This window comes from Rattus norvegicus, chromosome 8 (genome assembly GCF_036323735.1).
Source record: "Rattus norvegicus strain BN/NHsdMcwi chromosome 8, GRCr8, whole genome shotgun sequence".
NCBI classification, from domain to species: domain Eukaryota; kingdom Metazoa; phylum Chordata; class Mammalia; order Rodentia; family Muridae; genus Rattus; species Rattus norvegicus.
The window spans coordinates 122,160,396-122,232,484 of NC_086026.1; the positions used below are offsets into that span (position 1 = coordinate 122,160,396).

General features: G+C 45.5%; 1 long non-coding RNA gene across 5 annotated transcripts; it reads right to left on the reverse strand.

The window, feature by feature from the left end:
- Positions 1 to 3,483: 3,483 nt before the first annotated feature.
- LOC102554279 (uncharacterized) lies at positions 3,484 to 56,267 on the reverse strand. Of its 5 annotated transcripts, none has more exons than XR_005488501.2 (8): positions 55,396 to 56,267; positions 50,019 to 50,182; positions 43,981 to 44,039; positions 43,347 to 43,560; positions 16,385 to 16,593; positions 7,226 to 7,326; positions 6,508 to 6,561; positions 3,484 to 5,409 (listed from the first exon to the last, which is right to left on the reverse strand). It is a non-coding gene; the product is annotated as an uncharacterized LOC102554279 (long non-coding RNA). The 5 variants fall into 5 exon arrangements; XR_005488500.2 differs by having other exon boundaries at positions 6,504 to 6,561; XR_005488499.2 differs by lacking the exons at positions 3,484 to 5,409; positions 6,508 to 6,561; positions 7,226 to 7,326; positions 16,385 to 16,593 and adding an exon at positions 37,767 to 38,518 and having other exon boundaries at positions 50,019 to 50,179; positions 55,396 to 56,259.
- Between the last annotated feature and the right edge of the window lie 15,822 nt (positions 56,268 to 72,089).

Sequence of the window (72,089 nt, forward strand, 5' to 3'; positions counted from 1 at the left end):
CTTTCAGCTGTAGGCACCTCTAAAAATTAAATTAAATTCCTTATTCAAGAGGGAAGAAGCAAGGTACAGTCACAATCCGAACTAAGCAAAACTAAACTCCAACAGTATAAATGACTCAATATCCAATGGCTGGGATCTACCCTTGATCTTTTGGGCTCCTCCAAAGGGCTTGGGTCACTACTGTGTGTGTAGCACACACAGCCTATTTTCTAGGCTCTAGCTGACTCTACTCCACTGCTTCTGCTGTTCTTGGTGGTCATTCCATGGCCCGGCATCCTGAAAACAATGGGATCTTCTGCTGCAGCTGAACTGCACTTTCACCCATAGGCTCTCTTCACAGTGTCAATCCTCAACTTCTGTGCCAGTCCTGGGCCTTTAACTGACACTGAGGATGCACCTTCGCTAATGGCCTCTCTCAGTGCCAAGCCCCAGCTGCTCCCCATGACCCCTTCATGCCTTCAAAACCAGTATCATCTGCCTGACCCTTATACATTACCAAATCCAGCTCTCAACACAAGGTACAACCTTAGAACACAGATTCTCTGTGCACTCATGAAAAGCACTTCCCAGAAGCCTTCACCTTTCTGGTTTCCTCTTAATAGCCACTTATTTTGTAGCCCCAGCTGACCAGCATCAACTGTCCCAGTAACATAAAAGTCTCACTTTAATAGTCCTGGTATCTTGATAATCACAGCTGATTGTTCAGCCCCAGCAAACCAGAACCACAGAATCTTAAATCAAAATAGCAATGGCCCTGATAGAGTTTCCCTCTGAGATTTCACAAGCCAGACCTCCATCTTCTGCTCACAAAATTCTTATCTTCCAAGCTCCTATAGAATATCCCACAGAGGTCTCAACACTTAATGGCATTTTAGCCCAAAGTTCCAAAGTCCTTCTACAATCCTCCCCAAAACATGGACAGGTCTGTCACAGAAATACCCTATTACACTGGTACCAGCTTCAGTCTTAGAGTTTTATTGCTATAAAGAGACACCATGACTAAGGCAACTCTAAATAAGAAAAAACATTTAATTGGGGCTGGCTTACAGTTTCATAGACCTTAGTCCATTATCATCAAGGCTAGACACTTGGCAGCTTATAGGCAGACATGGTGCTGGAGGAGCCAAGAGTTCTACATCTTGGTCCAAAAGAAGCCAGGAAGAGATTGGAACTCCATATTAGGTGGAACTTGAGCATAGGAGACCTCAAAGCCTGCCCCCACAGTGATGCACTTCCTCTGACAAGGCCACAACTACTTCAACAAGGCCATACCCCCTAATAGTGCCTTCCCTATGGCCAATCATTTGAACACATGAATCAATGAGGGCCAAACCTATTCAAACCACCAAACTCAGGAAGTGCCTCACTCAGTATTTTATTGCAAGATTAAGCAGCCCAGTCTCCTTTGCCAGCTCTACTCTTAATTCTAGTTCTCTTGCTTCTTCGGCCATGTCTATAGAGACTTCCTCCACTGCAGCCTTGAACCCCTCTAGTCACTGTAGCCACTGGTATTAATCTCTTCCAAACTCCCATTGAGTATTTCATGTCCTCCTGTGAATCAATGATGTCACTGACAGCATCTAGATTGGTGAGCCTTTCTACAAGTTTTGATTTTACTAAAATGAGACGTAAGTGCCAAGAGTCTCTTCAACCCAAACGCTGTAGAGTAGATCTTGTGTTAGATGGCATGAAAACATCAATATCTATATTGTAAACTCACATGAGATACATGGTCAATGGCAGTAATTGGGCTAGAGAGACAGCCCAGTCAGTGAAGGGCTTACTGTGTAGGCATGAAGACCTGGGTCTGAGCCCCAGAACTGTGTAAAAGAAGCCAGAAGTGGGGATACATGCTTATAATCCCATCACTGAGGAGGCAAACACAGAAGGATCCCAGGGGCTTCTTGGCTATCCAGAGTAATCTAATGAATGAGATCCAGCACAAGTGAGAGACCCTATCAAAGAGAACTAGGTACATAACATCCTCTCTAATGATACCAAGGGTGTCCTCTAGCCTCCAAATGCACATAAGCACATGTGCACACACATGAAGATGCACATGTAGCATGGACACACAGAAAGAGAAGTAGTGTTTTGAAAGCAGTCTTCTTCCGTGAGTAGTAGGTCTCAAAAACACCTTCAAACATCCTGCAGACCACATTGGAATAGATTTCCTATCATCCAAGCTCTCTTCTTGCACTTATGAAGCACAGCCATAAAATCATTAGGAGACTTCTTAGGAGCCCTGAAATTTCGGATAAATGAGCAATGATTGATTCTTAACTTAATGTCATCAGCTGCCTTCACCCCTAACAAGAAAGCCAGCTATCCTTTGAAGCTTTGACTTTTTCTCTTTAACTGTGAAAACCCAAGAAGCATCTTCTCTCAAAATAAGACATGGTTTATCTACCTTGGAAATCCATTGGGTGAGACCACCTTTACCAGAGATCTCCATCACAACCTGGATATCCCAAGGCAACCTCACCATCAGTACCTGCTAATTATCTCTGCTCTGGTGTGTACACACTGCTTCCCTCAAGCATTATGAACCAACCCCTGAGGCCCAAAAACATCTTGTAGAGCTCCCTCGCTTCTCATGGAATTGAAGAGCATTAAGGCTCACGTGGATGGAGCTTTAACCTAAGAAGTTGCAGTGGCTGGCTTGAGCTTCTGTCCTGACCACAACACTTAGTCCCTATCAGGTACTGGGCTCTTTTCCTTGCTCACTAGAGGAGCTTTTAAAATTTCCTCCTAGAACTCTTCCCTTTCTATCTCAGTATGGGCATTTGCTGCACCAGCTTTGTCCTGTCTGATTTTGACAGGTCTTTCTCCCTGGTGCTTGATCACCTTTACCCTTTGATACACAAGGAGAGACAATTTCTTTTATTTGAACACTGAGAGGCCAATTTTTAACCGTGCTAATTTCAACACTGTGTCTCACAGGAATAGGGGATGAAGGAAAGGGAAGAGAGCTTGGGGGAACAGCTGACCATGGAGCAATCGGAACACACATGACATTTGTTAAGTTTGGTCCTTTACGAGCAGCATTAGTGGCATTCCAAAACAGTCATGATGGGAACTTCAAAGATCACTAACCGTAGGTCACTGTACCATAAGAAGACTCGAAAGGCTTGACATATTATGAGAATTAATAAAACATGACACAGAGGCACAAATACAGCCTTTGCTTCTGAGGGAAATAGCACCTGTGAGTTTGCCTGACCTACGGTCACCAAATCTTCAATGGACTGGTATCCAAGGACATGGCTCATTAGTTTCTATACCGATTGTATAACAAATGCTAAAGTCATCTGGCTGATAATAGTTTGTTGAATATTTTAAAATGGCTCTTAGACAGGATTCTAAATGTTCCCACCACGAAGAAGTGATACCTTTCTGAGATAATATACAGATTATATATTGTACCATTTTTGAAAGTCCACACTATACCCCACAAAAATACACACTCACCACGTGACCATTAAAAACTTAAGATGTATTTTAAAAGATAAAACGACAGCGAGACGTGACTCCATTGGTAGACTGTTTACTTAGTGTGCACAAAGCCCTGGGTTCAATCCCCAGTACTGCACAAGCCAGACGTGGTAGGCCATATCTGTGATTCCTGAACTTAGGAGGTAGAGGCAAAAGAAATCTCTAGAAGTTCTAGGCTATTGTTGTTCCAGTCTGGTATACATAATACCTCCTCAGGAAAAGACAGAAGTCCTGACATAAGACTAGAAATGAAGGTGATGGATAGAGGTAGACAGAAGCTTCTTCTCAGCCCCCATTCAGTGAGGCTCACTGAAGCAAGCCCACACCTTCATCATATCTCTGCTCCAGGCCACTGCCTCCCTCTCCCACCCCATGATGCCTCCTTGTATTGGATAATCTGTGTTTCTCGACATATGGAAAATTGGTTTTACTCAGAAGTCTAATCCTCCTGCTCCCTTAGCACAAGAGGAATTAAATCTTTGTTTTCCCTTGTAGTCTCTGATCACAAGGCTGTGTGATACCAAGTATTTACAAAAAGACACCCTTAAAACCATAATTTCATGACCTGGACTCTGGGTTGGCACTTACTGCCTCTATGACATTAATCAAGGTCCGTGTTCACTATGTTCGCATTTGTAAAGTATAGCGAACACTTGTCTCATCCACTTTACAAACAGGGCTAAATTAGATGTGTGTGAGGGTGCCTATAAGTACCTATACTTGGTGCCTGAACTGGTGGTTTGGGGTTTTTATTTTGGTTGGCAGTAGATTGATTGGTTAGCTGGCTTGTCATTTGGCTGGTTGGCTAGCTGTCTGTCTGTCTAGATAGCTGGTGGTTTGGTTGGTTGGATGGATAGAAGGATAAATGGATGGATGGATAAATGGATGAATGGATGGATGGATGGATGGATGGATGGATGGATGGATGGATGGATGGATATTTGCTTGCTTGCTTGCCTGCTTGCTTGCTTGCCTACTGCTTGCTTGCTTGCTCACTTGCTTGCCTAACTGGCTATTTGGTTGGTTGGATGAATGGATGCCAGTTTGGCAGGTTAACTGGTGAGCTGGTTGGTTGGTTTGTTGATTTCTCCTTTCTTCCCTATAGCAGGGAGAAATAGTACTCAAGGAGAAAGTTCTTCTATTCAGGACACTCAAGGTGAACAGATGTATCAGTCACTGACAGGTCACAATTGACAATTGTTCTGTGTAGACAACATTAGGTCATTAGTGGGTGGATCTTCTCCATCCCGCCCATTCAGATGCATCATGAAGCTAGAAAACTCCAGAAGTTGCAAGATTGAAGTAGACTGTAATGTAAGCTGCCTGTGTGTGTCCTTAGTGTGGGGTATTTAAGCTATCTCCTCTTCAGCTGTTCCTGGATATTTATATGACTGCATTAAATATTACCAATAGAATGAAACAAGGCAAACATGGAAGTGACTACCACAGGGTAATGACCGGGACGGTCCAGCCAGACTCACAGGAAGTGCTCGTGCTATGACCGCACTCCCCTGTCTGTTCCTTGCCTTAGCACAATCACAAGCTAATATTTTAAACATTGCTCTAAAATCTTTCTTTCTTTGATGTAGAAGACCAAATTTTCCATCATTCAAACTTGTTTTTAATACTCCCATGAATCATATCCCTGATGGGTTCTTGCATAACAAATATTTGGAATTTATCAATTATTCTTCAGCACATGTTAACTTCAATTACCGCCGAGTTGACAGCCTTGAAGTTCAAAACCAAAAGCTTGATTTTTTTTTTCTGCTATGTCGATGAGTGTCTATTAAACTTGAAAATAGTTCAAGGATACCGTTCACTCTCTGCACAGATGCCCATGGCCTTCTCTGGGAATATGCATTCACTTCTGTAAAAAGGTCCCTCCATCAGTCATCTGTACCTCAGTCTCGCCTGAAAGCAAACCACAGTAAACAAGAGAGTTATACCAGACGAGGAGGGAGTGGGAACTTCCAAGGTTTGGTGGCAGGGCATGGGACAAAGATTCAGCAGTGTAGCCTTAATTAAATATATATTAATATATTTTATGTAATATAGCATAATATAATGTATTATAAAAATGTACAAATTATATATATATATATATCTGAATATATAATTTTTATTTCAGTGTTGCCCATGGCTGACTCTGAGACTACACTGAAGGGTGTCAGCTATCCCATTTAATACATACTCAGAGAAGTTGCCTATGCTAAAGTAACCCCCCAAACACGTTCCCCATTCTGTAGCACTGCCCACTGCAATAGTTTTCAAAAGCACTCAAGAGGAAAGCCTATACTTACATGATATAACAAATATGCATGCACGTTTATATATCCGGGGCTTGTGAGAGACATAGAAGAAGAAATTAAGGTTAAAATTGGGGGGAGGGTACTAAGCACATGTAGTTATTAAAGGAGGTTCCTTTAATTCTCAGGGTCTAGGACCTCAAACCAGGACATGAGGGGCCTAAGACAGCTTTGCCCTTTTTCATTCAGATAAAGGCGATCCCCTTTCACACATGCACACCCTCTGGTCTAAAGTCCAGAGCTCCATCCATCCACCAGGGAAGGGAGTTAGTGATGACTGCTCCCAATGGAGTTACTTTACTGGCAACTGATGCTTTCCCAGTGTTCTCAGTTGGAAAGGCAGGACAGCCTCAGTGAGTACCCAGACACTCCCGCTGGCTCCTGGTTCTCTCTGCTTGTACTCAGGAAGATGAAGTGCTAAAGCTGATTTCTGTTCAAGGACAAGGTAAGCAGCTTCCAGTCTCTGTGGGCCCCAGTCAAAGCCAGTGAGAGACTCCCATGGAGTTGAAAGATGGCAGAAGGCAGATTCACAACCCACTGTGAGTCAACGGTGAAGGCCAGACTCTAAACCTCCCTCTTTCAGGACTGCTATGCCACTCTGTGAGTCTAAGGAAATAGTACTCGGGGTTCCGTGTTGCGTTGCTATTTTAAAAGAAATTTACGATTTTGCTTCCGTTGTAAAACATAAGTAATTTGTACCTACGGGGCTCTTGTCTTTGTTCTTCTGTCTTTCCTCTTCATCAGAGCGATGCCACACCTGAGAAAGACAGGAGTTGGGGACATGAAATATTCTTAACATCCTTTACTCTGTTTTCAACGGACCTCTTTCCTCTTTTCCATAAAACTTGGCTCAGCCAAAGTTTATAAATTTTTTTCTAATTTCTTTTATAATGTTTTTCTTTTATATTTAAGCCAAAATGTTTGTGAACGTCTTTTTAAATTCGAAGAAAATGAAGCCTCTCTCTCTCTCTCTCTCTCTCTCTCTCTCTCTCTCTCTCTCTCTCTCTCTCTCTCTTTGTGCAGAGAGCAATTCCAGACCCAGCAGGAATTGTTTATGACTGAATCACAACCACAACAACACCAACAACAAAAACCAAAAACAAAAAAACCTCTTCTCTCACACAAAACATGAGCCCCCTGCCTGGGGTTCACACACTAATGGCTATGTGACTCATAATGTATGCCTCTGAAGCCAAGCCTCTTTCCCTCTGCTGACCCTGGGTCTACAGTAAGTGCTGAACCACTAACAGCAGGTGCCTCTGGGATTGTCTTTCTAGAGGTTTCCTCTGCATCCCTCTTCTGAGCCCTGCGAGCCAGCCAACACTGAGGAATAAAGCTACCCAGAGGCTTTAATTGACACTTGGCATAAACACCACACCTATTAACAAAATCACCATTCTCCCCAGGAGTGAGACCTTCACCTTCTTTGGTCCTGAAGAGCGGCTGATGGGCACTTTCCAAATGTCAGATGGCTGACAGCCTCTGTTCTGTCTCTGGTTTTTCTTTGTGAGAACCGTGCTTCCTGAGGAACAGACAATATCGGACTTGGGGAAGAAATTGAATTTGGAGTAGAGTTGAGGAGATGCGGACTTGCTAGATAGACCTCGTTCTAAATCTTCCTTTGAACCTCTTAAAAGGCTGTGGGTAGTGGGAAACCATTCAAAGCTCATTACACAGGATAGGAAATTCAGATTTGGGTATTTTGGAAGACGTGGGAGATATGAAAAGATCCAGGGGTAGCCTTTGCACAGTAGCTTCAGACAGGAACTGCTTGGACGGATTTACACTGCAGTCCGTAGTTCTGTGCTCGCCATTTCTATACTCTTTATGTTTGAATGTGCACGTGTGCACGTGTCCCCACATGTGAATACAATTGTCCATGCTCATGTATTCATCTACATGTACAGAGGCCTGCAGCTGACATCAGATGTCATCCTTTACACAGCTCCCTACCTTATATATTAAGGCAAAGTCTCTCACTGAACCCAGAACTCTCCATTTTGCGGAGTCTAACCAGTTTGCTCCAGAGATACCCTGTCTCTCCTTCCCAAGTGTCGGAATTAAAGGAAGGTGCTGTGTTACCTTAGCCACTTTTTGTTGCTATGATACAACACCATGACTAAAAGTGTCTTATGGAGGAGTTTATGGTGGAGGAAAAATGGTACCCAGCAAGCTAAACAGGTAGCGGAGAAATCGCACCACCAACCACACAGGAAAAGCAGAGAAAGCAAGTTGAATTGGGCGGGGCTATACACGCTCAAAGCCCGCCCCCTGTGATGTGATTCCTCCAACAAGGTCGCGCCTCTGAAAGGTTCAAGGTTCAGAGTTCAAGGACCTGAAAATACTGAGGACAGTAGTCATTCAGTCCCCCACATATGCCTTCCCAACTTTTATGGGCTCTGGAGAGAGGCAATCTGGTCCTTGCACAGGAAGCAGCAACACCATCCCCCCAGCTCCAGACTTCAGACCCTGCCCTGTAACAGCATTTCCTCCAGAACAGGAAGATGGCTCTGCAACTCCAGCGCTGACCCGAGTCACGTGACTTGCTCTGCTCGCTGAATGCCGATTCAGTTACAGTGCAATATCCAAATGTGGGCTGGTTGTTTGCTACTGTGAGAAACGCTTTCTGGGGTGCTCCTCTGAGCTCTCCAGTATGTCGTCCGATCCTGAAGGAAGAAAGGCTCTCTCCTCACACTGACAAAACAGAGCTGCCAGCACACATAGCCTAGCTACTATATTCTTAGCCACATCACAAACAAGAAAGGCCTAAGACTGAATGTGATTTGTGACACAGAAATTGGTGAATTATACAGGTCTTTTGATTTATTATTCTTTTATTATTTATTTGTATGTGTGTGTTGCCTGTATGTGTATGCCTGGTGCCCTTGGAGGCCAGAAGAGGGCATCAGAGCCCCAGACACTGGAATTATATAGATGGTTACAGTCTGGTGTGTAGGTGCTAGGAACCAAAACCAGGACCTCTGCAAGAGCTGTAAATCCTCTTAACTAGTTTTAAAATTGATTTTATTTTTTCTTTGAAAACTCCATGCACGTACAGTGTGTTCTGATCACATCCATACACCGAGCGCACGAGCACACACACACACACACACTCCTCTAGTACCTCCCACAGCATCTCCCTCCCAACCCGTCTAGGACCTTCCTGCTGTACATCCCTCCCAACCTCGTGCCTTTCTCTTATAATTTTAAAGGAATATAATTTTAGCCCACTGAGTCCAATTAATGCTGTCTGTAAGAACACGGGTGTAAGATCACCCACTGGGTCATGAACAACCTACTCATGGTTGTTGGCCTTTCTCCTAGGCTCTGCCCTGCAATTGCCTGGCAACAGCCAGGTGTGCCTGACTCTGTATAAAAGGAGCTGCTTGCCCCTCCTCACTCCCTTCTCTTGCTCTCTTCCTCTCTTTCCCCTCTCTCCCTTCTCCCCTCCCCCTTTCTCTCTTTACTTGTTCATAGCTGGCCTCCTCCTCCTCCTCCTCCCCCTCTTCCTCCTCCTCTTCTTCTCTCTCTCTTTCTCTCTCTCTCTCTCTCTCTCTCTCTCTCCCTCTCTCTCTCTCCTACCTCTAGTCTATATACTATACTGTATACTGTATTGTGACTGGTACCTCAGGGAAAAGGGATGACTCAGCATGGGCCCCCAGAGAAACCACTTCCCCTCCCTCCCCCGCAGCATACTGTGCCTCCACCAAACATATTCCTGGCTTCTTTTTCCTTTTTTATAAAACACAACAGTGGTCACCCTGAAAATAGAGAAATGGCTCTCCCTCCCCTCACCTCTCCCACCCCAGCAGCCATCAACCCCCAGTAGCTAGGGAGCGGCCTTTGCACTGGAATATTTTGAATTCTTTGTATTTCTGTTTATTTCTTTGTCGAATGCATAGATGCCCAGAGGCCTCAGATATCCTAGAGTTAGAATTACGAGCTGTTGCGTGCTACCCAACACAGCTGGGAACTGAACATGAGACACTGGCAGGAGCAGAAAATGCTCTTAACCACTGAGCTGTCTCTCCTGCCCCTCTGCTGGGATTTTTTAGAAGTGAGTTTTTCCCCTTTTAAAAGTGGCATTTAACTATCAACACCAAGACTTGCTTTTTCATCTATTTTCTCGTAAAAATACAGCAATCAGTAGAAGGAGCTCACAGTGTCAGAAAAACTTAGGTAAAAAAATAATCTACAAACCTACAAGAAGCAGGTTTAATCCAAAGAAAATGCCACTGAAAAATCATAACAGCAGAACTTCAAGCTCAAGAACACACTCTCTCCTTTTAAGGCTCTCTCCCTCCGCAACTATTCTATAATGGAGACATAATCCGAACCCTCTCCTCTGCCCACTCCCCAAGCACCCCATAATTAAGTGCCACTTCCTCAATCTGGGATAAAACCGTAATGCCCAGTACCGCCGAGCCAGAACAGGAGCCATATGAGTCTGGGAAAATTGCATGTCTGGGGCCACTTGAGCTCTATAAGAACAGTGCTGTAGGCAAGAGCAGAAGGAAGGGGTCCCCTGGTGACAATGTGTTCTAGAAACTGTAGATTTCTACCCTCAGCGTTCAGGGCCCATCGGCGTGAGCTGGAATGAAGCCATTCCTCCACAAGAGAAAGGAAAATAACACAAGGAGCGAGTGAGCTCCCCACTTAAGTGTTGAGGGCCCTCCCTTTGGCTACACGCTCATGATGAACCCAACCCCCAGCTTTGAGTGAGAGCTCTCCCTTGATGGAGCAGTGTTGCCAAGAAGTATTGAAAAGATAAGCCACAGATATCAAAATGCTTAACTATCCGTAGGTGTCATATAAATATAGCCACAGTGGAAAAGTAACAACGTAAGAGGGACTGGGAACAGAGCTCTGTTAGTAAAGCCTTTGTCTGGTTTGCAGGAAGCTATGGGTTCAATCCCCAGCACCACGCAAAGCCAGGTGAGGTGGCTCACGCCAGTCATCCTAGACCTTTGGCGGATTAAAAAGGAAGATCAGAAGCTCAAGGTCATCACTGGTCACTTAGTGAGCTTAAGGCCAGCCCGGGTTACACAAGACCCTGTCTCACAAAGCCAGGAGAAGGCAAGGGAGAGAGGAAAAGAAAGAATGGAGGGGGAAAGAAGGGAGGAGAGAAGGAGAGAGGGGAAGATGGGAGATCATAAAGGGATGAAGATATGTTATTTTTTGTGTGTCCGAAGACAGCTACAGTGTACTAATATACATAACATAAATAGATAAATCTTTAAAATTTTTTGAAAAAAAATGAATGTCTTTGGAAATGAAACAGTTTTAAAGTTCTTAGACTGTAAATGCAATATTGGAGAAACAGAGGTCAGCCCAAATAAAAACAGATTTATAAAGATGTAGATGTTCCTTAACTATTTGACTTTGTGCTTTTCCTGTGACCTCTGAAAATTAACATTTAACTGACAAACAATAATTATCTGTATGTATGGGATACAATGTTGCCATTATTAAGATTTCATTTTTTGTGTATATGTGTGTATGTCTATGTGGGCATATACTAAATGTCTGTAGATGCCCACGGTGGCCAATCTAGGAGAGAGTGTTGGGAGGCACATGCAGCTGTGAGTTGCCTAACTTGGGTGCTGGGAACTGAACTCAGGTCCTGTGCAAGAGCAGCAAATGCTTTTAACTGCTGAGCCATCCCTTCAGCCCCAATTTTAAATATTAAAAAAAAAAAAACCAAAAAACAAAGAAGCCATTTAAGGGTTGCCAAATGACTCTGGAAATAACTAATTCAATAAGGAAGAATCGAATTTCCTGAGAATATGACATGAGCGACACAGGGGACGGGGAGCATGACCTCATCCGGAGAGAACGTAACAGTCAAAACAAAGCAAGAAGTGGACAGGCAGATGTGGGGAAGGGGCTGTCTAACGATTAAAATCAAAAGACTCAATGAAAGATAGCACTGGTGCCAAGGGGCAAAGCCTGTCTACAGGATTGAATCTGGGACACAAAAGGCAGAACAGAGGCACCCACAATGGTTCTGAAGCAGAGAACAAAACAAAGATATAAATGAATGTTGGACATACATAAATACAAAGGAAAGCAGGCCTGGCCACTCCCTAAATACCAGAAGATAAAATAGGATCCGTGGGTTTTAGGGAATATTGCCAAAAGTTCTGAACACTCTAGGGGACACACCTTCTGAATGTGTTGTGAGGTCTCCTTTCTCTGTGAATTCCTCTCTGCAAGGTAACTTTGTAGCATCTCACAGGAGGAAGTGGGTTCAGGGATCTAGAAAGACTTGAAAGACAGCTCAGCGGGTGAGAGAGCTGGCTGCTCCTGCAGATGACTCAGGTTCAACTCCTAGGGCCCAGGGTGGGAGGCTGACAAGCCCATGTGACTCCAGCCTCAGTAGATCTGATGCCTCAGACCTCCTCTGGATACACTCACATGTGCATAACCTCACATAGATACACACTCACATGCACAACTAAAAAGAAATATTTTAAAGTGATTCCATGTCCCTGCTCTTCAGTATGAGCTGGTGGTCCCAGTCATTTGTTTAGAATGACAGGATGTATTTGATGTCAAGTCATGCCCGTGACAAGCACAAGCCCTAAGAGCCTGCTTCCATGTTCCCTCTGAAAACTCCACCCAGCTGTCATTGTTCCCATTCTAGCTTGGTTCAGGATGAGCCTCCAGGGAGAGTAGAGCCTTCTTCAGGGGGCCAGCTCCTGCTCAGCCCAGAAGCTGATCACAGATGAATGGGTGAGGCTATCTTAGAGCAGAACCAGTCAGTGAAACTCAGATCATTAAACTGTAAAGCTGGGGGCCAAACAAATTATTCTGTGTCACTACCTTGGGAAAACAGGGAAACATTCTTCTAATTGAGAAGGAAAGTAAGGTCCTCTGACCTACACACACACACACACACAAAACACACACACACACACAAAACACACACACAAAACACACACACAAAACACACACACAAAACACACACACAAAACACACACACAAAACACACACACAAAACACACACACAAAACACACACACAAAACACACACACAAAACACACACACAAAACACACACACAAAACACACACACAAAACACACACACATGGGTGCATGAACACACATGCACACACAAGAAAGAAAGAAAGAAAGAAAGAAAGAAAGAAAGAAAGAAAGAAAGAAAGAAAGAAAAAGGAGGGAGGGAGGGAGGGAGGGAGGGAGGGAGGGAGGGAGGGAAGGAAGGAAGGAAGGAAGGAAGGAAGGAAGGAAGGAAGGAAGGAAGGAAAGAAAGAAATTTAACAAAAAATTAAAGAAGCTATAGACATGACTCACTGGTTAAAAAGCACTGGCTGCTCTTGCAGAGGACCCTGGTTCAGTTCCTAGCATTGATAAGGCGGCTTATCAACATCTGTAACTCCAGTTCCTAGGGGTCTAATGGGCTCCTCTGGCTCTCAGGGCACCAGGCAAGCACACAGTGCACCTGCATACATGCAGACAAACACGCGTACACATAACTTAAAAAACAAAAATTTTAAATGATAAAAAATAAAATTTAAATTTCAAATTAAATAAAAAGGGAACTTAGAGAACGCTCGTTGCTGTATGAGGTAGAGAGATATGTGTTAGAGAAAGTCTGGGAAAACTTTCAAAGATTTTAAAAACTTGGTGCTAAAATGGACTGCAATCAATTGTGCAAACTACCGGCAAACAGAAAAGCAGCAAATGTAAGATCTGCAGAAACAACAGGATCTGTGAACATTAAGTAGCAAATAAAACCAAAACGATCGGAGTAGGAGCAAAGACATAATTCACTGGGATGAGCATAAACAAGATTAAATTTCATATTAAACATGATTGATACAAAAAAGAATCCAATTAAGCAAGGAGTCTAGAATTTGAAAAAAAAATTGTCAGACAAATCCAAATAAACAGAAAACTCAGCTGGGATAGTAAAATAAGACGAAGTTGAACTGGAGGCAAAGGTATTGAGAGGGACCTTTAATGATTTTATAATTATCACTTTACATTGACAAAGAACAAAGTTACCTTCTAAATGTCCATGAATATGCATCAACTAACATTGATTGATCCGTTACAGAAAACGAGTAATAGCAGAAATAAAAAAAAAATCATTTCAACGTCTCTTTACAGTGCTGAGGCTAGACCAAACTGCTACACACATAAGATATTTAAGTTCTGCTGTTGTTCATTGTCTTAAACTCATCTATGTCCGTGAGAACCTAGTGAGGGCTTCCTCCTTCACTCGGGAACCTCGTAACCACTGGTCGTGGGCCTGTGGGGGATTATGGACACCTGGAAGCATGTTCAAAAACGTTTTTATGAATTAAAACATTTATGCCTTAACCATACTAGCTAAAAGGATTTGACCTAGATAACTCATAATGTTTGCTTTAATAATTACCAAACTTTCACTCTGTGGAGAATAGATTCCCAGTACCCACAAAGACAATCCAGACTTCTAAACTGTGCCAGCGGATAGTCTCTAGGAAAGGAAATTAGAGCTGAGGCTGGGTGAGGTGGTGCAGGCCTTTGATCCCAGCACTCAGACAGCAGAGGCAGAGGCAGGAGGATCTCTGAGTTTGAGGCCAGCCTGGTCTACAAACTGAGTCCCAGGACAGCCAGAGCTACACAGAGAAAACCTGTCCAGAAGAAGGAAGGAAAGAAAGAGAGAGAGAGAAAGAGAGAGAGAGAGAGAGAGAGAGGAAGGAAAGAGGGAGGGAGAGAAGGAGAGAGGGAGGGAGGGAGAGAGGGAAGGAGGGAGGGAGATCCACATTCAAAGAGAGACCCTGAAAAAATAAGGTAAAGAGTAATTAAGGAAGATTCCCAACATTGCCCTCTGGCTCCCACATGCTTATGCATACATATGGGCACAAATCTGAACAAATACACCACACACACACACACAGACACACACACACACACACACACACACACAATGTTAATCAGCAAAAATAAGAACATCCCCTACTGTAACTTAGAAATACACGATTAAGTTAATTCTCAAATTAGCTTCTCAATAAATTGCACTGGAACACTAGGCTAATAACTAGGTAGTTGAGTTTTGAAAGAATAAAGAAAGAAAAGGCTAAGCCAGTTTTACACGAAAGGGGGAAAGATGGGGGTCTGGAGAGATGGTCCAGTGCTTAAGAGCAGTCACTGCTCTTGCAGAGAACATGGATTAAGCTCCAAGCACCCACACTAGGCAGCCCAAAACCACCTGTAACCCCAGCTCAGGAGATCTGACACCTTCTTCTGGCCTGTGCTAGGCCCCTGCATGCAAATGGTGTGTGCTTGTGGGTGCGTGCATGCATGTGTGGGCATAAAGTGTTTTTTAATCTTTAAAAAGAAAAAGTGGAAATATAGGGTGAGCATGGATTATTATTCATGATTCTGGGATGTGGGAAAGGCTATACAAAATAATAAAGACAGACATTTAAGCAAACAGAAAGATAATTAGAACTAACATAGACAAGAAACCCAGAAACAGACATCGATTTGCACATGACGCAAATGCAAAATAGAAGTGACTCTTCAGGGTGATGTCATGTCCTCCATTAAATATGACTTTCTTGCCTACACGCACTTTGGAAGAGAAACTTGCTTTGTTGCTGCAGTTGGACTTAAACTCCTTGGCTTAAGTGATCCTCCTGTCTCAGCCTCTGAATTTCCAGGACTCCGCCAGCCCAGTCAGATCAGTTAAACCATGCTAACAGACACTAGGGCTGTCTCCTCATAATCCTCAGACATGAAAATAACCCATAATTGGAATATTTAGAAACACGAGCTTGGTCCTCCTTTACTTTATATTCTATTTGTGTGTGCAGGATGTGTGCTGGGACAAACTATTACTGCATCGAATCCTAACAAGAAATATGGGTACTTAGTAACCGTCCACATTCCACAAAAGGGAGACAGAGGCCTACATTAAAGTGATTGGCTCGAGGTCACACAGTGAGCAAGTCAGAAATAGGAAATTGAGACCTGAATCCTTCTGACACCCCAAGCTTCCTCCAACACACTCCATGTTCTGTCAGGGGATTTGAAACATCGCTTACACTAGTGACTCATGAATCATACCACAAGACGCTACAGACACAGGAACAGGGACTGACTCCTCGGAGCAATGTATGAAGTTATTAGTGCTGCTGTGACGGTGTCAATCACAGCAGAGCAATACAGAAATGCATACATCTTGCCACAAGCCCTCCCCCTGTCAGGGTTTCTCACCAAACGGACTCAGGGGCTTCCAGACTGTACCTGGAAACCATGGCATAATCCTGCAGGTCCACTTTTAACTTCCTTTCCCTCCCTCAAATAAAGATGAACCAGTACCACTACCACCACCCCACCCAGAGACTTCGTAAGCATAATCCATCCTTCTGGAAGGCAACTGGAATTGAGAACTGCAGGAACCATGGCTCATTCATCCATCATAAGGTATAGTGACGTTGTACCATCTCCCTAAGAAGCACTGGCTGCTACTCTGGGGCCAAGAAAAGTTCATGTTTCTGATGGAGACTGCCAAGATCCACTTCTTCCTGGTCTCCACACTGTTCAGTGTCTTTCTGTACATACCTGTGCCACTATAAATGATGCCGGTCAATCAGATGAATGATGTTTCTTACAGCAGTTATTTCCATGCAACTGGCTTACTTAGATCGTGCTAGAATGGTGGGCAGTGTGGACTGCGTTCAGAAAATAGCAATGAATGGTGGCCCTTCTATCACGATCTCTTTCCTTTGGTTATCTGGCATAAGGAAGGAGTCCCAGTCTTGGTTTTGATGCTGAAAAAAAAAAAAAAAAAACCCCAGTGTAAAGAAACCTGGAGGGGAAACGGTTTGCTTTAGATCACAATTCCAGGTTACGGTCCATTGTTAAGAAGTCACAGCACAGGATCCCGCCACAGCTGGTCACATCACATCCACCATCAAAGACAGAGAGAAAAATGCCCGTACATTCTCCCTTGCACGTGCTCAGCTCCATATTCAGTTCATTCCTAGGAATGGTGACGCCCGAGGTGGACTATGCCTTCTCAAATCAGTTAGCCATGACGATCCCTTATAGGTATGTCTATAGACTCACCCAAAGAAGACAGTCTCTCACTGACACTCTCTTCCCACGTAATTCTAGGTTATATCAAGTTGACAGTTAAAGCTCTTCATCACGGAAGATGACCCTCCATCAAAAGAAGCCATTGAGTACAGCCATAGGCTCACTTTGGTTGAGGACTAATCAAGAGACGTACCTCTATTATTTGAAGCCATAAATTGGGTGCTGCGCCCCATTCATAACCCCCAGTCCTCTCCATTCTTTAACTTCAAAGTGGACTTCTCACTGCCATTGCTGGTACCTCTTGATGGGAGGACTTTCCTCAAGAAAGAAAGAGAGTACTGTTTTACTTTCAAAACAGTCAAATAAAATAAGCCCCTACCCATGACTGGTAGGAGTGTGTATGTAAACACAAGAGGGAGAAAAGCCTGAGCTTGTCATCTATTATTTCCCAGAATGTCCCTGCGGATGAGGTCTGGTCACTCTCATTGGAAACTGGAGCACTGGCTTGTTAGCGAATCCTTTCTTGGCTGCCTTCCTCTCCCTATCTCACGGCTCCAGCTTTGTCTTCTAAAGAATGCTTTTCGTTCTCTCTAGTGTTTACAGTCCACCACTCCCACCAGGCATGGCTAGGGGCTTATTTGATTTTACTGTTTTGAGAGTTCTAATTCCCTAACATTTCCCACTCTCGAAGGTGTGCTATGGTTTCCAGACAGTGTCTTACTAGGTAGCCCAGGTGGCCCCAAACTCACAATCTTCCTTCCCCAGCCTCCCAAGCACTTGAGATACAGGTAGGAGCCACCACAACCAGGTCATTTTATTTTCCAAATAAAACATAATGCCTGAAACCTTGGCTTAAAGTCTGATTTCCAGAAACTAAGACCCTGCATGCTAGTTGAATGCAATACAAACTGTTGCTGTAAAATTATGAAAGAAAAAAATTTAAAAATGCTGTCTTTTACCCCCACTAGATCCAGCACCACAGTGCCTCAAGATATCTGATAGATATTTCATCTCAGTCAGCAAAGCCTCTCACCCGCTCTGCTCCATCCCATATCACACTGCTGATGGCTTCTCTCTGAGCCTGGCAACAATCTCTCTACCCATCTAGTTCCCAAGGCAGGTCGCCACCATGCCAGAAGTATACATCCCAATTCCGTGGCGGCCTAGTGTCTCCAGCCACCACATACTCTCTTGAACTTAAATCCCCACATGAAAGAACACACAACACAACAACCTCTGATCCAATTGATAAGATATAATTACCCACCTAAACATATAAAGTCCTATACGCATCCATCCCTTAAGAACATTCATAACAACCTGTAAATACACACAGTGGAATCTTAACATCAGCCTCCATGTTCTCTCCACGACTTCCTCTGCTCTTCCTGTTCTAGTTTCCTCCTCTTCCCTCAAACTTTTCTCCTGCCCATCTTTCCTTCTCGTCCAATGATAGGCCTCGTTCTATCTTGTACCTGCCTTCACCTGTATGACATCATCCTATATCTGCCTATTAGTTGAATACAATACAAAGTATCCTTGCCTGTTAGCTGAATACAGTACAAAGTATACCTGCCTGTTAGCTGAATACAGTACAAAGTATTCCTGCCTGTTAGCTGAATACAGTACAAAGTATTCCTGCCTGTTAGCTGAATACAGTACAAAGTATTCCTGCCTGTTAGCTGAATACAGTACAAAGTATCCCTACCTATTAGTTGAATATGCCCCCCCAAAGGGTGCAGAAGCTCCTGGATAAAGCAAGGAAACCCTTATTGCTCTCTAGAGGGAGGGGCAGAGATATATGGGAAGGGGGCAAAAAGCATTCTACAGCTCACCTAGTATAAAGAGGCATACCTAAGCCTCTCTCTCACACTTATCTATACACCGAGTACTGAACTTGTTAACCTGATTCCAGAGACTTGGGAATTAAAACTCAGCTGACTTTTAATGAGCACAGATACATCAGATGACCAGAGAGACCTGAGGCCAGCTGGGTTTGACCAAGCCTTCTGTTACATTTTTGCATCATTCTGAAAAAATTCCTTTGAAACCTGTTGGCATTGATTAACAGGGTGATCACTGTCAGAGGACAACCAGAGGCGACGGTGTGACTCACATCGGGACCCACTTCCATATGAGGCTAAGGGTGAACACAACATCTAGGCCTGGAATTAGCTGTGACATGACATACAGCGCCTTGCCACCTCCTTCTGGAGACATCTCAACCACCATTCCTAGAAATGACCAGATCTCCTGTCAGCCTGCCTCCTCCTGGGAACAGCGTCTACCCCACTATCTCCGCCATGCCTGCCGTTTCCACTGATGGAACCTTCTTAACAGATCAGAACCACGTGACCATGCAGGCCCTAGGGGTCTCAGTGCCCTGCTATGGCATCTGACTTTGTCTTCTCTGAGACTTATTACAGAAGAAGAAAGAAGAGGAGGAAGAGGAGAAAGAGAAGAAGGAAGAAAAAAGAAGAAAGGAGGAAGAGGAGAGGAATGGGAAGAAGAGAAAGAGGAAGTAGAGGAAGAAGAAGAAACGGAAACCGTACTTTTAGCCCCTGACCATCTCAGAACGGCACTGGATAAACTTAGTTCACCGTTCCTACAGAGCCTTGAATCTGAATACTGACCCAAGTTTGAATTTTCAGGGTTCCAAATTTGAGGTTTATATTAGGCCATCAGTCATTTAAAGATGAGTAATTCACCCCTCGAGTCCTGGAATTTCTCATTGAGGATGACAACGCAGATCCTGGGGACAATCGGGAAAATGGGTTCAACCCTATAGACCGTGCGTGCACTGCGCATGCTCCAGAAGGCCCGCCGCTCCTCCCTAGATATTGTAATAGGCCCAATTCACAGTCATTTCCCTTTCTGCATTGTCCAGTCCCTTTATTTTTTTTAATTTTATCTTTTCTATTTTTAAGCTATATATTCATTCTTCGGAAATTCCACATGTGTATGAAAGGGATTTTGATCGTATCCACTCCTCAACCCGCCCGCCTGCCCAGATTCCACCCTCACATCTCCCTCCCAACTTCACGTCCTCTTTTTAGCCCACGGAATCCAGTTAGCGTTGTCCTTGTGTGTGTGTGTATGGGGTCTGACACTGGAGAATGGTCAGCCTACCCGGACCCTCATCTCTGAAGGAAAGCGACTATCCTTCCACAAGGAGCAGCCTTCAGTAGCTGACAGCGCCTCAGCTAGCAGTGAGGCTCCTGCCCATGCCGGGATGCTGTCAGCCTTGATGTCCCGGGAGTAGCTGTGAGTTCATGAGTGTCATGGCCAGCAGACTGCCCTCCCTACCCTCTAGCTCTTACAGTCCTCCCCCCTCTTCCAGAATGATCTATGTTTATTGATTTGTAATTAGCTTACAAAGTAACCAGTTTCCCCTCTGTCGATTTTGTTCAGCTCCAACACCCACTCCTTCCCCTCAACTGTATCTTTTTCACCCATGTAGTCTCCACTTTAACATCTTACCGTTTTATAGCCTTCCCTACCTACCCTCTCTGCTAGCGTCTTTTTGTCCTCTCTGGCTCCTTTCCGGTTTCCTAGGCTCTGCCTACATTTTCTGCCACCTAGATAAACATATATAGCAATCAAGCTGGGGTCCATATATGAGAAAAAAATGAATTATTTGTCTTTCTGAGCCTGGATCATCTCCCTTAATATCAAGCTCCCTAGGTCCACTCATTTCCCTGCAAAGTTCATAATTTTATTTTGCCTTGTGACTGAATAAAATTCTACTACCAGTCACCCTCTTAAGAAGCCCACCTTTCCTCTATCCATCCCTTTCAGAAATGTGCTTTAAGCTGCTGTGAAAACAGAGAGGTGGGGGTTTTTTTTGTTTTGTTTTTGTTTTTTTTTTGTTTTTGTTTTTTTTTGTTTTTTTTTTTGTTGGTTTTTTTTTGTTTGTTTGTTTGTTTTGTACCATGATAGCAAACTTATATACCAGAAGAAAGTTTCATAGGTGATCTGGCATTTTGTTTATTTTTCTTTATTGTCAATCTGACATAACAGAGGGCAGTTCCTCCCCATTGAGGAATTGATCAGATCAACTTCATCTGTGGCTATATCTATGGGTCATTATCCTGATTGCTAATTAATATAGGAGGTCCCAGCCCACCATGGGTGGCACCATTCCTAGGCAGGTGGTCCTGGGTTCCATAAGAAAACAGCTGAATAAAAGCCAGTGGGGTGAGTCAGTAACCAGCCTTCCTCCATAGTCTCTGCTTATGCCTCTTGCTCTGTCTCCGGTTTTCAGTGCCTGTCAGAACTGTCCATCCACCAGCTGCTCTATTGAGCAACTTCCTCCAAACAAGGAGCTCTCGGTGAGTGAGTCACCCAGAGCATCATCCCACCTTCAAAGTGTTCTGTTACAGTGCACTTCCTTATTGCTCATCCAGTAGCATCCAAACAAAATGACTGCTAGAGATGATGTGCAAAGGCATCGTACAAAGCACTAGTAACATCCTCATTTATTCATTTATATTTTTATATCTTATGTATTTGTGTGTATGGGCGCACAAGCACACGTGTGCACTCTCATGTATTTGGGTATGCAAGTGCCATATCCTGTGGAAAGGTCTGAGGGACAGCCTATGGGTAGTCAGTTCTCTCCTTCAACCACTTAAGTCCTATGGGCCATCGTGGCTACAGTTGCCTTTTCCCACAGAGTCATCTCACCAGTTTTCAGTTGGCTAACAAATAATTCATGAGTAACTTGTACATGCCAGATATTGTTCTAGCCACTGGAGATACTGCTGACCAGGGAAAGCCCCCAGTCTCAGGAAGCTGACCCTGCCTTCAGAGGAACCAGTCAAATACATAGATGTAAGACGTCAGATGGTAGGTAGTGACCACTGTGGAGAAAAATAAAACAGGTTGTTGAGAAGCAGAGCCAAGAGGATGGGGGCTGGGGATGGTGCTTTATTCTAAATCCTCAAAGAGAAAATCTCTCTCTCTTTCTCTCTCTCTCTCTCTCTCTCTCTCTCTCTCTCTCTCTCTCTCTCTCTCTCTCGGGAGGTGGCATTCAAATAGGAACAAAATGGAATGCTAGACAAGTAAGTCCTCACCTCTGGAGAAGAAAGTTAGTGTAGGCAGAGAGAACAGGAGGTGGGAGGGAACAGATGAGTCAGAGTCAGGAGGAGGCCAAGTGTGGACAGAGAGCCTCTTCCGGGCTGCCACTGGGGGCTGGGGATGGGCAGACCCAAAGCACTGAAGTGCCCAAGGGGGATCCTTCAGAGAGTTTGGGAACAGCCACAGGGTGGCGCTGAGGATTTTGAGGAGACATGGACAGCTCCAGGCAGGGAGGCTGTTGAAGAAAGAGGCCACTAAGGAGGCACTGAAGTAATCAGGACAATGAGCCCTGGTGGCCAGGGCAAGCAGTGAGGTGAGAAGGGACAGACTCTGGAGAACCCTTTGGAAGTGGGCACACCAGGCGGGAGGTGAACAGGAAGCCATGCTTGGCTCTACCACTTTGACCCAAGAAACAGTATAGTGTGAGAAAGCTGTGACCAGGGTGAATCAGGCAGGCAGAAAAGAACTTCTGATTGGGGACACAGCATGCTTGACGGAGCTGGCCTGGGAGTGGGGGGCAGATACTGACTTTCGAGTTTGTCCCTCATGAGAGAGGTTGGCACAAAGAAGCACATTCACAGATCGTCAACCACGTGGCTGGCCATCAAAGTCATGAGCACCTCCATGCTCGAGCTTCTGGATTTTTCTACGAAGCTACAGTTGGTGCAATGGTTGATTGGATCAAAATATAGAGCAATCGAAACCTCTACCTCAAGAGCCCATTAGTGCCAAACCAGAAAAGCCCCCAGACCTACAGAGAATCATTTTACTAGTTCTACTCATGGAATCTGACTAAGTGTGTGTGAGCATGAACAGGTAAAGGTGACCGAGGGAGGGAATTTAGACCAAAACCATCTAGCGGTGTACAATAGGGTATAGCCAATGGTGTCTCATACATATCGAAGATGAATAGGTATGTAATGACTATGGGTAAAAAGATAAGTGGACAGACAGACAGACATGGGCAGGCAGACTTGCAATGGACGTGGATACTTGACTTGCCACAAAGAATACCGTCAAGTTCTGTCCATTTTAAGAGTCTGTCTCCAGTTGTCCTCATTTAACTCAGTACTTTCACATTTCTCTTTCTAATGTCTATTCCTTGCTTGTCTCGGACCAAAAATTCCATTTTTAAGCTCACTCTTGTCAACCAGACTTGTGAGAGCAGTATTTTATGTGCTAACTTGGATCTGTTATTGCTCTCAAGGATGACACTGGATTTCTCACCTGGTCTGCTCCAGAATGGCAGAAAAGAGGCCTCTAGTGGGGAAACGAGATTTTCCTAGTTTAAACCCTAAAAATAACAGTCCCATAACACTGAATCTCATTACCAAGCAGCGAATGCTGCCGACACTCTTCATCGCTGGTGTTCACGAGACACGTCCCAGAGCCCACGTACTGACACCTACCCATTAAACACACACACACACACACACACACACACACACACACACACACACACACACACACACAGCCCCAGTTATGCTGTTCCCTCCCGTAAACCCAGGAGGTGTGCACCAAGATCAAGACTCTCATCTCTTCGTCCTGTTATTACAATTCACTGCCTGGGAAATGAGTCTGTGGCTCCAAACCATTCGGTTCCTTGTATGGCAGATCCGGGCAGAACTGGGGAGAGTAAATGAATGCAGCTGCACGGCTGGACTGTGAGAAGGATGGAGAGGCAGACCCAGGGCAAATTGGAGGAAGGGGAAAAGAGAGCGAGAGGCATGACCCAACTCCCTCCAGCTTCCTTGGTCAGCCATAAACAGATAATGACAATGTTTCCACATGTGCAACTAAATTGCTATCCTCTGGAGAAGCCTGAAAGTTCACGGTGGGCTGGTAAACATTCACTGAGTCTTTAGCAAACAGTGGAAGGGATGTAAAAATTCATCATTTTATCCATCACTGGACTGACCTCCCTTGGCCTCAGGCAGAGGACATTTGCAAGATGGCAATGAAAAGCTATGAGCGGGAGGGACCAGCTGTACCCACACATGCATGCTCAGGTCCTGCTCTGCTGTGCAAATAAATTCTGTTGGAGGTCTCGTGGGGGAAACAATGCCTATGGAACCTTTGGGGGATGTTCCACAGGAAAAACACCACTATACCTCACCACACTAGGCATTTTTACTCCCTAACTCCCCCACCCCTTCCTGAGGGCTCTCTAGAAAACCAAAGTTCCTTATTCTGTAAAAACCCATAACTAGTGGGATACACAATTAGCAGAGAACCTATTGTAGGTAAGTGGTACTGGATAGGTAGATACTTAAATACATACATGCATGTATACACATGTACATACATAAATTCATAGGCAGATTGGCTATCCAGTTATCCAGCTCCACTAACACTAAAACCTATGTTTTGTAAAGCAGTGTCAACATCCATGGGGCACTATGGAGTTTGCAAGTGTCTTCCCAGCAGCCCTCACCACACAATGCCTTCAACAGGCTCTGGAGAAACAAGATGGATGCTTTCCACTTCACAGTCAAGAAGCCAATGCCCAGAGTTAAGGCAACAGGGGTTGCATTGGACATTCTCATGCTGCTGTGACCACATCTGACAGAAAGAAATTAAGGGAGTGTGCTAGCTTGCTCTCTACGGAAGGGGCAAGAGACTGGCCAAAACCAGCATGGGGAGAAAAGGGTTTGACCTATGAATTTATGACATGGCCCATAGTTAAAAGAAATCAGGAAAGGACTCCAGAAGGAACCAGGAGCAGGAACTGAAACAGAAGCCATGGAGAAACACTGCTTACTGGCTTGATTGCTTCATGGCTTGCTGAACTTGTGTTTTTATAAAACCCAGGACCATCTGCCTAGGAATGGTACTGCCCACAGTGGACTCTCACATCAATCACTGACTAAGGAAATACCCCACAGATTTGCCCACGGGCCAGTATAATGGATACACTTCTCAACAGAGTTTCCCTGTTCCCAGATAACCCAAAGGGGTTTCTATCCATCCCAGAGGGGGAGACATAGTAGAATACTTCATTGAAGGCCACCAGAGAGTGTAGCAAAGTTTCCTCACAACACCATAGATTAGAAAGCCCAGAGAGAGCCTAAAGGGACCAGGGGCAGAGCTATCATACTCAAAGGCCCACAGTAGTAACCGGTTTCCACTAGCTACGCCCCACCTCCTGGTGCTTCTGCAGTCTCCCAAAAGAGCATTACCTGCTGGGGACATTCAAATGTAAACGTTACCAAGAGCTGAAGTCAGTGTGTAAGGCACAGCAGGACAAAACTTGCTGGCCCTGAGACTGCTGTCCACCTGAAAGCGCTGTGGTAGTGTGCCTTTCTTCACAGAAAAAAAGTGGAGAGGGAGGAGGCAGACAGACCTGACCATCATGAGTACAGATTTATTAATACCTCCAAAGGTCTGCTTGTCTCTAAGTTCAGTAGTTCCTGCAGAGGCCATCGGTGTGCATAGAGACAGAAACCAGATGATGCCAGGTGCAGGAGCTGGTCAAGGAGTCTGGAAATGTCCATTTCCTTGACTTCATCCCCACACCCCCAGCACCTATCTCCATGCCCACAACACTGTCCCCATTAGTGTTACCGTTACTCTGATGGCAATGATACCGACCTGTTTCCCATGTTAGCTATGTGCCAGGCAATGGGCTGGGTTCACAGCTGACACCTCTGTGCTTTGTCCCACCGTGATCCTACCATGATCCTATGAAGTCCCCTGCAAGCCGCTTTACTTGAAAGCAAGAACAAAAGAAACACGCTAAATCTCAGACCAGCCATCCCATGATAAGCATCTCCCTCAGCCTCACCCTGGTCTCAGCAGCTCTGACTGAGCGCTCATGCCTCTATTCTAGCCACTGGTGCATGGTGACTTCAACAGCCTCCTCTGTCTCTGATCCAGCTGACCTGAGCCACCTCCTAACTAGACTTGTAAGACTTCTACCAGCTGGTCTCTGGTCCCCTTTTATAAGGTTCCCAGCTGGTATGAGGTCTCTCACACCAGCAGACTTTAGAAGGCTACGTCTTCCACTCCTCATACCTTTGCAGAGCCCCCTCCTACTGAATATTAACTGACCTATAAGGGTATTGGAAGAATACTGGGGGTGGGGTGGTTCTATGCTTGTTCTAAGTAGAACGGGGGGGGGGATGTGCAGTGGTTAAAAGCACAGGGTGCTCCCCCAACGACCCTCAATCCATTCCCAGCACCTACACAGCAACTAAACAAGTGTCTGCAAGTTCAGGTCCACAGATCTGATGCCTTCTTCTGGGTTCTGCAGGCACGGCATGCACAAATTGCACAAAAATACATGTAGGCATCTCCAGAGTTTCGGCTTTTGCACTCTTTTGGTTGCTCTGAGCTCCCCTGTTAGAAATCTCACACCTTGCTGATCCTGAGTGGTCTGTGAGGACCGAAGAAACCCTGAAGCCACACAGCAAAGCAAAAGAGAGTTGTGACCCCAGCTGAGCCCTTGCAGTCTGTCCCCAGTTACTAGAACTATCGTAGGTAAGACAGGAGATCTGAAGGTGTTTTTGACAGCAATGGAGTCCTCGATAAACTTACCTTGGCCGCTAGGGTCCAGGAAAACTCGGTGCCCTCTAAAGTCACTAGGACAGGTGGCTTTTGCATCCTTGTCCAGAGAATTCAAAGGATCCAATTCACAAACCATAAGGGGAGAGTTTTAAAGAGAAGTTTATTGTGGGAGCTTAAGAGAGACAGAAAGCAGCACTCCTGTGTAGCCCAACTGAACCCTGGCAATAGATACGCTGCTGCCCTAGCAGATTTTTCAAGGATTTGTGGTAGAAACTGGGGTGAGGTACAGTCCAGTTGGCTGCCCATGTGCTGTGTGGTAGCCTCCTCTCATGTCCAGGTGCGCAGCTTCTAGGCAGGGCCAGAGGACAAGAACTAGAGAACCAGAAGTTCCTGCTATCCTTGGTCCCTCCAGCAAGGGCATCCTCAGAGCTGTCTCTCTGTCCTTCCTGACCAGCTTTATCTTCTGTCCTCATCCCTGGACAGAGGAAGCACAGAGGACATCTCCGCCCAGCAGAAAGGAAATGAAACCAAGATATTCTGCCCCTGCTGTGTTCTGTCCAGATTCCAGACCCTCAGGGCCACAAGAAACAAACAACACACTATTCTTCTGCTAACTCCTGGTGGGAGTTTGCCACAAAGCCATCGGTATCACCCAGGTCCACGTATTATTTGCATAAATTTAGAGTCAAGCATCCAGTTCAATCTGGTTATTTCCACAAACTCCTTCTGATCTCACCTCACCACTTCTGACCCTAGACATAGTCCCCTGTACAGTGATGACTTCAAATGCTGCTCAACCCCTAGAGCCCACCCCCACATTCTCAGCCCCAGCCGAGAACTAAGGCATTACAGAGGCTCAGGCAATTACCGTGGGCTGGTACGAAACAAGCAGCCTGGCGCTAGCCCACACCGGGAGAGACATTAGCGGAGCAGGGCTGAAGGGAGACTGTCCAGCAGCCGCCTGTTCTCAGTGGGGCCTCTCGCCAATCCTGATGTCCACCCACACAGCATTCAACAACGACAAAAAAGTTCCAGGAACTGTGACCATCTGAATTATGATCCGGATTTGTACACTCTGGGGAGGTTTGATAAAAATTCAAGTAAGAAAAATATCCAATATCACTGCCAGCAAAACACAAAAGGCTATATTGGTTCCCAATTTAAAAATAATAACGCCATCGTTTGGCCCCCTCTGGAGTGGTTCAATCAGATCCGGCCCGTTTCTCACATTTAATGTCTGATATAATGACTAGGCTTAATTTTAGTGGAAGATTTCTGCATAAGAAATGGAGAAGAATTCGTAATTCCCCAGAATTAGAATTGATGTCACTGGACTCTTAAAATATGCATGTCGTCCGAAAATGTATCAAGGGTGAAGAACCTGACAGAATCGGCTAACGCCGCTGGAGACCACACCTCAGAGGGGCTTTGGCTTGAAGTCTTCCCTGTAAGCCATGATGTAGGTGACAGTAAGAAACTGACTCAAGGTGTTGCAATTCTTTTTAAGAACTCAGAAAATCTCATTAGGACTTAATTGATTTCTCCAGAAAGGCCTTTTCATAAAGGAAGATGCCCTGTGTTAGGTCCTTCGATCGAAGGTCTAGTGGCCTGAGTTGAGTGCCTGTGAACTGTCAAGCACCCTGATCCACCCTGGGGCTTCCCATGAAGTAGAGCACAGTTCTGGTTCTACAGAGGATGCTGGTTTATCCAGGTGCTCGCTCTCCTCCTCTCTCTCTTCTGCCTCTGTCTCTCTCTGTCTCGTCTCTCTGTCTCTGTCTCTCTGTCTCTCTGTCTCTGTCTCTGTCTCTCTCTGTCTCTGTGTGTGTGTGTGTGTGTGTGTGTGTGTGTGTGTGTGTGTGTGTGTGTGTGTGTGTGTGTAGAGGAAGAGGAGTCAGGGGGCTTAAGGTTCCTCAGACCTCCCACCCTTCTCATTTCCTGTGGTTCAATTAAGGAGACCATTCCGATGTGGCCTCCAGACACCCGGGGTTCTGAGGCGCCCCCTAGCGAACTGCATCCAAATGCTAGTTCGTTTTCCTGGCACAGACAGATCCCGGGCCCAGAAGCAGATTAGAATCCCAAACTGCAGAGTCGCTTTATCCTTTGAGCCTCCCTTTCCTTGTCTGTAAAATGAGAACAAATCTTATTTTAGGCTTTTGAGACTCACGAGGGGAAAGAGATCCATTTCTCAGATGCTCAATGCCAGACCAAGACTTAAAATTCACATACAAGCGAGGAATTAAAAACTTCCCCCAAGAAAACCAGTTAGGGAATACAGGGTGGAAGAAGAGGCCACACAATGAAGTCAGGAAGCTCCCACAGAGAGGAGACTCACCCTGAACCTGGGAAGGAGGAACATGGGAGGTGGACAGTCACTTTTGAGTCTTGTAGCCAGTTGAGGTTTTCATGGGGCTAAACAGGAAACCCACACTCCCCTGGACTTAGAATTCTGTGCAGGGGTGAGCAGAGGCGCTCCAGTAACCAGAGCACACAATCTCCAATCAGTGATGCAAGGAGTCCAGCTGTTTGGGATCAAGTAGCCCTGGTGATAGGAGCGAGGAGAGCAGGTGGGACGCCAGCAGCACCCTTCTGGACCTGTAGTACCTTCTCCCCAGCTCCCTAGAAAGCCAACACATCCCAGCCCTTCACCTTACAACCAAAACAAGCCCTTGGTGTTTTTCTTGCTGTTCAAAACCCTGTTTTGTAGCAATAGCAAGAGAAAGGCTGATGTAACACCTGAGTTCCCCATGCCTGCATCTGGAGACAGAACCAGTACTGGGTAGGCAGTGCTGGCTACATGCCGGGCTCTCCACAGCTTTTTACCCAAGTGAGAGATGCCTAACCTAGGATTGGTTGACATCAGCAATGAGATTTCCGTTTCCAGAAGAGCCTCTGTCACCCAAACCTCAAGACAGTGGCTCATTCCACACACTTCCCTCAGGGCCATCCTCACCTACCCTCGTTGTCATCTCATGAAGGAGTTGGCACTTGCAAAGAGTACCCTTAAGATCCACTGGTCCTAAGACAGCACATAGTTCAATGAAACCCTGTGCCTTCTACAAGGAGGAAAGATTTAGCTTAACACAAACCCAAGGCCTCAGCCAATGAGGAAATCCAATGTTTATGGAGAATCGGGTAAGGGCCACCATCTCAATCCACAATTTACTTTTTTAATTTTTTAAACTTTATTATTTAAAAAGTAGATGCAAATAAATAAAACGCCATACTCTGGAATGAACTGGATTACTCCGGAATGAACCGGATTCCAAGTCTATGCTGGACGTAGGGGAGGGATGGAAGTTATGAGAGAGAACATGAAGTTAACTGGTTTTCTTTCTGAATCTCTCGAGGAGTTTTTGGTTGGGCGGTGGATAAGCACATAAACTGTGTGATACTACAAGTGTAAAATTCAATGTGAAGCTCTGTAGTCTCTCCCAAATGCTGAGCCTATCTGGGTAGAAGTTTCACTGAGTTCTGAGAGTTTAACAAACTTAGTTTAGTAACTAGGATCAACTAACTTCTTATGACCTTTACTTAAGGAAAATACTCTAGTGGTGTACATGGATGAAGTAAGTTGAAATCTCAAAGGCTTGGTCCCTAGGAGACAAGGATGCTAAGAGATAACTCACTCTGTCTAATACCTTGAAATGTTGTAGGCTGGACTGAATAGATCAGAAGAGAAGGGGTGGACCTTAAAAAGACAATGATGTAAGCATGGTCAGCACTCGGGGAGCAGGGGTAGGAGAGGCAAGAGGATCACCATAAGTTCAAGGCCAGCCTGGTCTATGTACGGAGTGAAGCTTTGTCTCCAGAGCTGAGATGGTTCCTCTGGTAAACTTCTTCCCTCACAGGGATGAGAGTCAGATCAGAGTCATGGCCATGTAGAGAAGCTGGGCATGACGGCACACCTGTAAACCCAGCACTGAGGAGAGGAGACGGGTGAGCCTTGAAGCTCACTGGCTGGCCAGCCTAGCCTCATGTGCTAGCTAAGAGTCTCGCAAAAGAAGATGGAGCTAGACTGATAGTTCATCAATCAAAAGCACTTGATGGCCGTGCTGAGGATTGGAGTTGAGCTCCCAGCACCCACAATGAATCTCAAAACCATCTGTAACTCCAGTTCCAGGAGATAGGCTGCCCTTTTATAGCCTCCATGGCCATCAAGCATACACATGTTATACATACATACATACAAACACTCATGTACTTAAAATGAAATGAGTCTTAAGGAAAAAACAAGCTGGAGAGAGACTAAGGAAGACACACAAAATTGACCCCTAGTCTCCATTTACGTGCTTTGCACGCACATACATGCATGTGCATCTGTACTTACACAGGAACAGAGAGAGAGAGAGAGAGAGAGAGAGAGAGAGAGAGAAACAGAGATACAAAGAGAAGGTAAGGTACAATTCTTTGTCTCTAAGACTAACATGAATCCATTGCCCACTTGAAGGTCAGTGGCTTCTCGCTGCATTGTTTCCTACACAGGACATCTTTCTCCAGAAACGCCTCCCAGTTTTGTTTCCCCTTCTATTAGCCTCATGGAGTATCCCCCCAAACATCCTGTGGTCCAGGCTCCACTGTATCTAGCCAGATGACCAAACTGCTCATCACTACAAAGCCAATGTCCAGACATGGGGAGACGGTAAATCTGTCCATCCCTTGCCCCACTTCTGCCTGACTCTGACCCAGATACTGAGTTGCTCATGGGCCTTTCCTTTCTTATAACTGGTAAATCATGCTTCATATCTGCACAGAGGAGAGCCGAAGTAGAATCAGAGACCTCACAATCCAAACCCTTACAGTGTCAAGTGACCCATTGGTTACCCAAGCCCTCATGTGTCACTCTTGACACTCTTGAGTCTCTAAGGATGTGTGAGGTATCAGCAAACAGCTGCCTCAACCACGAACGTTGTCCCAGACACAGCCTATCTTGTCTTCCTTCTGACAGCACCTCGAAAAGAGACCTATACCTGAGGCCTCCTACATGTGAGTTGTCTCCCTGTCTCTCTATTTTGGCTCTCTAGTCTTGATGATTTCATTCTGCTTGCTCGAAAATGAAGCAGATCGTTGGGAGGGGTTTTCTAGCCAGGATCCAAATTATCTTTCTTAACAAGCTATGATGAATGTTGGAGAAACCACAGCCAATGGAAGAAAAGAGCGAAGGAGGTGCCCAGTAAACCTTGCACCTGGTAGGGAAAACACGTTAAAATACTCCATCCTCAAACCCCTGCCTTTGTTTTCTGAAAGCTTCTCCCGTGTATCTGCCTGTCTGTATATAGATGTATATGTACACATGTGTAGATGCATGTAAAGATCAAAGGCAAAGACAGGATGTCACTCCTTAGGATCCTCTTTCATCGGCCTGGATCTTTACCGAGTAGGCTAAGCAACCTGGCCAGAAAGCTGCAGGGATCCACCTGTCCCCACCTCCTATCTTGCCATGCCTGGAGTTATGAGCATATGCCGCCACACCTGGTATTTTACATGGGTTCTGGGAATCTGAATTCACACAGACAAGGCAAGCAATTTACCAAGACATTCCTCCCAGCCTCTATTTCTTGCTATTTTAGAAAACCTTTGGAGATTGGGTGGTTTTTTTTCCTGCATACAATGCTGTTTGAGTCAGACAACCTACAAAGGAAGGCTGTCAGACACCCGAGGTGGCCCCACAAATGTGCCATGCATGCCCTCTGGTTGAGTTGAGCCTGGGTCATTCTCTGAACCCTGTACAAAGCAGACAGTCAGCAGATGACTGTTGAACGGATTCAGACATGAAACAGAGCTTCAGAGGGTCTTCTCTGGTTGCCTGGGAGCACACATTTACCTGCCTGATCTCCGCAGCCATGAGAACAGTGGTCACATGTGTCTGGTCTCAGCTTGGATTCTCTGCTCAAACTTGTTCCATAGTCATTGAGCACCTGTTTTCTTTGGCAGGGCCGCTTCCACAGAGCTATTCCAGTGGACATTAGACTTATTGCCTGCTACATCTCTAGTGAATGATAGCTTTTGTGACAGGGAAAATGCTCCACGTCCTCACGAGTCCCATCAGTAGACATCGCTGTAAGATAGGAACAGAGCAGCAGGCAGAGACGACCGCTAGTGAAGATTTAGCTCCTGGTTAGCAAGAACAGACTTTGCAAGTAGTTTTGGAAATGAGGTCAAACCCATTTGTTTCCAGATGGTCCCAGACAGTCCAAAAAGAAAAAGTAGCAAAGGGTAATGGAAAATTTTTCAGGCATCGTGTGGTCATTCATCACATCTAACCAGCACCTCTGTTTCTGAAAGGCTGGATAAATCTGTCTTGGAGCTAACCGTGGATCTGTCTAGTAGATGTGAACTTTATTTTTCTAAGTAACAACTTTTCATTGAATGCTTCCTAATCTGATACAAAGTAATCATTCCTCCGATGTTGCAATCCACTGGTCTCTTCTAGCATTATTCACACAATCGTTTTTGTTGAGCATCTATTGTTTCTGGACATGGGGATGGAGTAATGAGCAGATCATCCACCCTGTGAAATGTATGTATTCACTCTATTTGGGCCCTGGGGAAGATCAACGAAAAGGGGTGTGTGTGTGTGTGTGTGTGTGTGTGTGTATGGTATGTGTGTATGTATGTGTGTATGTATGTGTGTATGTGTATGTGTGTCTGCTTGTGTGTGTATATGTGTGTATATGTGTGTATGTGTGTGTATGTGTATATGTGTGTATGTGTGTGTATGTGTGTATGTGTGTGTATGTGTGTGTATGTGTGTGTATGTGTATGTGTGTGTGTTTGTGTGTGTATATATGTGTGTATGTGTGTGTATGTGTGTGTCTGTCTATCTGTCCGTGTGTATATGTGTGTATGTGTGTGTATGTGTGTGTCTGTCTATCTGTCTGTGTGTATATGTGTGTATGTGTGTGTATGTGTGTGTCTTGTCTATCTGTCCATGTGTATATGTGTGTATGTGTATGTATGTGTATGTGTGCATGTGTGTGTATGTGTGTGTATGTGTGTGCGTATGTGTGTGTGTCTGTCTGTGTGTCCATGTATATGTGTGTGTGCACGCGCATGTGTATATGTGTATCTGTCTGTGTGTCCGTGTCTGTGCATGTGTCTGTGTGTCTGTGCATGTACATGTATATGTGGGTAATCGGTGGGAGGTTTCAGATGAAGGAGGTCAGAATCACTGCGGTAATAGGGGCCTGTTCTCTGATGTAGAGTCCTCAAGGCAGACTTCATGAGGTGGACATTCAATAACTAGCTTTCGATTAAACTGATGCACATATAAATGAGAAGACCTTTCAATGGGTCTTCTCTAGCTGCCCGAAAGTCCTTGAGGCAGAGCCCTGAGAGAAGTGTGAAAAGTAAATCTGGAGAGAGATCATTCTAGGCAGAAGTAAATCCACGTGTAATAGTCCTGGGTCAAGAGACGTCTGGAATTTTCTGTGATGGAAAAGGAGAGCTCTAGAGTGGAGGGACTGGAGGGAAGAGACTATGATGCAAGGTCGGAGATGCATATCTATGAAATGCTACAATATAGAACAATATTTTATCTGCCGTTATGCCCTCCATACCTCTTCCCTGCCACACGAGAGTATTTTAATAACTATTTGTCACTGTTATAAATGGATGGATAATTTACTTGTACTTTCCGCCATTTGGGTGCACTCTTTCCATTGTTATAAAATCATGAATTTAATCTTTGTTTTCACTTCTATTTGATTCCTGAGTCTGAAGTAAAAAAGCTCTTAGCCAGTGGGTGCACAGACGGATTGGTACACAGATAGATGGATTCATGGAACAGTCAACTCAGACATGGCGGTGTTAGGCACCTGTACATCCTGGCCATCATGACCTATACACAAGGTAGGAATCGAGTGAGCCTCTCTGTCTGCTTGTGCTTCTATCTACCAAGTGATAAAATGTGAGGAACTTGAATATCCAGGATAAGTGGGTATTTGAGTTAGAGTTTTGCTTTCCTGAGTGACAGGGTCTCACTGTCTCAGCGGGAGCCCCATTGTGAACATCTTCAGCTCAGTGGCCTGGAAAAGTCGACATTCTACCTCAGTGACTCTCCTCCTGTTCCTGATTACATCTACTCATTGCCTGGGTGACTTGTCATTAGCTTCTGCCTGGCTATTCCACCACAACACTACATTGTTAAGGCTCATCTCCCTTAAAAATACAAAAATCCCAGGAAAACCCAATAAAATGTTCCTTAAAAAAAAATAAAAATAGGAGTTGAACTCCACTAGGTTCTTGGCTGTCACTCAACTCCGGCTTCCTTTTCCTGGGTGCTGCCCACATGTAGGGCCAGCATGACTATGAGACAAGATTAAATGTTAATTGAATCAATAATGAGCACAGACCTCAGGACCCAGTCAGACCTTCCAGGAGAAAATAGAAACCAACTTTAAGGTTATAGTTGCCGGGTACAAAACAGGATGTGGAGACCAATAATACGCCACACGCTGCTACAAATCATCTGAAATAGAAATGACAAAAGCACGCCAAGTCACAATTACTTCAAAAAATACCCACCCAGGAACAAAGTTAGCCAAGGGAATGAAAGCTCCCTACCACGAAACCATAAAACATTAATGAAATATATTTAAAAGGACACACACACACGCACACGCACACACACACACACACACACACACACACACGCACACACGCACACACAGCAACCTCAACCTAATGGACCAATTCAATCCCCCTTCAAAATATAACATCCTTCGCAGAACTAGAGAAAAGACAGTCCTAATATTTTGGGGACTCACAAAGAACTTCTGCAAACAGCCTGCCCTAGCTTTCTGTCTGTTGCTATGATAAGCATCATGACGAAGGGTAACTTGGGGATGAAGGGGCTTATGTTGGCTTCGAAGTTAAATCCATGGAAGCCAGGGCAGGAACCCCAGGCAGAAACCTGAAGGCAGGAACTGAAGCAGAGAATGTGGAGGAGCAATGCTTACTTTCTTATGCAACCATGAGGCTGCATTAAAAACGTGTGAGTGTGCATTAGCACACATGCGCGCACACACACACACACAAACACACGCACACACATACACACACACGCCTGAGCGTGTGCCCACACACACTCACACACATGTATGCCTGTGGGAGGACCGAACCCTCTCACACCAATCAGAAAATGTCCCACAGGCTAATTCGATGGAGACAATACCTCCATTAAGGTTCTCCTTCTAGTTTATGTCAAGTTAACAGAAACTGACCCGCACATGGCAAAGTAATACTGAGCAAAAAGAACAAAACAAGAAGCACTAAAAGACATGAGCTCGAAATAGACTCTAAGACTATAATAAACACGACGACATATTGCTGGCACAATTGCAGGACAAATAAAACAGAATGGACAATCAGAAGCAAATCTACACATCTACAGCCACTGGCTGTGTAAATGTGTAAAAGCACACGCTAGAGAGAGGACAGCCCTGTAAGCCAACGGTACTGGCCAATTGCAGCAGATATCCACATGGGGAAGAACGGAGTAAGAGCTGTATCTCCTAATTATGACAAAACTTACTCAAAATGGATTAAATAGTGAAGTGTAAGACATGGATTCACTAGAAAAAACAGAGGCCATATGTCACGGTACTGGAATGGGTGAAGATTTTTTTTTAAAGACTCAAAAAGCAAGCCCGGCACAGGGGTGCACACTTTTAATTCCAGTCCTCGGGAGGCAGAGGCGGGTGGATCTCTGTGAGTTCAAGGCCACCCTGGTCTACAGAGTGAGTTCCAGGACAGCCAGTGCTACACATTGAGAAACCCTGTCTCAGGGAGGAGTAAAGACTCAAAAAGTACAGAAAATGAAGAAAATTTTGAAAAATTAGATGGCATCAAACTAAAATGTGTCTACATAGTGAAAAAATCATCTAAAAAGAAACTACAGACTAGGAGAAAACAGAAATCCAACAAGAGACCACTATCCAGACAAAGAGGAAATACACGCACTCTTACACACTCACAGTCACACACTTACACACTCACAGTCACACACTTACACACTCACAGTCATAGTCACATACTCACACACATGCACACACTCTCTCACATACTAAACTCACACACTCACACACATTCAGATACTCACACTCACACACAAACAACACACTCACAAACATACACTCTCACATACTCTCACACATTCTCACACACTCACACATTCACACTCATGCACTCACATGCTTACACACTTGCATCGCACACTTACACATTCACACTCATACATTCACTTACACACATTTTCACACACACTCATACATTCACACTCACAATTCACACTCACACACACTTGCACTCACACGTACATTCACATACACACATACACTCACACACACTCAAACTCACACACTCAAACTCACATGCATATACATACACACACTCATACTCATACACTTACACACTCACACATTCTCACTCACATATGCACACACACACACCCTACAATATTAGTTACTTTTCCATCACTGTGATGAAACCCCACAACCATTGCAGTTTACAGAAGAAAGGGTTCCCTTGGGGTTACAGTTCCAGAGGGTGGAGTCCGCGATGGCCGTGTGAAGGTACAGTGGCAGGAACAGAAAGCTGAGGACTTACTTAATAGTTGAACAATTAAATGAAGGAAGGACCTCTGAGCCACCCAGATGGCAACTAAGCTGAATTCAAAGCCCACTATTGGGCTGCAGAGATGGTTCCGCTGTTAAAAGCACGTGGTGTTCTTGCAGAGGAACTGGGTTCAGTTCCCAGCAGTCACATCAGCTGGTTAACAGACAGCTGTAACCGTAGTTCCAGGGAATTCAACACCGTCTTCTGGCCTCTACAGGCATCTAAAGACACACACGGTGCGAGTGCCTATGCCTTTTGGATTTCAAAATAAATAAATGCTTTTCCTTTTAAATCAAATTCCACTATTCCCTTTCTTCAAACTGCACACCTTGCCCTGAGTCAGATTTCCACATGGGATCAGTTTCATATGTTTACAAAAAGGGTCATTCTATACACAGTGTTCACCAGGACATCAAAAAGAGAGACACTAGGACTTCAGCTCTCACAAAAGGGTGACCAGCTGAGCCCTCGGGATGGTAGAAGGAGACGTTGGAAAAGAAGGGTACCTCTTTCTTTCCTCCTCTCTACATAGAGTTTCTGCAGATTTCAGTGACGCTCACTGTTCACCACTCACACCAGCGACAGCAAAGGAGGCATCTTTTATCCCCATCACTTAAAATGGAAAGTCAAAACGCATAATCATGGGATTAGGAACAGATGAATCTGGGGACGATGAAAATCCCTTCAGAACAAATTGCAAGATAGCTTTTGTTCTTTGCCAAAATGTCTCTTCTCTTTATTTAAGCTTTTCTGAATTATAACAGAGATGCCATCAAACCCTTGAGTTTCTTTCCTCAAATGAGCAGAATCTGCTCTCCAAGAAGTGTGCACATGTACATGTATGTGTGCCTGTGTGTGTGTGTATGTGCCTGTGTGTGTATATGAGCATGTATGTGTGGGTATATATGTATGCATATGACTGTGTAGGTAAGTGTGTGTGCATGTGTGTATGTAAGCATGCAAGTGTGTGAACATATATGGGGGGTGTGTATGTGCGTGCATGAGAGAGAGAGAGAGAGAGAGAGAGAGAGAGAGAGAGAGAGAGAGAGAGAGATCCTCATCCCAGGTTGTTCTCCTCAAACGCCCTATGTTCAGCCTACAGGGAGCCAGCCCTTCAGGGACAGCAGCACCAGCCCAGTGTCCATAGTCTAGAACTGGGTTCTGTGTGCTCCCACACCCAAGCTCCCATGCTCCAGTGATGCGTCTTCTCTTCCTTGTCCTTAGGAGACGGATGATTCTTACACTTGCTGCCGGCACCCATCACATAATGGTCTGAGACACACATGCTAGGTGCATGTTTCCACCATTGTAAGTTCTTCCTCCCAGAGACAGTGCTCGTGCAAACTCAAACGGTTTAAGTCGGTCACACAGTGTCATCTCCAGACCCCGTCAGGGGACACAGTAACCCCAGGAGGCAGATGCTGGTGTAGGGAGGCACATCATGGTCTAGTCCTTTCCCTTAAAAGTAAGCAGAAAACGAGTTCTAAAATACGTAGGAAAAGAGTAAGATTGTACAATATACATAATTGTCTTCCTAGTCTTACTCAGCTGGCAGCAGGCAGGGCTGTTTACATCTGCAAAGGACCCTGGAATGGATGATGCTGTGAAGTCAGGAAGGCTACAGTACACTGGGGAGAACCCTTTCAGCTACACTGTAACCTTATGACACCGTTATCGTATGTGGGAGCGTCACAGACCAGAATACCATCATGTAGCATATAATAGCTGCGTTAAGTGTAAGGAGTGTCTACAGTTAAGGCCCCTCAAAATCTTTTCAACTATTCAATTCCCTGAATCAAATTATCTCTGCTAAGAAGACTGATGTGGCTCCTTGTTCCCTTGTTCGACCCTCACAGACACAGCAGTGGCCTTCGTTGGTATTTCTGACGTGAGAACGGATACTCCCTTTACACGTTTATGGATTGGTCAATGTGGGTGAACATCTTACATGCCTGGCATTCCGGTAAGGACTGGAAAAAAGGAAACCTAATGAGACATTTTCTGCTCGCTCTGCTCAGCAAACTACCGTAATAGCCAAATAAGTACAACATACTGAAAAGCGCCGTAAGAGACAAATATAGAAATTGCTATCAGTCTTTATGACAGGGGAAACAGAAGGGAGAAGTAACTTTGTTTAGGAGAATACAAAAAAAAAAAAACAGCTACACAGAGAAAATTTTAAAATCGGTTTTCAAGAGCCATCTTATCTGATCATTGACTGTGGAAAAAGATATACCGGGAAAAAGCTATCGGCACACTATTTTCTTTATGTATTTGTAACGTTAAAACTAAGATATCAATCTGACCCATTGAATCACCGCCAAATCTCTCAGGCTGTAAGATGATATTAATTTGTAACACATGAACTCCTATAGAACTATGAATAACGTCATTGCTTAAAACTAAGCTACCCCCCACAAGCTTCTCTATTAAATGCTTGCTCCCCAGATGGTGGCGCCATCTTGGGACTCCATATGTCTTAGTGAGGGTTACCATTGCTGTGGTGAGATAACATGACCAAAAGCAACTTGGAGAAGAAAGGGTTTATTTGGCTTCCATATCCTGAATCAGGGTTTATACACCATGAATCAACTGTCCATTAAGAGAGGACAAGGCAGGAACTCAAACCAGGTGGGAACCCGGAGGCAGGAGCAGACGCAGACGCCATGGACGGGTGCTGCTAACTGACTCACACCTCATGGCTTGCCTAGCCTGCTTTCTTACAGAACCCAAGATCACAAGCCCAGGGACGGCAGCACCCACAATGGGTTGGGCCCTCTCACATCAATCATGAATGAAGAAAATGTCCTGTAGGCTTTCTGGACTAGTTTTTTAATTGAAATTCCCTCCTCTCAGGTGACTCTAGCTTGTGTCAATTTGGTATTAAAAACTAGCCAGGATGCCATGGTACTTTTGGAAGTTGGAGGTCTAGCTGGTAGAAGTATTTGGGCAGATTATTGAAAGTAAAAGCCACCCTTCCTCATTCCTGCCCTGCTTTCCACCTCCTGGTCCACCATGATGTGAACAGTCCCCATTATTTGCTCCTACTGCCCTGTCTTCCCCACGAGGAACAGAAATCTGAAACTTTGAGCCAAATAATCCCTTCCACACTCAAGATGTTCTGTCAGGCATGGTGTTTGTGACAACCACCGCCACAACCACAATGGAACCACAGGAACTAGTAGTTTCTTATTTTAAAGTTCTCCTCAGTAAATACACTCAGGCACACACACAAGGCATAGTCTCACTAATTTCCCTGTTGCACGGATACAGCCCTACAATTGGAATACCCAAGAGAAGATCGAATGGAAGAACCCCAAAAAACATTCCATGGTATAGCTCCTCTCTGAGAGCTGTATTTGTTATTTTTCTCACCACTGTAACCAAATGCCTGGCAAAGTAATTTAAAAAGGAACAGACTAATTTTGGCTCGAAACTCATGTTTTAGGAACTCTGTCATAGTAGAAAAGAGACAGCGCTAGGAGCAGCTTGGTTCGTGGTCCCAACCAGGAAGCAGAGAAAGCTGAATGTTAGCTCTCGGCCTGCCATCTCCTTTCCCCCTTATCTTCATTCCAGGTGATGTGGCCAATGGGACATGTGGTTTGGAAGCAGGGCCAAGGTCTCCCCCTTGGCCTGTGTTTCTGTAATACCGGGACTCAGGAGGTAGAGACAGGAAGATCAGAGGTTCAAGGTCAACTTCAGCTACATGACAAGTTCAAGGCTAGCCTGGGCTAAATTGGACCCTGTCTCAAAGGGGGAAAACAGTGTTCTTTTGGTACTTTTGTCAGATTCCCCTCAAGAATACAGCTGAGGCAAGGACTTGGGAGTAGCTGGTCTACCTGGTTAGGTGTAAAGTTGGGGGTGGGAGTGAAAGTGAGGAAGAAAGAACTAGGAGTAAAGCATGCACCCATGAACTGGAGCACATGTAGATGAGGAAGGCTCGGGTCCTACAGAACTAACCAAAGGAGTCCCAGTGGAAGAGGAGGGGGATCCAATGCTCTGCTGAGATTCTCCGTGTGGCTGTACTTAGCCTCACTGCAGCAAGTTTGTGTGCCTGTAGCTGAGCAGCCTCTGGAGGGCCTAGAGGAAACGAACCAGCTCCACACGAGCTTTGGTGTGTGGAACTGTCTGTCCATCCTGGCTGTGCTGAGTTGGGAGGTGGAGAGAAGGGTACCTCCCAGGCACCTGCCACCAACAGGGCTGGCTCCTCCTCCTCCTCCAATCAGAGCCAAAGGCAGGAGAAAGGACAGAGGCCACTGTTGGGGGGTGGGGGAGTATGTGTAGCACAACCAGTCTCTCCTCGAAGCCTTCTGAGGAGGTCTGCTTGCTGAGAGGAACAGATCTTAGTGGTGAGAAAAATCTTCTGAAGGAACAGCTTCCCAGAGAAGTCCAGATTATTCACTCCCATGTATTCCTTTTTAGTAGCAAGCAAAACACCACCACTCCACATAGCTCCAGGGACTAAGAGGAACAAAACATAGAACATTGCCGTAGGTAATACATCTTGCTTTTGAGTACAAAGGGATTCAAGTAGGAGCTAGGGAGAGGGCTGTGGGTAAGAGTGCTTGGTGCACAAGATATCGACTTCTACATCTCCATACATATGTGCACATGCGTACACACTCATAGTGAAGGCCTACACGAACATGTATATGTACCACACAGACACACTTATGCACACATAAAAATATAACTAAGCGACTCTCCCTCAAAGGACAGAACGCCATCCCTTATGTTCATAATGAGGTTGACAGTTTACAAACCATGTCACCTATGTGACATTTACTAAGCCCAAGGCTGTGGACCAGCAAGTCTATCCATCATTATTCCCTGCTGTGGCCACCAATATTGTCATTATCAGACATGAAGTCCATTGCCAGGTGCTACCAACATGGAGGCTGGTCCCTATTATGTTACATAGCTGTGAACTAATACAAGGCTCCCTACAAGAGACACAGGAGCTAAAACCAGTTACCTGAATTCAGTCTGCATAGCACCATCAGCTCCCGCCTGCTGGACTCTTCGGGTGCCTGCCCTCTGGGTTTATTTATTCATTGTTCATCCACATGTTCTTTTCTCCCCAGCACTGGATTGAAGCACATACACCATGCCCAGCATTTTACATGGGTACTGGGAATCGAACTCGGGTCCTTAAGCTTGCATGCCAATCACTTTTCTCACTGGGCTATTACCCCAGCCAGTCCTTGGAGGTTTAAACAGGAGAGCTCTGAGTCTCACAGCCCTCTGGGCCGGTTCAGTCTCCTAGGAGGATATTTAATGCAACCTCACTTTAAGTAGAAACGTGAGCCACCTCCTTCATGAAGGAGAAAGAAAGAAAAAAATCCCAGCACCTCCCAGACCTCTCACGTAAACCAAGCAATTTTAAAGATTCCTGCCGTAGGTGAGGAACCTGCAAGGGGAAGGCCCCGTGCGTGGTACCGATGCCTTGAAAGTTTTTTCAAAGTTTCGTCTTAAAAGTGTGTTCCCTGAGCCAAGAAATAATTGCACATTCATCCCAGCAGATTGAGAGAAAGTCGGGGATTTAGTCTGAGGAAATACATTTGTGGTATGCGGAGAATGACATTTGGGAGGATGCTAGGCTCTGCGGTACGGAAGCTCAGGCACTAATAGCTACTTGTAAACAGAACCAAAATAACACAAAGACTGGTGGGAGATGCAGCCGTCTGTCTCGGGAATGCTAGTCTTCCCAAGTGGAATTTCATTCACCTGCCCAATTTTCAGGGGGTCAGACCCCAGCAGGTATTTGATAGCTACCACCTCCCAATCAGCCACACAACTGAGTCAGAGACAGTCTCAAGGCCACCACACCCATGCTCTATAGCTCGTCTCCCTCCTTTCCCCTTTTCCTCTCTATTTGCTTCACCCAGATCCAAGAGCATTTCATCCACAGCGGCCATTTTGGATGCCTACCTACTGTGTGAGCACTGATGACAAGCTGAGATTGTGAGTCGATCTGGGGATCTACAGAACAGTTAGGCCATGAGGATTGTGGGAGTCTCACTAGTTAAGGTAGTATAGAAAGAGATAGAGAAATACATCATTATAGCGTGAGATACGATCTAAGAGAGAGAGAGCTGTGCTTTGGGGATCAGTGGGACAAAGCTAAGCAAAGCCAGAAAGTTCAGTCACTCCTCAAAGGTGAAGGGCACCTCCCTGCTCCCCTGACATCCAGGGGACACTTGCTCACTGAGGCCGAGTGAATACCTTGCATGTGTTCAACGGGAGACATAATTCCCATTGGCAATGAAGTGGACGCATAACTCACTCTCAAGGTCACGTAGAGCGTGGGTTGGGCCTCAGCCATTGAAGTCCACTCAGTGTGGGTGGTGATGGTTCATCTTCACAGTCAGCTGATCAGCTTTAGAACCACGTAGGAGGCACAGTGTTGGGCACGTCTTTGCAGGAGTTCTCAGAGAATCTTGACTGAGGAAGAAGAACCACCCTGAAAGTGGGAAGGCACTAGACCACGGGTTTAGGTCCTGGACAGAAAAAAAAATGCACAAAGGGAGCATTGGCGTTAATCTCTAGCTGCTTTCTAGCACGGCGTATGCAATGTGGCCAACCACCTCACACTCCCAGTACCACGCCTCTCCACCATGATGGACTGTACCCTCCCAACCCACGAGCCAAATCCAGTCGTCCTCCTTTCAGTTGCTCTGAGCAGGAGTTTAGTCACAACACACGGAAGCAGGTCAAAGGTCAAAGAAGGAATGAAACACAGCAAACACCCACAAAGAGGCTGGGCATAAAGGCCCCCAAGCTGAGCTCTGTGGGAGTCCTACTCTCTTAAAAATATGTGAAAGACAAGCTCGGCCATCATTGAACCTCTTGGGAAGAAAATAACTCGTGTGTCATTTCCCATCCCTAGCTTTTTCTCAGACCTTAAACCAGATACGTACCTGACGTAAACCCACTATGCGCAGCCGTGAGTGAGCACCATGTTCTTTACACCATCGCCCTACAAGACAAAGTTCATCGAGAGACAGATGGCAGCTTCTGGCTCTTCTGTACCCAAGGAGCGTGCAGCCCAGAGATGAAAATATGGCAGCTCTCCATGCCCAGTCAGCCAGTCTGTCTGTCTGTCTGTCTTCATCTAGCTATCTCTGCCTCTGCAAAGCTCAGTTCATGACTGGCATAAAAATAACTAAAGCATATTTGCCAAATTACCTCATCTTAGACATTTGTAAAGGTCAGAAATAATTGCAAAAATCACATTTTCTTAAAACAGATTTCAAATTGAAAAAAGTCACAATATATATACTCACTATACACACACACATATACATAAACATATACATACATATTGTATTGTATTGTAGTTTGAACAATGCAAATGCATTCTCTCTAATTCTGGAGGCTAGAACTCAAGAGCCATGGGTAGGCTTGCTTCTCCTGAGGCCTCCTCCCCCTACTGCAGGGGCCATCTCACTGTATCCCCACCTGGCCCTTCCCTCCTGTCCCACTTCTTAGAAGGACATCACTTCTAATGTCGTTGCATAGCCTGAGCTCCCTTTGCGAGTGTCCACTTCTAAGTACAGTGAAAACCTCAGTGTGGAAACGCTTAGGAAGGAGGACGCAGACAGGCACACCATCTAGTTCATGGCAGGCGTGACTCTGAAGCAAATGAGAAAGACTCACTTCACGAGTCTAAACTGAATACCCTGCCTAAAATAACTTATTTGTGCCTTTACCAAACACTTTGTTTGCAAAAAAAAAAAAGTGCATAGAATGTAGTTAACTGTTTGCACAGGATTGTTTCTGTAAAAAGAATCCCATGACACAAACGAAGCTATTTTAAGTCTTTCCATTCCTCCGTGCCTTTAAGTATAGATGAGCCAGCGAACATCTAACAGAGGAAGGCACGGCAAAATCTCCTCGCTCTGTGATGGTCTGGGGTGAGTGACATTGGACTCTCCATATGTCCCAGTAACCCTCTAGACATGAGTGCCAAATAGTCATATAGTCTAGGTTTAAAAAAAAAAAAAAAACAGTGTGCTTGCTATAAGGAAATAGTCTCAGAATAAATGCCCCCTTCTTCTTTCAATCAGAACCTGTCTTCAGGGCTGACTTGTAGAAAAGTCTCAAGCCCCACCATTTCTGGTCTATTATTCAGAATACCAAAGGAGCCTTGTGTTCTGTTCAAGTCAGAGGACGCGGGGAGCGGAGATTTCTCCCCTAACATCTATTAACAGCCCAAGCGCAATCCCAGCGACTGTTACAAGGAAGCCAAGCACTAACAAACACACATTAGCACTGAGAACAAGGGGTCAAGAACACCTCCAAAGATGAAATTTGACCTATGGATGGATTCTCAGGAATATGAACGGGATAAACAGGTGAATAGGGGGCTGGGGATTTAGCTCAGTGGTAGAGCGCTTACCTAGGAAGCACAAGGCCCTGGGTTCGGTCCCCAGCTCCGAAAAAAATAACCAAAAAAAAAAAAAAGGTGAATAGGAGAGGGCCCTGTCCGCACGCTCGCCATCCTGAGCCTGTGAAAGAAGCTTGTTGACTGCAAGAACTGCAGAGCTTGGAAACAGCAAGACGGTGGGTGAAAACAACAACAACAACAACAACAACAACAACAACAACAACAATAATAATAATAATAATAATAATAATAATGATAATAACAATGCCTCCAAATCAGAGTAAGTCTTACTGCATTCGGTGGCCACCAACACCTGGAATCCCAAGACTTTTATTTAAAGGGGGCATGTTGCGGTAAAAATTAAAAAGGAATGTTTTCTATCAGTTGCTGTGAGCTGGAGGAGTCCCTCACTCTGGCTGCTACTCCACCACTCCGTCCACAAGCCGCCCTCTCCTGGCTGTGTCCCTTTTAGCTGCCCTCACCTTTTAGCAGCCCTCTAGGCCATAGTTACCAGCCTGACAACACACACACACACACACACACACACACACACACACACACACACACACACGCACGCACATCTCGTTCTGCAGGCCCTGCGTGTTCTCACTCCGTGAGGCAACAGAACCAGATCGCAGGCTCCAACTGCCTCTCAGACATTTCTTTCACACCCTGTCCTCTTTAGCCCGGTAAATCAAAGTTCCAGAGACTTGTAATTTAGCAATAGATTTACATGTTAAATTCTCAATCCACAATACATCCACACAATAAACTTACAACCAGTTGATAAGGATATAAACTGCCCACCTAGATAAGATAAATTTGCCTCCCAGCTACCTTGGCAATACAGGACCACCTGGATCTGGGTCACCCTTTTCAATCTCCATCTTGATTCTCCTCTCTTCTCCTTCTCTCCTGCCTTACAAAAACTTTGTCCCTGCCTTATTCTTTTACTGCCCAATCGTGGTCTTGATCTAACTTGCGCCAGCCCTCACCTGCATGATGACATCAACCTGCAGGGTCAAGTTCAAAGTCAGCCTGGTCTCCATATTGCATCCCAGGCCAGTCAAGGCTACATAAGGAAACCTAGTCTAAAAACAAAGTCCATGCCAAGTTCTTGGAATGAGCAGAGTTATCGAGATGCACCCTCACAAATGTGAGTGTAGGGAGCAGTCATTCCTCTGGGTGCGCAGACTGCCCTCCAGGCAGCAGCACCCTACCAAGATGGTGCATTCAGGTTAAATCCTGACCAGGCTTTCTCCATCCAGCCAGGTCCCTTGGAACAGGGTTGCAAGGCTGCACCCAGCCCAGAGGGAAGGCTCTGTGCCCTCCATATGACCACTACTGTAAGAACAGCCCTAATGTCAAGGGAAAGATGTGCCTATAACTTGCAGATTGCTGCTGCACAGGGCATGGAGACGCATAGCCTCGGCCCCTCCTTTAAGGAACACTTGCTTCCAAGAGCCGGGGAAATGGCGCGGTGGGTAAAAGCACTTCTTGTGCAAGAGTGAGGACCCTAGTTCAAATCCCCAACACCCGTATAAAAAGTCAGGCATGGAAACATGTGCCTGTAACCCTCACAATGGAGGAAAGGGGAGTGAGGAGGGCAGGGGAAGTGGGAGGAAAGGGGGAGAGGTAGTCACATAGATCCAGAAGCTCAACTGTCCCGTCAACCCAGCCAGATGGGTGAGCCTCTGCTCACTGAGGAACTCTGTCACACAGCAATGAGGTGAAAAATATGAGGGGTGTGTGTGTGTGTGTGTGTGTGTGTGTGTGTGTGTGTGTGTGTCCCAGACAAGGCAAGAGAGTAAACTTTATATAGAGTGAGCACCTTTGACCTGTAGGCCTGAGGACGGGCCACGCCCCTAATCCCATCCTTGGACTCCTCTGTCTTAAAGGGACAAGAATAGAAGAGCTGCTCTCTGTAGTGCCTGAGGAAAGGTAGGGTTATGGAAGGCCGTCTGGCCCGACTCAGCTCCCAGTTCAGTAGGGTAGCCTCAGGGGGTGAAGAAGGGACCACAGCACCTCCTCCACCCTCCGCACCCCTAAGACCCTGCTAAATCTGACCCCCAAACAGGATATACTCTGCTGGCCAGGCCCACACTGATCCTTACTATAGACTCCATGCCCCAAGCTATCCTTCCTCTCCTATTCCCTTCGCCCAGGGCAGAAGTACAAACACCCTTTTGCTGTTTACCCCACAGTCATGACCCAACTACAGGATCACCCTGCAGGGACACTGAAGTCTTGAATAACCATGAGGTTAAATTAAAGGAAAATCATTTTCAAGTACTGTGAGTATCAGAAAAAGAAATCCAGAGTAACTCATCACACATGGTATTACCATTAAACTCAGTCAAAATCAACCGTCTAGTTGTATGGAACTGAATCTCCCGCTAGCCAATGAGAAGCGAGCAAAGGAGTGTGGCACACCATTGCAGAGTCATTTGGCCTGGAGAGCCATGCCCTGGCAAGTGAGAATTAATTTCTAATTACCCCAGTGGCAGACTTCAGACATTTTTTTAAAATATACTTCCTATGGCTGTCATAGCGTCAAAACAATTGTTTGGCTGCTTGAGCGGGTGTCAGGCATTGTAAGGGATGCGTGTCCTGGTGAAATTAAATGGGAAGCCATTCTGCAGTTGGAGCCGTAATCCCAGGCCCTAACTATAGCATCTCAGATACCTCAGAATGCCTCAGAGTCAGGAGGCAAAGAGGAGGGAAGGCTGATTTCACCTTTGTTCTTTGGTGCCCTGAGGTGCTGAATCCTGAGCCCAGGGGTGAAGGCAGACTATGCCACCTCAGAACCAGGAGAGAGCTTGAAGCAGCTCTGCCTCCCAGAATTGCCTCCGAGCCACCACTGAGCCTGAGAGGGGTTCCCCTCCATTGACCCTTCGGACCCTCAATAATAGTCCAATAAGTTTGACCAGGAAGTACCTTGATCCTGTTTTATAAAAGCACAAATTTACTGGCAGTGGCATCCCAAGTGTCCTTGCTCTGAAAGAGTATCTTTCCCCTGAATGGCCCCTGTGAACTTGCCTGTCTTCTTGTTCTAGCAGCAAAGCCCTGCTAGCAGTACTCTATGCTGCCCTTGAACTGGGGACAGGAAGTGAAGCAGGCAGCTACCGTCATGGCATCCCTAACTCGTCATAAATCATGGAAAAACCGACCATGCTCACCCGCAGACCCTAAGAGTGAGGGACGATACCAGGAAAACATTCCCAAATTCAAGAAGTGCCCAACACGTGTTATCAGCCTCTTGCAGACAAGGCACTCTGTACAATACAGAGGGGTCACACACTGTATCAGACAAGATTTCTGACCCCAAGAAAGTCACATTTGACAACCCCCCCCAAAAAAAGGCACAGAATATTCGAAAGTCAAAAGGAAGGGAATTCACTGCAACTTGAGGACAAGAGTGCTCATGGCTGAGGTAAAATAGAACATGGTCCTTGAAATCCAAGGAAGATGGGACAGATTTCAATAAGAAGGAGGGAGCAGATGGCTCAGTGATACACCCTCTGTGACTGCTAAGCCTTCTCGGATGGCAACTGTCCTTGGACCCCTAGGGCTAGCTGGCCTTCCATTGTGCACTGTCAGTCACCGTTTACAGCCTTCAGCATAGTGACTGCTCACTAAGCACAAGGGTTAGCACATAGTGTGTCTTTATGGTATTTTACAAAGACAGGGAATGGAGACAGATGGAGGAAACACAGTAGCAGGTAACCCTCCAGGAGGGTTTGAAGTGCCGAGGACTTAGCTTTGTTAAGGCCAGGAGTGGCGGAGGGTATCTATAAAAGGGAGCCCGGGAAAGCAGCTGGTTATCCCTGGGTGATGGAAAACCAAGGAAGCTGCCCAGCAGCAAAAGGTCCCCATCTGACCACTGGGTGAGAAAGAAACCCCTGGAGAGCGGAGAGAGTGGTTTGGAGTAGCAATAACCAAAGCAAGGGGAGGACCCTCAGAGCCTTTCCAATGAGTAGCCATGGGTCTGGCTTGCAGAAGATTCTCGAAGGTGAAATGGTGAGAGTAATAGAGAAGTGGGCTGTGTCTTCTTGCACACGAGCCCAACAGTTGCACGAGACAAGAAATGCAAGGGTTGGGGATCAGATCGGCACATCCAGACTTCTGCTGCATCTAAACCTTATTCACCAACGTCCTAACTGCTCTGGCCACCAGACAAAGGAGTATTATCTTACTGTCATTGAACTTAAAATCCTAAAACTTGTCTCACCAAAACCATCTTCTTTTGCAATACAGCACACTCCTGAAAGGACAGACAGATGTTTAATGGCCACTAATGTTATAATTAGTCATTTCTTAGACACAAAGTCCAATGGTATCGACCCTGGGAAGTTTTCTAAATGTTAACTGAGATAACCAGTCGAGCACATTATAGAAATGGCAACTGGTTCATGTTCATTGGCAGAGTGATTGACCCAGGGGTGATGCCAGAAAGATTCCCAAATTCAAGACACACTCAGCACATGTGACTACCCTCTTGCAGACAAGGCACTCTACAGTACAGACGTGTTACACACAGTATTAGGCAAGGTTACTGTAAGTACTGACCCCCTTTTCCTCCCTGCTCTGACAGTCATTGGTGCTCTTGCCTATGACTTCTGCGATGGATATCATATGACTTTGCCGTGAGCCGTTATCAATGCTTCAATAGCCGCTCAAGTTCATCAATAGTTATCCGCCATCAAGAGGGGTGACTCTTCTGTTCTTCCCTGCTGGAGGCAAAAGAGGGTAAGGACAGATTTCTAAAGAGAGGAGAGGTAGGCATTTAAATAGTGCAAACCTCTATCTAATTCTGCCAGCAACTAGCACACACACAGTGGAGTACCCTATAGTGAGCTAGCCCACACACAGTAGAGTGCCCTATAGTGAGCTAGCCCACACACAGTAGAGTACTCTACAGTGAGCTAGCTCACAGACAGTAGAGTACCCTATAGTGAGCTAGCCCACACACAGCAGAGTACCCTATAGTGAGCTAGCCCACACACAGTAGAGTACCCTATAGTGAGCTAGCCCACACATAGCAGAGTACCCTATAGTGAGCTAGCCCACACACAGTGGAGTACCCTATAGTGAGCTAGCCCACACACAGCAGAGTACCCTATAGTGAGCTAGCCCACACACTGTAGTGTACCCTATAGTGAGCTAGCCCACACACAGTAGAGTACTCTACAGTGAGCTAGCTCACAGACAGTAGAGTACCCTATAGTGAGCTAGCCCACACACAGCAGAGTACCCTATAGTGAGCTAGCCCACACACAGTAGAGTACCCTATAGTGAGCTAGCCCACACACAGCAGAGTACCCTATAGTGAGCTAGCCCACACACAGCAGAGTACCCTATAGTGAGCTAGCCCACACACAGCAGAGTACCCTATAGTGAGCTAGCCCACACACTGTAGTGTACCCTATAGTGAGCTAGCCCACACACAGTGGAGTGCCCTATAGTGAGCTAGACCACACACAGTGGAGTACCCTATAGTGAGCTAGCCCACACACAGTGGAGTACCCTATAGTGAGCTAGCCCACACACAGCAGAGTACCCTATAGTGAGCTAGCCCACACACAGCAGAGTACCCTATAGTGAGCTAGCCCACACACAGTGGAGTACCCTATAGTGAGCTAGCCCACACACAGCAGAGTACCCTACAGTGAGCTAGCCCACACACAGCAGAGTACCCTATAGTGAGCTAGCCCACACACAGCAGAGTACCCTATAGTGAGCTAGCCCACACACTGTAGTGTACCCTATAGTGAGCTAGGCAACACACAGTAGAGTGCCCTATAGTGAGCTAGCCCACACACAGTAGAGTGCCCTATAGTGAGCTAGCCCACACACAGTGGAGTACCCTATAGTGAGCTAGCCCACACACAGTGGAGTACCCTATAGTGAGCTAGCTCACAGACAGTGGAGTACCCTATAGTGAGCTAGCCCACACACAGTAGAGTACTCTACAGTGAGCTAGCTCACAGACAGTAGAGTACCCTATAGTGAGCTAGCCCACACACAGTAGAGTACCCTATAGTGAGCTAGCCCACAGACAGTAGAGTACCTTATAGTGAGCTAGCCCACACACAGTAGAGTACTCTACAGTGAGCTAGCTCACAGACAGTAAAGTACCCTATAGTGAGCTAGCCCACAGACATTAGAGTACCCTATAGTGAGCTAGCCCACACACAGTGGAGTACCCTATAGTGAGCTAGCCCACACACAGTGGAGTACCCTATAGTGAGCTAGCCCACACACAGTAGAGTACTCTACAGTGAGCTAGCCCACACACAGTAGAGTACTCTACAGTGAGCTAGCCCACACACAGCAGAGTACCCTATAGTGAGCTAGTCCACACACAGTAGAGTACCCTATAGTGAGCTAGCCCACACACAGCAGAGTACCCTATAGTGAGCTAGCCCACACACAGTGGAGTACCCTATAGTGAGCTAGCCCACACACAGCAGAGTACCCTATAGTGAGCTAGCCCACACACTGTAGTGTACCCTATAGTGAGCTAGCCCACACACAGTGGAGTGCCCTATAGTGAGCTAGACCACACACAGTGGAGTACCCTATAGTGAGCTAGCCCACACACAGTGGAGTACCCTATAGTGAGCTAGCCCACACACAGCAGAGTACCCTATAGTGAGCTAGCCCACACACAGCAGAGTACCCTATAGTGAGCTAGCCCACACACAGCAGAGTACCCTATAGTGAGCTAGCCCACACACTGTAGTGTACCCTATAGTGAGCTAGCCCACACACAGTAGAGTGCCCTATAGTGAGCTAGCCCACACACAGTAGAGTGCCCTATAGTGAGCTAGACCACACACAGTGGAGTACCCTATAGTGAGCTAGCCCACACACAGTGGAGTACCCTATAGTGAGCTAGCTCACAGACAGTAGAGTACCCTATAGTGAGCTAGCCCACACACAGTAGAGTACTCTACAGTGAGCTAGCTCACAGACAGTAGAGTACCCTATAGTGAGCTAGCCCACACACAGTGGAGTACCCTATAGTGAGCTAGCTCACAGACAGTGGAGTACCCTATAGTGAGCTAGCCCACACACAGTAGAGTACTCTACAGTGAGCTAGCTCACAGACAGTAGAGTACCCTATAGTGAGCTAGCCCACACACAGTAGAGTACCCTATAGTGAGCTAGCCCACAGACAGTAGAGTACCTTATAGTGAGCTAGCCCACACACAGTTGAGTACTCAATAGTAAGTCTGAACCATCTACACTATCTTTCTAAAAATCAGTTATTCCTTCTGTAATCACAAAAGCACTGCTCTTGCTTCAAAGAGAATAAGAGAGAGTTTATTCTGAAGTCAAATGTGAGTTACCATGGCCCAGGAACACAGATTTAAAATATCCCCAACTTCGTGCTCTAACATGAAGACAGTTTCACGAAGCTTTTACAGGAACAGAGCAAAGAAAGTCATAGCCGAGACACCTTTTAAAAGCATTGATGTGAAGGATAGGAAGGCGGGTCACTGCAGAGCCAGGAAACACCCGCTCTGGGCCTCAGGTGCTGTCTGAAGACACTTTTAGCCTCTGGCCAGTAGAATAGGGTTCTGCTATGTTGGCACATTTCTAAACATTTTATCTGTTAGTCACGGGAAGCCAGGTTCTACACAGAGGGTTGATAATATTAGTAGACAATGATTCTTATAAGTTATTTTTATAAAGATGGATAAGGATAAATTTTATTTTTTTTAAAGATTTATTTATTTACTATATATAAGTACACTGTAGCTGTTTTCAGACACACCAGGAGAGGGCATCAGATCTGATTACAGATGGTTGTGAGCCACCATGTGGTTGCTGGGATTTGAACTCAGGACCTCTGGGAGAGCAGTCAGTGCTCTTAACCACCGAGCCACCTCTCCAGCCCCGAGGATGAATTTTAAATAGGCTATATAGACCTGCAACATTCCAACCTCACGACCACTGTAGGTCTAACCAATTAATCATGCTTGCAGAAGGTTCAGTGGGATGCATGACTTCCTGGAGGAAATTTTTATTCACAATCAAAGCCTAGTGTCTTGAGAGAGGCAGAAGGGATGGCTCAGTGGTTAAAAGCACCTTGCTCTTGCAGAGAACCTGGGTTTGGTTCCCAGCACCCACTTGGTGAGTCACAAATGTCTGTAACTCCAGTTCCAAAGGATCTGATATCTTTGGCCTCTGCAGGCACTGTACATCCATGGTACATGTACATACGCATGGGAAAAACACTCAAACATGTAAAGTAAAAATAAATAAACCTTCAAGCAAAAAAAATAACACCTTGGGAAAAACACTCAAACATGTAAAGTAAAAATAAATAAACCTTCAAGCAAAAAAAAAAAAATAACACCTTGTGAGAACTTTAACTTTGTATGTGTCTGTGTGTGTGTGTGTGCGTGTGCACACGTATGTGCATGTGGAGTGTGTGTGTATGTATATGTATCTGTGTACGCATGTGTATGTGTGCATCTGTGTATCTGTGTGTATGTGTGTGATGTATATGTGTATCTGTGTGTGTGTGCATGAGCGGATGTGCGTGTGAGCATGTGTATGGTGTGTGTGTGTCTCTGTGTGTGTGTGGTGTATGTGTGGTGTGTGTGTGTGTGTGTGTGTGTGTCTTTGAAACAAAGAAAGCAAGCCAGAAACCCTCCCTGTGGTGTGCCCAGGGAACACAGCAGGTGCCATGTTGTGGCATGTGAACTCCTTTTCATGAATCCCTATACATGTCCTCATTAGCCCCATTTTACAGACCAGGGTGACCATAACTCTAATGAAAGGAACTGACTGTAAGGTTGTCTTATGAACCATCGCAACAGTCCTCACAACAGTGGGGGAGTGGAAAGGGCCTCCCTGGATCCACTTCACCTCCCAGAGGGGCATAGTATAGACCAAGTGTAGATTGGTGGACACTGGTGACGCCCTCAAGCCGGCTGGCATAGCTCCCCCTTCCTACCCCCAACTCTCAAGTATTCATGATCATGAGCTCCCAACAGTCCCTTCCTTCAGAGAATTGCCTTTGGCAACAAAAACTGATGCTTTCCTGGCTGGGATAAAGATATCCTAAAGAATGTGTCCCTCCCGGGGCTGGGGAATTAGCTCAGTGGTAGAGCGCTTACCTAGGAAGCGCAAGGCCCTGGGTTCGGTCCCCAGCTCCGAAAAAAAGAACCAAAAAAAAAAAAAAAAAAAGAATGTGTCCCTCCCTTGGCTATCAGGCTACTGAAATGCTCCCCCAAGAAATTGAAATTTCATTTAAAAAAAAAAAAAACCTCCCGCTGGGAAAGGAAAAAGCTGACACTTGGGGCCAGCCAGAATGGGAACTTGTCTCAGAGATTTCACGGGTCTGACAGCTTGTCAGACCATCATACAGGACACATAGACACCCATGCTGGTGATGTGCAGGGCCACGCCTTGACCCAGCTGGCTCAGCTATGGTTCTTGCTGCCTCTTGACACCTCCATCAGGACCCCCACATGAATATGGGGTGGGAAACATGAGTCTCTTCATTCCTTTTCTCAACAAGGCCACGGTGAGCAATCCTCTCTTCCTCTCACTCCCTTTGTCTGTTTAATTGGCCCATTCAGGACTAGGGCTGAGTCCAGCTTGCTCGGCTCAAGCTCTCACTCTACCAACTCAAGTAACTGGACTTCTGCCCTAAAGATGTATGTCCTACCCTTCAGATAGCCCACAGCAAGTCACTGGCAGGGCCTACCAGGCCATGGCCAGTGTAATGAGCGCTCTCTCTCTCTCTCTCTCTCTCTCTCTCTCTCTCTCTCTCTCTCTCTCTCGCCCTCTCACTCTGGCCGCTCTCTCGCTCTCTCCCGCTCTCTCTTGGTCTCTTTCTCTCTCCATGCCCCCTTAGCCCCGCCTTCAAGTTTCCTCTGATAAGGCCTTCCTGTGAATGAGTCCCACCCTACCCCTCTTCTCTCACCCAGCTTCTCAGACCCAAGGGTTCTCTCTGCTATTTTGCTCTCCTGTCAAACCCTGGAATGTGTTCTAAGTGGGTATGAAAGCAAAGACCAGAGGAGGCCGTTCCTTTGGAATTCCTGAGAAAGGACCAGGATCTTACCTCTTTATGGAATCACTGGCTTCTACAGCTGAGAACAAAGGGACCCCAGGTATCAGTACGGAATCACAACATCCTTGCTGAGGGAGCAGAAACAATATCAAGTGTGTAATGCAGGAAACCCCTCCAGCCATGCGCACTGATGGCCCCGTGGAGACTTGTGCTAACCAAGTACATTTGGTACCCAATTTCCCACAGCAGTGTGGGCAGGGATGGGCAGCAGCTTGCAGGAGAGGGATAGGTGGCGGGGGCGTAGGGGCCGTGGGAGGAATTTCAGTTCAGCGCCTTTGCAGGTGAACCTCCTGTTCACCTTTTAAGCAGAAGGGCAAGCGGATCTCACCCACCGGATAAAACAGCTTTCTCTGCGATATTGCTTCCTGCCTCCAGTTTCATCTCAGTTGGCTTCCGCCTCCCTCCACCCTCTTCTGGGCCCCTTTCCCACAATCTCGGCGGGGTGAGCCCAAGCTGACGAGGGCACCTGGCTTTTGAGGCAGCTCTTCAAAGCTGGAGGTCAGGTGTGTTTCTTGGATTTAATTAAGCTGGAAATGAAATCCAGCCCTGGAGTGGCTCGTCCTCTTTATTATCGCGTCTCTTACTGCTTGTCAGGCCACGGTGGCTTCCAGGTCTTGAAAGGGAAGATGTGGCTTGATTCCCAGACAGGGCTCTGTTATCTGTTTCAAGGGACACTTGAAGTTCTTCCATATTCGAATGGGACGGGGGAGGGGGACGGGGAGGAGGAGGGCGGGAGAGGAGGAAGAATCATTCTTAGCAGCCTTCCTAGGGAATAGAACAAGAAAATATATTTTAAAATAATATCATTCCCAGTGCATCTTCTCATTATAATACAATATGTGTCTGCTAGAAAGAACCTAAAGAATTAAAAACTCGTTTGTCATCCGGGCAGCTAGAGTAATCACTATTGATATTATGGTCTCTCTTGCCAGACGCAGGTGTCTGTATGTGTTCAGAGACGTGGGGGTATGAATTGTGGGAAGGGAAAGAATTCTTTAATCTGTGTTTCTTTGTGGCACAGGCGTGGAGGTCAGAGGACAACCTGCAGGAGCCCGAGCTCTCCTGGCACGTGGCTCAAACTCAGTCGGTCCTCAGCCTTGGTGGCAGGTGCCTTTACCTGCTGAGCCGTCTCATCTGCTGTGCAGATTTTACATATATTCCTACCCACTTAATGATACTTCCTATGAAATGCTCATTCACGAGGCTCCACGGGGTTCCTCCCTTTTTTTTTTTTTTTTGTGCAATATGGAATCAGGAAAAGAAAAAAAAAACCCTCAGGCTTTAAAAGAACTTCCATACTCGCTCGTTAATGCTACTGATTCTCCTGCTGCAGTTGTGTTTCCTGCACCTTGTAACATATCCCATAGTCTCTAGGATTAATCAAACGAGATGAGGGGATTTATACCCTGCTGCGAGCCGAGAAGGGATCTTAACGGTCTCCCAAAATAATATCATTTGACATTCAGAGCCATTAGGCAACGACAGCAAAGGGCATTTGTGTTTCAGACTGATTTGTGTTCCGAGGGTGGCAGACCCCTTCTTGTCCCCTTGGCAGCTACAGGCTGTTGACCTTTCTCCCTCCAGAGATGTGATTGCCTTCACATGAGAAATGCCCAGCAGATCTCAAGTTAGCTCTGTTCCCCACTAGCCCTGATGGCCTTTTACGACCGCCGTGGTGCTCCCAGCTGACAACTCACTAAGAAGAGGTTACTGTGCAGAATTAATAACATCTGAGCCAGCCGTCTAGTTGGTTTCCACAAAACTAACAAGTACCACTTTGGACAATGGTAAAAGTCACAAAATCTGAGCTCAGAGGATGAAAAGGACTTGGACAGCTTCTGATCTGACCCCTTCGATTCCCAAATCAAGGGATCTGAGGGTCAGAGAGGGGAAGAGGCTCTTGTTACCAGGATCTGAGAGCTGGGCTGGAACTGTGGCTTCTCACATGGGCATCGGAGTGTAACAGGAATCCTGTGTGTGCAGCTACAATCAGACGAAACTGGGAAGAAAGGAAAGGAGAAGCAAGTCTCGGAAGCAGGGTAGAGTGGAAGCCTTGGGGCTCCTCGTTCACTTCAGCTAGTGTGGAGATTCTCTGTGGGAAGAGTGACGGACAACTGCTGGTCCAGGGACAGTTCTCACACTTCGCCTTCCCTCCTCGTGGGTACAGACAAGCCCTGTCAACTGATGGAGGGTAGATGACTCTCATAATCTTCTCATTATGAAGGGGAAAACAACAGTCTCTGCCCCAGCAAATGTGATCTTAGAGATCAACCAGATAATGAGTCCCACACAGCATTGCACCCCAGCATCAGCATCCCAATGGGGTTCAGGCAGCACTAATCCAACCCCAGCCTGGAAGAGGAATGGTACCCCCGGCTTGGCCTAGGCGGGTTACTCTATGCAACTACTGAATGGAAAACATCAAAACTAGAGGAGAGAGAGAGAGAGAGAGAGAGAGAGAGAGAGAGAGAGAGCGCAGATAGGCAGATAAAGAAATGATGTGTCCACATTGGCGCATGTGGGCAAACACTTGGTTCCTAGCTAGTGTCTCTATTCTAGAAGACTGTAGAGCCTTTAAGAGGTGAATTTTCACTAAAGTAAGTCAGTGGAGGATCTGAGGGCTTCCTAGCCCGGCCCCACGTCCTGTCTGCCTTCTGTGTCCTAGATACAGATGAAATGGACCCAGATGCTTCACCCTCCTGCTACTTACTGAATCTTTCCCGCCATGATGGGTTTTATCCCTTCAGACTCTGAGCCAAATTAACCCCTTCCTCCCTTTAGTGACTTCTTGTCAAGTTATTTGGTCACAGCAACAATAAAAGTAATCAATAAGGGTCACTTGCACACCATTATTTTGGGGACTCTATGGCATATAATAAAGAGAACTCGATCCAATACCCCAGACACAAAAATATTTTCATCTATTATCTTATTTCTCCAAATTAACAAATCTCTAACCTAAGGGCTCTCAAACAAATGGCCTCAGGTTCTCGGGACTTCTCAGGAATCAGACTAAGATTCCATTTAACCAGCTCCGGGGAATTATAACTTATAGCCGCTGTGATTGGTTCAAAACTAGGCATGTGACCTATCTGGCCTAATGAGAGGAAATGTGGGGGGTGTTATTAGACAAAGTCGGAAGAGATTTTCCTCCTGGGGTTATTAAAAAACAAACAGGTATTTTTGTTTGTTTGTTTGTGGCCTGTTCAATCAAATACCTAAAGTTAGTCCTTTCAGAATCTCTACTCTGTGTCAATAAATTCCATTGGCACTGAACCCACAGCCAAGTATATTTTACAAAGGTCTTTTTTTCTCAACACTCTCAGCAAACCACTGGCCCAAGGAAAAAATAATTTGTACAGATTTTACACGCAACATCGCTGACTTAAAGACCTACTTGGAATGAAATCCTCCCCGTTTAGCGATAGCCTTTCACACACACGGTTACCTTTTTATTGAGATATAATCCTACCCGCCCCCCTTTCCTCCAAAGCGGAGCCATGCAGGTTGCTAGGCAATTGTCCCTGACAACGTCTCAACGTCTGTCAATAAAATAGAACATTCTAGAGGCTCTGTATTCTCTGTTCCCTTTTAGTACCGAGGAGGGTGTCAATCAAAGAATGTCAGTGAAGGCTGAGAGAAGGGAGAACGGCCCTGACAGGTGGGAAATAAAAGACAACTATTTTTATATTGTCGGTCCTTTCTTAAAGTCAGGCCGAGTTGAGCGATAAGGAGACAAGTGTCGGCACTTTTTCTGGAAGGTCGAGAGGGCCCCTCTAGGTCAACCCATCATGCCAGCGTGAGTCAATGTCATGCTTTTGATGGGGTTTCTACTCTTTGTGAACTGGAGAAGAAAAACGCTCACCATATCCATACCTTAAAACAGCATGTTGAAGAGCCCCACCATCTTCGCCATCGTATTTAAAGCACGAGGTTCAGAGAACAGAGAACTGACCTGGAAGGTAGGTTTACTGGCATCAAACTCGTCAACCTCTTGATAACTCAATGCTTGTAAACCAAGGCACCCTTGACTACAAAGTAGCTCAAATGAATGCCCAGCGTTGGGCTGGGCAAAGATACTGAACTCTAAGGTACAGGGCTATTTGTTTCTCATTTTTCAACAGAGGGTTAGTGTGCGAGGGACAAGGGATACAGCTCAGCAGTTCCGTGACCATCGCTCAACACCAGTGAACAAAGGAAACCAAACCCCAAGAGTGCTCAGACCACAGGGAATGTGTCTGCTACTTAAGACTGAAATAATACTCCAGCAGGCATGGTGGTACACACCAATAATCCCAATAATCAAGGAGATGAAAGTCAGAGGATTGAGAATTCGAGGCTGCCCGGGACTACGATGTGAAACCAGGAAGGGGGCTGGGGGATGAGAGAACACACACACACACACACACACACACACACACACACACACACACACACAACACAGAGAGAGAGAGAACACAGAGAGAGACAGACAGAGACAGAGACAGACAGACAGAGACAGACAGAGAGACACAGAAAGAGAGACACAGAGAGAGACACAAAGACTTCAATAACTAATCAAAGATCATTTCCACCCCAGTCCTAAAAAAAAATTAGAACTTTCAAAACTTTGACTACTATTTCCAGTTGTTTTGCTCCAAATTGGGTTAGTTCCTCTCAAAATCTTCAGCCCCGTTACATTAAGATGCACCCAGACGCTCCACAGCCCTCACCTGAATCATTTTTCTGAATAGACTCATTAACCTTTGCTCAAACATATGCATATGTCCCTAGCAGGTGGTAGCAGTCTCCAGTCCCCGGTAATATCAAGATAATTCTAGTGCAAATACAGAAATGTCAGTGTTGCTAAACTGTTTAATTACACAGCCATATTACCTCACAGTGTCAGAGGGCGCATGCTGCAAAGTTTTACCTCCAGTGGCCTGTACTAAGAAGCAAAGGAAGGCAGAGGCCTCAAGGCAAGAGTGTTGGAAGGGTTGGCAGTGGTGGCCCATCCCTGTAATCTCAGTGCCCCAGGGGCTGAGGCAAGAGAGCTGGGCTGAAAGCCAGCTTGAGTCACAGAGGGAACCGCTGTCTCAAAATAAAACAAATGTTATACAACTAGAAGAAGTGTTGAGGCACCATATTGAATTCCCCAAAAGAATGGCCATAAAGCACTCCATTCCCCATAGATCCACTAAAGCCACCGAGAAGTGGCCAGCCTCTGGAGAGCAATGAGCCTAAAACATACTTCATGCACTGGGAAGGCGGAGGCAGGAGGGTCCCTGGAGTTTGCTGGGCAGCCTGTGTAGTTTAACTGACAAGTGCCAGGTTCTATGAGAGACCTTGTCTCAAAAAAAAAAGATCAAAAGGTGGGGGAAGTGACTGAGGAAGACCTCTGCTGTCAACCTTTGCATTCACTGTACACGCGCACACACACACACACACACACACACACACACACACACACACACGAGTAGACAACAGAGCAGGCAGTGTGCATATTTTCTGAACGAAACGGCACATTCTTTTTTTTAATTGAATATTTTTTATTTACATTTCAAATGTTATTCCCTTTCCCAGTTTCCTGAACATGAGCACCATATTACATCACCCTCCCCTTATTCTATAAGGGTGTTCCCCTCCTAATCCACCCCCCATCATCCCCCCTGACATTCTCCTTCACTGGGGGGTCTAACCTTGGAAGGACCAAGGGCTTCACCTTCCCTTGGTGCCTAACAAGGCACCTCTGCTACCTATGCAGCAGAGCCATGGGTTTGTCCATGTATAGTCTCTGGGTAGTGGTTTAGTCCCTGAGAGCTCTGGTTGGTTGGCCTTGTTGGTCTTATGAGATTACAAACCCCTTCAGCTTTTTCAATCCTTTCTCTAATTCCTCCAATGGGGGTCCTGTTCTCAGTTCAATGCTTTGCTGCTAGCATTCACATCTGTATTTGACATGATCTGGCCATGTCTCTCAGGAGACATCTATATCTAGTTCCTGTCAGCATGCACTTCTTAGCTTCATCAATCTTATCTAATTTTGGTGGCTGTATATATATATATATATATATATATATATATATATATATATATATATATATGTATATATATATATATATGGCACATGTGGGGTAGACTCTGAATGGCCATTCCTTCAGTCTCTGCTCTAAACTTTGCCCCCATACCCCCTCCTATGAATATTTTTGTTCCCCCTTTTAGGAAGGAGTGAATCATCTGCACTTTGGTTATCCTCCTTCTTGAGCTTCTGTGGATTGTATCTTGGGTAATTCGAGCTTTTGGGCTAATATCCCTGTATCAGTAAGTGCATATGATGTGCTTTTTCTGTGACTGTGTTACCTCACTCAGGATATTCCATAGTTCCATCCATTTGCCTATGAATTTCATGAAGTCATTGTTTTTGATAGCTGAGTAGTACTCCATTGTGTAGATGTACCACATTTTCTGTATCCATTCCTCTGTTGAAGGGCATCTGGGTTCTTTCCAGCTTCTGACTATTATAAATAAGGCTGCGATGAACATAGTGGATCACGTGTCTTTGTTATATGTTGGGGCATCTTTTGGGTATATGACCAAGAGAGGTATAGCTGGATCCTCAGGTAGTTCAATGTCCAATTTTCTGAGGAACCTCCAGACTGATTTCCAGAATGGTTGTATCAGTCTGCAACCCCACCAACAATGGAGGAGTGTTCCTCTTTCTCCACATCCTCTCCAGCATCTGCTGTCACCTGAGTTTTTGATCTTAGCCATTCTCACTGGTGTGAGGTGAAATCTCAGGGTTGTTTTGATTTGCATTTCCCTTATGACTAAAGATGTTGAACATTTCTTTAGGTGTTTCTCTGCCATTCAGCATTCCTCAGCCGTGAATTCTTTGTTTAGCTCTGAACCCCATTTTTAATAGGGTAATTTGTCTCCCTGCGGTCTAACTTCTTGAGTTCTTTGTATATTTTGGATATAAGGCCTCTATCTGTTGTAGGATTGGTAAAGATCTTTTCCCAATCTGTTGGTTGCCGAAACAGCACATTCTTGATAGTGTTACTCACTTTTAACTTTCGTGACAATCAAGCACTCATTCCCAAACCCATCTCTCAAGCCCTGGTTCCCTTCCAGCCAGCTGACAAGGACTTCCAAAAGTCCCATAGCCTTGCAGCTTGCATTCATGTGACACTCTAACTCAGGTCCTCAAGTGGGGAGCCCCAAGGCTGCCTGGTTTCATATCCAGTCCAAGCACATGGCTTGCACATCGTAGAACTGCATTGGTTCTGTGGTAGTGAGCTCTGAGCAGTGTGGTACAGGAGCAAGAGTGAGCCCTTTAAAGTGAGAGCCCACATTGGGCTCCAGCCCTCTCTGAACATACACAAGCCCTGCATGAGGCAGGGCAGTCATGTCAGCACAACGGAACTTCCATGAAGAATCAACATCATGTCTAGTGTGATATTTGCCACATGCTAGGTGTTTAATAAATGCTAACCCACTGCCTTCCAATTGACTGGGAAGCAAGTGACTTATTCATCTCTCTGTCACTGTCAGCACAGAATTTAATATACTCTGAGGTGCATCCTCCCCTCCATCCCCACCCCTGCCTTTTTGTAAAGAAAATCTTTTTGCATTCATTTCCATCAAACTCAGCCGGTCCCCCAACCACTTCTGCTTTCAATGTGACAGATAAAAACCTCAGCAAATGTAGTGTAGTGTTGCTAAGCAGCTAAGTGATTCTGGGAGGTAGTAATAAAAGGAATACACAGATAACTTTGTCCTTGACATTCAGAGGTGGGGATAGTGGTGGTATAATGTCACATGCGTGAAAATATCAGGTCTCAGGCAATGCATATGCTTTAGAGACCATTTGGAATTAAGGGTCCCTCTCTCGCATGCTGTGGCCATGCTCTGGCAATGCCCGCTGACTTTTGGTTTTAAAAGCAACCCAGGCTGACTCTGAGCTCGTCTTTCCCAGCATCCTTGAAGCACAGCTCTATACAGATAGGTGGAAGCATTGAAATGATGGACCCATAAGAAAAACAAAATACACCAATGTCGTGCAACAGGAGCCGGACCCATGACTCCCGAGGAAGGTGCTCACCACCCAAGCAAGAGGGTCTGAGTCTGATCTGCATGTAAAAAGCTAGGTGCAGGTACAATGGAGCCTGTGGACAGGTAGATCCCTCTGACCCAATCAGTAAGGTCCTGGTTCAGTGAGAGACCTTGTCTCAAAACAAAAGTAGATAGAGAAGAAGATGTCACGTCCACTCTCATGTCAACCTTTGGCTTCTGCTCTCAAGTGAGAGAGCACAAGCACGTGCCATGTCTACACACACACACCTATGCACACACATACACCTGCAAACACACACACACACACACACACAACTATGCACACACATATACCTGCAAACATACGCACACACACCTATATACCTGCAAACACACACACACAAACACACACACATACACACACACACACACACACACACACAAGCAACATAAAATAACATGCACACTATGTAGAATGTCAGGTAACTGCTTCTTTGTCCCTTTGGATCTTCATAGTTTAACTACCTTGAGCTTTAGAGAAGATCAGCGGTTGCTTAGCAGAGAGACTCTTGTGTGTTGATCATGGAATGGAAAAGCCATACACAGGTGAGGACTGTACTAACAAAAACAGTAACTGAGGGCTGCGGAAGGTCTCTTGTTACCTCTCTTCCTTCTTACGGTGACACATAGGGCAGAGGAGGAAAGGTACCTCAAAATTGCCAAGAGTTCCTCACTCGGCCCTTGACCCATGCTCCTGAAAGTGCCATACTCACTAAATTCTAGGGTCAAATCAGACCTCGAGTGTCAACACCTCTGCAGATCTCACCGAAGCACAACTGAGAAGCGAATGCTGTGCCAGTGTTCTGTTTTCAACAATACCTGGAGTCCTGGAATCTAGACACTCCAAAGTGCAAACAAAAGCTTGCAAAAGAAGCAGAGGTGAGGCAAAAGAAACCACACACAGAAAGTCTGAGAAGAGGCTGGGAGGGAGGTGAAAACATCACTCCATAGCAGAAAACCATTCCTGGGGGGAGGTACCCTTCCTGGTAGAGTTGACACTACTCCTACCCACAACCTCCCCACAGCATCCTCCCCCTCTCCTCCCTCCCCTCCCCTCTCCTCTGCCATAATGGGTACCAGATAAGGGGCAAACAAGGTTGGTAGAGAAGAGTCCTGGATCCAATTTGATCTGTGTGACAGAGGAAAGAAGGCTAGACTTTAACTTATTCTAATTTTGAAAATTTGCACAGATGAGTAGTATCTTGGGGAGGGAACTGTCTGTAGCAAAGATTTTTCAAGTCCCCAAACTGTAAAGTCTTGATACAAGCGTGGGCATCTTGTACCACCTACCCACCCCATCCACCCCTTCAAGGGAATGAGCCATAAAGAGATAAGCCAGAGTAATAAAAAGGATTGAAGTACAGCTAGGTAAAGGATACATATAAAACACTGATACTAACTTTATCAACAGAAAAGGGCTGGTAGTCAATGAATGGAGCCAATGTTCAAAACTCTGCTCCAGAGTTTTACCAGGACTTACAGTCAATGCTAAATTAAATAGCTCTTTGAATGAGGGCTCAGGTGCAGAAGGGCAGCCTTTCTAGAAACGGGACAGTAGAGCAAACAAATTATCACTAAGAAGGAAACTAGGGCACAGAAACAGAAACATTGAGAAGCCCAGAGGAGGAAGTCCAGCTGGATTTTCTTGGCTAATGCTGAGCAATCCGTGAGAGGAAGAGGAAGTTCTAGAACACAGGACCACACTGCCATGCCTTGAGCACATTCTCTCTAACGTTCAGGAGCTGAGGGCAGAAGTGCAGTGTTCAGAGGCCATCAGGTCAGGGTTACGGGAACTGCTAGGGTCAGAACCTGGGCCCTGGAAGCCCTAAATAGCCAGACTCAGTCATTCACCTTCAATAGGTAAACTAAACAGGCAAGGTGTGTCGCAGTGGGAAAAAAGCCAAGAATAGAAACTGGGTCCATGTTGCCACTAGGGAAGAGGAATTCACATGTATCCCCTGCCTCAGGAACTGTGAAGAAATTACCCCATGCATCCACTGCTGACTTCCAGCATAACACAAAACAAACAAGGATCGAACACTAATTAAATTCTAACTCATATTTGGGGACTGTCATATGCTAAACATGTAAAAGGCCACAGAACGTTATAATTACAGAAATGCAAACTGTAGACTGTTATAAATTACAGGCCTTCAAACAACCAAACAAAATAAACGGGAAAATTACGAGACGAAAAGCTGTCCTAAAAAAGAAAAAATAAAAATCAAAACATGGAAATAATATAATTCGAGCCAAATGTATCTGTTACATAAAAAAATAAACAAGTTTGTTTAGCTTACACAGTTAAAAGCAGATTTTTCATAATGTCTCTGAAGCAAAATTTAATTCTGTGCCCAAATAAAAGAGGTATTATCTCAAAAGTGATTTTGAGAAATTGAAAAAGAGACTATACCATAAAGTGGAAAGAAAATCAGTTTTTAAAGAGTACAATATCAATGCTAGATGAGACAGAATTAAGGTCCAAAGAATCAAATTTAAAAAAAAAGAAAACACTTGGTGACAGTAGATTTCCTATTCAACTTGGAGACTTGAAGGGCTATAGGTGTTTGGTGCCTGCGAGTAACTATTGCACTGGGGCAGAAAGACCATCTGGTCAACCCAGCACTGGGGCAGAAAGACCATCTGGTCAACCCAGCCTAGACTGAACAAAGGTCCTATCTCAATATTCAACAGAAAGCAAGATCTACCAGGCATGGGCACTGGCTTCTCGGAGGATGGTCTTAGCATTCGCCTGAGTATCACTTTTGGAGGTGTATGTCTTTCCACCTCCCTTTCCCTCGTATTTGATAATAGAGGCAAGGGAGGTGGCTCTGAAGAGGACTTGTATAGAACTCTATTCTGAGAAGGAAGGCAGGCGTCTGGGAGTGAAGCACAGGAGTTTAGCCCTGTGCTTTCTCAATGAATGGAGCTGCCAGTGGGATTCCTAAAACACAGCAGTGGGAAGGGAGGGGAGCCTCAAAGTGGTTGGTAATTGCTCAGGAATTCTTGGTTCTCTGTAGGTGTGTGGCTTCTCTCTCTCTCTCTCTCAAGCTCCCCAACCTGCATTCCCTGCCTTTCTATCCTGCCTCGTCCCCATATGACCTGACTGCATCTTTCCTCAGAACATTCCCAAAGGCTTCTAAGTGTGCTACAGAGATGCCTGTTCATCTGCCTGTATTACTCACAATTACCTGAAAATGGGAACAGCCTGGACACGCTCTCCCCACAGGAGAAGCAAGACGCAAGGCTCCATCCCAGAAGAACAAAGTAGTCCTTACCAGACAACAAAGGTTACCACTTTGACTTTTTGCCCTTTCCTACTCACAGAGATGAATAGATATGATGCAATGTGCGTATGTCACAAAATGTTAATCGGCTGTGACAAAGTAAATTGTGCCACTTTCAAGAAAAATGGGTGAAACTGGAGACCAGTGTGTTAAGTAAAATAATCCAAATTCAGTGAGACACACGCTGCAAGTGTGCTCTCATGCAAAACCTAGACTTAAATATATATGCATGTGGGCAGGAAAGTAGAAAGTGTACCAAGAGACTGGGGAGGGGTTTAAAGGGAAGAGGGAGAGAGTAACAAAATACAGGTGACAGGACAGCAAAACGGGGAGGAGCGCTATTCGAGAGAAGGGAGGGGAGCAGCAAGAGCAATGTGGAAGGGAGGGAGGGCAATGGGAGTTACTACGAATAAAGTACAATTATATACGTCACAATGAAATCCTGTATATTGCTTGTGTGAGTGCTGGGAACTGAATCCTGGCTCTTTGAAAGAGAAGCAAATGCTCCTAACCACTGAGCCATCTCTCTAGCTTCCAAGACGGTTTACTAAGAAGGCTAAAAAGGCTTGGAAGATGCTCCAAAGCCCCTGTGCCACATGAGTTCAATCTTGTCAGATTCCTCACTCAGCACCAGCCTTCCCCTGAGTGTGTATAGCTGAGCTCTGTTTGTTACATGTACCCTACTGGGAGGGGTTCCAGTCTTCCTGTCCACTGGCTTCTTTCATCTGTTAATCCTAATGCCTTTCTTTCTCCATACCCCAACTCTCCTATACCTTGTTAGTGTGTGTGTGTGTGTGTGTGTGTGTGTGTGTGTGTGTGTGTGTGTGTAGAGAGAGAGAGAGAGAGAGAGAGAGAGAGAGAAAGAGAGAGAGAGAGAGAACTAATAATATCCCACTCAAATATGAGCTCACTGATAGACCTGAACAATACTTAGATGGTATGTGTAAGGTTAATCAAAAGGGTTTTTGAAACAACAAACGCCCCTTGAAAGTGAGGGGTTAAGAGGGAGGTGGCTTATCCCAACAACTAGATGGCCCATGTCCTGAAAACAAGACACAAGAGAAAACTCTGCATGCACTGACAAAGCAATGTCACTTGTGTGCATCTTTAAATGGGGAAACAAGATAGATTACGCGACACATATGTCTGGAAACTGAAAATAAGGCAGGGTCTGGAGAGGCGGCTGACCAGCAAGAGCACTGACTGCCCTTCCAGAGGACCCGTGTTCGATTCCCATACCCACATGGCTACTCACAACCATTCGTAACTGCAGCCCGAGAGGATACAATGCCATCCTCTCACTTCCAAGGGCACCGGGCACAGGTGGACAAATATTTGTGCAAACAAAATACCCATACATGCAAAATAAATAAATTTTTATAGAAAAAAATTTAGTGAGGCATGATTTTATTGTCATGAACATGTCTGGTGATACTCTAGAGGAAAAGTCAAGAGAATTATTAACAGTATTTTCAAAGATTAAGGGTTAAGAAGGAGGAAACAGGAATTGAAGAGGAATTTTTTGCTAGTTGTTCTTTTCTATTGTCATAATACAGAAACATAAATTAAAAATAATCCAGGTATGGTGGCCCACACCTTTAATCCTAGCATCGAGGAGGCAGAGGTAGGCAGACCTCTATGAAGTGTACCTGGTCTACAAAGTGACTTCCAGGCCAGCCAGAGCTATAGAGTAAGAGCTTGTCTCAAAAAAAAAAAAAAAAAGTGAATCACAAGGACGCTCAAATTAAGTATATAACATTGGATTGATGCTTAAAGGACCAGCTCCAATGGCAAGTCACTACAATAAAGTTATATCCCTAATATCACATAAATCAATGCTTCTTTAGAGCATCACATCATAGACCACATTGGTTCTAAAATAAAGTGTAATTCCTCTCCACAAACTTATTAAAATACATTGTACTTGAAGCTCTTTTTATAAACATTCTCACACTTGCATCATTTTCTCCAAAGTTAATTTTTCCCCAAAAATCATAGGCAATTGAGATGCGATTCTTCCCCTTCATTGAGAAACCTCATTTCTATAAAAGTGTTTGTCACTTGCAAATTCGTTTTATACTTTTCAAACTTCAATTTTGGTTATTTCCTAACAAAGTACTCTCTGTAAATGAAATCTCCTGTGAGACTGCAGAACGCCTGCTGGGTGAGTGGGGCTGTGCACATCACAAGATGTGGAAGCAGAAGACGCAGGCTCGAGTGTCACTGTTTCTTGCCTTTCCTTTAGGGACCAGCCTAATCCAGTGGTCCTAGATGTCCCCTCTCTTTATCTGACCAAATGCATCCATCCTTGTCTTCAAGACCTACATGACAAGATCGGATGGTCCTTGGGTGGTGCTGTTGTCCATATGGTGAGCTAAGAGCCTATGCTAAAACCCTGACTCATAAAGTGATGGTGTTAGGATGTAGGATGCTGAGGGAGATGATTAGGGCAAGGATGGGTCCTCACACAACGCGATTCGTATCCTTAAAAGTAGGACCAAAGTCATGCATTCTCCTCTTCTACCAATTACCAGAAAGGATCCCTGACCAACCCAATCTGTGATTCTGGACTCCTCAGAACTAAGAAAGCACAACTGTTTGTTGTTAACAAGTTCCCAGTCTTTGGTATATTTATGGTGGCCCTGTAGTGCCAGGGAAACCTTAGTGTTCCCAAATAAAACCAGACAGGAGCCAATCTGATGCAACTCACAGGAGGGTCTTTATTCTATTTGAGCTAGCTTGGGTCCTCCAATACACCACCGTCAGGCAGTACGGTTTTGGTAGTAGCCTCAAAGCTATTGTGACAAACTCTCCCAAGGCAGGATCTGCCAGCAGGTGGCCACAGCCCTGCACTGTAAATCACTCTTTAATGAAATATTTTATCGTGTGCTCACTCAATAAAGGAGGAGACTATCTTATTCTAAAACTGTCTTTATTCTTTACATGTTTGCTACATTCTTTACATGTTTGTTTGTTTGCTTGTCTATGTGTGAGAAAGGCTCTGCAAATCACGGCGTGCATAGGGCAGTCTGAGGGTCACTTGCCGGAGTCGGTTGGTCCCCTCATTCCAGTTCGTGGGTCCCATGGATGGAATTCGGGTCAGCAGTAGAGCTCAGTCTTGGTGGCAAGCGCTTTTGATCACTGAGGTTCCTTATTCTATTCCTAATGATGACAGCAATTAACGCCTAATGCACAGCAAACGCATATTAGGTATTAGTCAGCTGCGTAAGGAAAAACCGTAACTGGAATAGGAAGAATTTCACCCCTGCTGCCTTACCCTTGAATGGTTTTAAAAAGACTTTCTAAGATGCTTTAAAATGTCTCCGCCTGGTTGTCATGGCCCTGCCTATTATCTCCAGCCCTTAATGAAACGTGTGTACTACAGCAGCTTCTCACCAGGAGATATTCCTTCTGCTGCCCCTCCCCTTGACCGAAAGAAAAGACAATGTCAGCCCTTCCGGATACTTCATCTCTTAACCAATTTTTAACAAAATTTTTGTTCATAAGAATATCTCCTCCACGTATGTTAAGTGTATTTTCCTACCAATTTTTTCTTCTAATTTCCTAATTTTGCATCAGTGCTAAAGGTCAGACCAGACTGGCTGAGCCTATTCTGAGGAATTTGTTCCTGCTGGTGTTTTAAACAGTGTCTTATGGAGTCCAGGCTAGCCTCAGACTTACTATGCATCTGACCTTGAATCTCAGCCTGACCCTCCTGCCTCAGCGTCACAAGAGCTGGGATTCTGGGTATGCACCACCACCACCACCCAGTCTATGAAGTGCTAGAGCTCAAGCCTGAGGCGTTGGGAATGCTAAGCAAGCACTCTGCCAACTGCTACAGCCCCAGTCCCTGTGTCATGAGGACATAGGCCAACTACAAGAAAGAAACTTCAAACTTGGGGGGTAGCTGCAACACCTGAGACTTACATTAGTGGAGGAGATAAGCCAAGGGCAGGGTTCTATAATAGACAGGTACGATGATGTAATCTTGAAAGGAGAACTGCATATACCTGCCTCATAAATAAATAAATAAATAAATAAATAAATAAATAAATAAATAAAGTAAGTAAGTAAGTAAGTAAGTAAGTAAGTAAGTAAGTAAGTAAGTCTCTAATGGGTCTGTCTTCTATTTTCAGGACAATAACTAGTGAACAGGGCCATGTGGGGATCCAACGAAAGGAACTGGAATACAGTTTTGTAATAATGATTTAGATAATTATTGATTTTTTTTAAACAGGAAAGAACTATTTGAAATATATGGGAATGTTGTTGAAGAACAAGAACGTCGTTGCAGTCACCTACCGGATGACAATGTGTGGTCGCTACTCCTGCTGCGACCTGAGGATCACCCAGTTCCTTTCCTACAGCACGAGCTAACATACCTTCCATCTGCAAAAGTCTATCCCAGGACCTCCCGTGGTTGGCTCCACTGAGTTCCAGCTACAGGAAAACCAGGCTTAGAAGTCAGTAACTAAGCAAGTCTCCAGGCTTCAGTCAGTTCCTGGGCTCAGTAAACCTGACTCCTGACTTGGCTGAGAAAGAGACATCTTGGGTTGCCCACCACTCCACGAACACTGCAGATCTTCTTCAAGGAAGTGAGCCAGACTTTCCTGTCTCCTTCCTGTTGTCTTCAATCTCCACATTCTGTATCTAGAAACACCTTCCCAGGTCTCATTCTCCATGCTGTGCTTATCAATGCCCTCTCAAAGGAAGAAGGACACTGGCCAACCTCAAACAAATGTGCGAAAGTTTTTTTTTCTTCCATTTTTTTTTGTTTGAATGATTGGTTTTTTGTTTTGTTTTGTTTTGTTTTGTTTTGGCTAACAGTAGCTCCTTTGTTTTACCACTTACGTTTGGTTTTGAAGCAAAGCATGTTCTGACTCAAGTATATTAATCTTCTAAGGACTTGGCTAATGGGTAGAGAACACATTTGAAGGCTAAGGAGACACAGTAAGAAGACCAGATCCATGCTGGGCATGAGACAGATGCAGACAGAGCTCTGTGAGTTCAAGGCAAGCCTGGTGTATAGTAGGAGCCCCAGCCCAGCCCTGGCTACATAGTGAGACTCTGGAGGAAAATAGGGAATAGGGGGTTCAGGGTCAGATGTGGGAGAGACAGGAGGACTGGGCAGAGGGCCATGAGAATGAATGAAAATCTGCAAGTGGTGGGGGT